The 64,151-nt window shown below is 45.4% G+C and overlaps 5 protein-coding genes across 9 annotated transcripts in view; all 5 read left to right on the forward strand.

Annotated features, from left to right (window-relative positions):
- The first annotated feature begins 4,279 nt into the window (after positions 1-4,279).
- si:ch211-180f4.1 (uncharacterized protein LOC100144405 homolog) lies at positions 4,280-8,837 on the forward strand. The gene has a single exon (XM_067239096.1). The coding sequence runs from the start codon at positions 4,280-4,282 to the stop codon at positions 6,851-6,853; it is 2,574 nt and encodes an 857-aa protein (XP_067095197.1). The 3' UTR covers positions 6,854-8,837.
- An 830-nt stretch (positions 8,838-9,667) lies between these two features.
- Positions 9,668-25,349, forward strand: otud5a (OTU deubiquitinase 5a). 4 transcript variants are annotated; one of them, XM_067239860.1, is made up of 9 exons: positions 9,668-10,475; positions 12,375-12,468; positions 19,972-20,036; positions 20,173-20,329; positions 20,459-20,607; positions 22,532-22,720; positions 23,016-23,229; positions 23,350-23,430; positions 24,799-25,349. In XM_067239860.1, exons 1-9 carry the CDS (start codon positions 9,918-9,920, stop codon positions 24,918-24,920), a joined length of 1,629 nt encoding a protein of 542 aa, XP_067095961.1. In that variant the 5' UTR covers positions 9,668-9,917; the 3' UTR covers positions 24,921-25,349. The 4 variants fall into 4 exon arrangements, with proteins under 4 accessions (XP_067095961.1, XP_067095963.1, XP_067095964.1 ...); XM_067239862.1 differs by having other exon boundaries at positions 22,535-22,720; XM_067239863.1 differs by having other exon boundaries at positions 12,378-12,468.
- A 798-nt stretch (positions 25,350-26,147) lies between these two features.
- On the forward strand, positions 26,148-28,772 carry pim2 (Pim-2 proto-oncogene, serine/threonine kinase). The gene is made up of 7 exons (XM_067239624.1): positions 26,148-26,348; positions 26,669-26,769; positions 26,900-26,950; positions 27,350-27,579; positions 27,780-27,949; positions 28,148-28,324; positions 28,456-28,772. Exons 1-7 carry the CDS (start codon positions 26,288-26,290, stop codon positions 28,623-28,625), a joined length of 960 nt encoding a protein of 319 aa, XP_067095725.1. The 5' UTR covers positions 26,148-26,287; the 3' UTR covers positions 28,626-28,772.
- Positions 28,773-30,474: 1,702 nt separating this feature from the next.
- On the forward strand, positions 30,475-37,353 carry slc35a2 (solute carrier family 35 member 2). 2 transcript variants are annotated; one of them, XR_010876869.1, is made up of 6 exons: positions 30,475-30,794; positions 31,538-31,720; positions 32,393-32,544; positions 32,664-32,786; positions 32,872-36,360; positions 36,612-37,353. XR_010876869.1 is itself a non-coding variant. In XM_067240178.1 (6 exons), exons 1-6 carry the CDS (start codon positions 30,734-30,736, stop codon positions 36,637-36,639), a joined length of 1,155 nt encoding a protein of 384 aa, XP_067096279.1. In that variant the 5' UTR covers positions 30,475-30,733; the 3' UTR covers positions 36,640-37,353. The 2 variants fall into 2 exon arrangements, 1 of the variants encoding a protein (XP_067096279.1); XM_067240178.1 differs by having other exon boundaries at positions 32,872-33,479.
- A 7,866-nt stretch (positions 37,354-45,219) lies between these two features.
- The window catches only part of slc6a8 (solute carrier family 6 member 8), a 19,268-nt gene continuing 336 nt past the window's right edge, over positions 45,220-64,151 (forward strand). Inside the window, exons 1-13 of the mRNA XM_067240551.1 lie at positions 45,220-46,188; positions 53,439-53,570; positions 53,722-53,995; positions 55,266-55,398; positions 57,112-57,246; positions 57,372-57,475; positions 57,582-57,706; positions 62,637-62,749; positions 63,010-63,147; positions 63,257-63,359; positions 63,518-63,618; positions 63,737-63,907; positions 64,020-64,151. The exon at positions 64,020-64,151 is cut by the window's right edge and continues 336 nt beyond it. Of these exons, the coding sequence (XP_067096652.1) occupies positions 45,888-46,188; positions 53,439-53,570; positions 53,722-53,995; positions 55,266-55,398; positions 57,112-57,246; positions 57,372-57,475; positions 57,582-57,706; positions 62,637-62,749; positions 63,010-63,147; positions 63,257-63,359; positions 63,518-63,618; positions 63,737-63,907; positions 64,020-64,151 (1,962 nt within the window). The 5' untranslated portion in view covers positions 45,220-45,887. The remainder of the gene's footprint in view (positions 46,189-53,438; positions 53,571-53,721; positions 53,996-55,265; positions 55,399-57,111; positions 57,247-57,371; positions 57,476-57,581; positions 57,707-62,636; positions 62,750-63,009; positions 63,148-63,256; positions 63,360-63,517; positions 63,619-63,736; positions 63,908-64,019) is intronic.

Consider the following 64,151-nt stretch of genomic DNA (forward strand, 5'->3'; position numbering starts at 1 on the left):
GCTAAGTGATGACTGGTCAGATGTGTTTTTAGTGTTCATCTTGGATGAAGGTTCTCTAGATGCGTTTTCTCTCCCCTGTGCTGTGGGGATGGTATAAGAAGTGACACTAGCAGCACCTGTAGTCTTGGCCAGTCTTTGACCATTAGGATTTGACGAGTCAGGCTAATTCATGACTGTACAAGCAGGTATGGATAAAGTTCACACACACAGGCTCCCACACGCACACTGAAACAATGGGATGCACTGGAGTCCTCTCGAGTAGAGGCGTGTACTACAGAGGCTGTGTGGGTTAGATGGAGGAGTTTAGAGATGTTCAGTCAGCCTGAGCTGGGCCTGTGGGAGGAGGAGAACCTCTCAGTCCCTGGACACACGTAGATGAAAGAGCTCGGAGCCAAGCCTGTCCATGAACCTGCCTCTCCTCTTCCCCTTTTCCTCCCCTCTTCCCCTTTTCCTCCCCTCTTCCCCTTTTCCTCTCCTCTTCCCCTTTTCCTCTCCTCTTCTCTCTTCCCGTCTTCTGCTTTTCTCACCCCGTCCTCCTGTCTACTCTCCGTTTCTCACCCTGCTCTCTCCTCTCTTTTTCACTGCTCTCCTCTCCTGAGTGACTTTTAATTCTCTCCCTTCAGAAGATCTCCCTGGTGATGTGCATCTCTGGCCCTCACTGGGCTGTCACATTCACAATCTCACAGCAGCCAGAAGAGAGAGAGAGAGAGAGAGAGAGAGAGAGAGAGAGAGAGAGAGAGAGAGAGTGAGAGAGGAGATGGGGGGGCATAGAAATAGAGAGCGGGAGACATAAGAGGAGCAGGGAGAGGAGAAATTGTAATGGTGGGAGAGAAAGACAGAGCGGCAGATAAAGAAGAAGAACCGGCTTCCTTAAACAATGTTTCCTGCTGTAGTAGTGTCCTGGAGAACAGAACTAGTTTAAGTCATGTTAAATGTTCTTATTAAAAAAATCAGCCAAATAATCTTACCGAATACAGAGACATATGAATAATGGGTGTTCATATAAAATTATATAAAAAAATCCTTAAAAGTTTTAGACATTAGACCTCTTATTCCCTGCGGGTCTGGAATCCATTACATTTGATTAATTTTGCATTTACAGGAAGGAGGAGATAAGATATTGTTGAGTATGGTTGAATTGGTTGGTGCATTGAGAAATGGCTTGGTTTGATGATTCTACTAAGTGCCCCTGTGTGCAGATGGTGTTCAGAGATGGCATTGCTGTGCTCAGTTGGCAACATTATGTTCAGAGAAGGCATATTTGTGTTCAGATGGCATCTGCACCCATCTTCAACAATATGTGGGCGGACCAGGTGGTGGGTATAAAAACAGACTGAGAGAGGGAAAGTGAGAGCGTATGTGTGTGTGAGAAAGAGAACTGGGTGAGAGAAAGAAAGAAATGACAATATGAGTGGGAAAGAAAACTGTGTGAGAAAAAAAGAATGTGTGAGATGGAGATAGCAGTTAGTTAGGAGGAGAACGGAATGAGAGAGAGAGAGAGAGTGAGATAGAGATAGCAGTTAGAGTTAGAAAGAGAACGGGTTGAGAAAGGGAGAGAGAGTGTGAGATGAGAGAGAGGAGGCATGAGAGAGAGCGAGAGAGGGATACAGTGAGTGTTTTCACGCCTGCTCGAGTGAGTCCCTGAGTGGGAGACTCATTCTCACCCAGAGCAAATGGCAGCACTTCACTTATTTGTTCTCCCACTAGCGTGCAGTGCTGCGGGGGCCAGGTAACAGCAATGTTTATGAGCACAGTCAGTCAGTGACGGGTGCTGGAACGATCAGGAATCCTGGAGGTACCACGTCACCAAGGAGACAACAGACAGAGTTTGGTTGCTGTACTTACGCACGACATGCCCATGTATGGAATGCAGGAAAGGTTGTGTAAAGAGATGTTTATTGGTATGTGTGTTTTATGTCTGTCTGTGTGAATGTTTGTGTGTGTAGATGTTTTTATGTCTGTGTGTGTTTGTGGCTGTGTCTGTTAGATCCATGTAAGGGGCTGGACTGGAGGTGTTGACAAACTGTGTAATTCCGGATCCGTCTCTGTCACACCAATTAGCAGCTGCTGTTGTGCTGCTCCCTGGGCAGGATGCAGGGAGGGAAACACAGACCTGCCTGCAGCACACTCAATAATTGATACAGCAACCATGAATATTTCATTGCCTTCGATACAAGTGCAAATTTGTGAGGCTGTAGTCTAACATTCTGGATTAGATTATTAGACAAAAGAGAACTGTTCTCATAGGGGCAAGAGATGTTGTAGAGGGAGAGAGAGAGAGAGATCCTACAAGGAAAGATTGATTATAGTTGGAGAGAGAGCAATGTAATTTGTGTAATGTTCCTTTAAGGACTGGGTTTATTGACTTAAGTCACCTAGACTCTGACCTAGTACCATTTTAGAAGGTGATATATATTTCAACCCTAGCTGGCTGTTACATCTACGTCTCTTCCCAGGGAAGCCCAGCAAGTCAGTCTCAGATGGAATCCGAGGGCAACAAGCTGATGCTTGGGCACCAGCCAGTCAGAGTGCGGTGCAGGGGTTGCTCATCTACTTCTTCCTGTCAAGTTGCCATGGCATCAGGAAAGGTGGCCCTATTTACGGCCTTCCCAGAGGGCCTAGGGGTGGGGTGGAGTAAGTGTGTACCCATATTCCCTGGTCCTCTAATGTGATCAGACAGGCGTGTTGGGGACTGTCACACATCCTGGACCGACGCAGACAGGGGCCCAAGACGATCACAGAGAGCAAGCTGCTCATCTGAGTGCTGCTCATCCGAGCGCTGCTCACTCAGTATCATGTCCCAGTCCTGCTGCTCATCATATATTTTCACTCTCTCATTTTCTTTCTTTCTCTGCCTCTCTTGTTATGTCTTTCTATCTCTCTCTTTTACCGTCTCTCTTTCTCTTCCTTCCATCCATTTGGTCTTTTCGGTAAAGCCCCACCCCCTAGACCCTGTACAGCCAAACCCAATCCAGTTCTCAGACCCGGTACAGCCCGGCCCCAGCCCCTAGACCTGGAACAGCTCAGTCAGCTCTAGCCTGATGCAACCCTCTAGGGAGTCAATTTGTGAGCAGAGCTTGAAAGGAGCAGGGTAATTATGCCCTCCTAGTTTTCATGTCCATGTCTTTACTCTGAGTCTGCTCTGAGTCGGCTGCACAGCAATGTGGGTTCCATGTACGGGATTTGTTCTGAGGATTTCAAACAAGGCTCTATCACTGGTGCGTGTGCTTCCAAAGGCTGAGCAGGGAGAGGAGAGAACGCATCTGGGGATATCCACGCTGGCTTGGGTTTTGTGAGGAAGCTGATTTGATTTGTCATTGGACCTTTCTATGTACACACAAGCGAGTAAATAATTGAATGAGGCTGTTCCAGTGCTGTTTGGATGTGGAAACGGCAACTGTGACAGCAGGAGGTCTGGGTCTTTGGGCGCAAAAAGAGCTGGATCTACTCAAAACAAGAAAAGGGAGGGGGGGGTAGTCACAACCTTTAGATGGACACAATAATGATGTTTATAGTACAGAAACTTTTCTCCACCTTGGAGGGGAAAGGGGAGAGTAGATAATGGAAGAAGGGGACAGAGAAGGGGGAGTAGATCAGGAGAAGAGTGGGAGTTTCATGACATTGCATCACTGAGGCAGCAGCGAGACATCTTAAGGCTCCGATTGGCTCATGGCCAAACTTCTAAGCCTCTTTCAGGGATGATGTCAATGGTAAACACAGCCACCATGCCAGTATGTGGGCAGGTAGAGACTATGTGGCTGACTGTTATCATAGCGCCAGCGAGGCAAGGAGGCAAGCTGCCAGCCAGCCAGCCAGCCAAACACTGCCTGACTGACACCTAAATGGCTCCACACTGACAAGCTGTTTTTTCTGCCTAGTCAGGCTGATTTACTGAGCAACAACGCCCTGTGTCTAGTTTTCTCTACAGTGTTTTCTTTCTTATAGTTACGAGTCCCTGGGGCGTTGTCTTGGAAGGAGCGCTGTGTTTTACATGCTATGAGCATAAAGACAGTTTAATTCGCCTCTTTCTGTGTGTGTGGTGAGATACCCTTTCTGTTAGCTGTTGTAGACTTGACGTCTAATTTCAAATTATTTTGTTTCTGTAAAAAAACAAGATATTGTTGAGAGTTGGAATCAATAATCTAGAAATATTTGTCATCACACACTAATCTTTATTTGTTGTGTTTGTCTTTTTTACAGGACTAGATGACCCCACCTCCATCCTCCTCTTAGAGGAAGTCATCTGTCCGTTGTCAGGGTTACCTACCTGCATTGCACCATGGGATCTCCCCTGTTGGCGGTGTTTGTGATATTGACCTTCTGTCTGGTGACTGTGTCATTCGGCAACCTCACCAGCCAAAGCTCTACCTCTCTCCCTAGCGTCAACCTCAGCCTTAGCTCTAGCCCTCAGTCCAACGCCACCTCCAGACCCATTTTTACTAGCTCAAGCCCCAGCCCTATTGCTAGCCCCAGCCATGTCCCCAGCCCCAGCTCCAGTGCCATGCCCAGCTCCAGCCTTAGCCTCAGTCTAATTTCCAGCCTCAACTCCAGCCCCAGCCCTAGCCCCAGCCCTAGCTTCAGCACCATTCCCAGCCCCAGTCCAAACCCCAGCCCCAGCCCTGGCTCCAGCCCAAACACCCCCTGCCCAGGCCAGTGTGTGTGTGAGACACGACCCTGGTACACCCCCCAGTCAGTCTACCACCAGGCCAAGACAGTTGACTGCAATGAACTGCACCTCCGTGGAGTTCCCTGGAACATCTCTGCAGACACCCAGGTCCTTCTTCTCCAGAGCAACAACATCTCCTTGGTCAGCGTGGAGCTCCAGGGTTTGGCCAACCTGACAGAGCTCGACCTCTCCCAGAACCACTTCAACCAGATCCAGGATATTGGGCTGGGGAACCTCAGCCAGCTGGTCACCCTGTACCTGGAAGAGAACCAAGTGACGGAGCTGCAGGACTTCTGTCTGAAGGACCTGGCCAATCTAGAGGAGCTCTACATCAACCATAACCAGATATCCTCAATTGGGCCCAAAGCCTTCACAGGCCTGACCAATCTCCTCCGGCTGCACCTCAACTCCAACCGCCTGGTGGCCATAGACAGCCACTGGTTCCAAGCTCTGCCTAACCTGGAGATCCTGATGATTGGAGAGAACCCCATCCTGGGTCTGGAGGATAGGAACTTCCATCCCCTCTCCAGGCTCCACAGCCTGGTCCTGGCCGGAATGGGGCTGCAGGAGGTCCCATCTGAAGCCTTCCAAGGTCTTGAATACCTGGAGAGTCTCTCCTTCTTCGACAACAAGTTGACATCTGTCCCCAGGGAGGCCCTGCGTCTCCTCCCCAACCTAAAATTTCTGGATCTGAACAAGAACCCCATCACCCGTGTCCAGGAAGGAGACTTCCATGACTTCCCTCATCTGGAGGAGCTGAGCCTCAACAACATGGAAGAGCTGGTCGCAGTGGAGCAAGGAGCCTTCTCAAGCTTACCTGAGATGGCCAAGCTGGAGCTCTACAACAACCCTCGGCTCTCCTACATTGACCGGGGGGCCTTCACGGACATGGGGGGACTGCGGACTTTGCTGGTTCACAACAATGACATCAGCCTGCTTTCTCACGAGGTGCTGTCGTCCTTCCCCAGTCTGGATGAGGTGAGCCTGCACAGCAACCCCCTGAGGTGTGACTGCCTTGCCACCTGGGGGCCGGCTCTGGGGAACCGCTCTTCCCTCAAGCTACTAGAGTCCCAGATGACACTGTGCTCGTCCCCGCCCCACTTGGTAGGCCACAGCCTGCAGGAAGTAGTGAGTGGCATTTGGAATGTGGGTACGGCCTATAACAGCTGTCTCCCCCACATCTCTCCACACACCTTCCCCCCACAGCTCAACGTCACTGCCGGACGACCTTTGGTCCTCAACTGCTGGGCCCAGGCCGACCCGGCCCCCCAGTTCTACTGGGTCACGCCCACTGGGGATAAGGTTACCTCTGAGACAGGAGGGCTGGGGATGGCAGAGGGGCGGGGCAGGAGGAAGCACTACCTGCAGGAACCCGGAGCCCTGGAGGTTCTTCACGTGGAACCGGAGGATGCAGGTCTGTACACGTGTGTGGCGTGGAACGCGGAAGGTGCTGACACACGCAGTGTCTCTGTGTGGGTGGAGAAGGGTGAAGACTGGCAGGATGGCAGGGTGAGTGGCAGTGGTACGTCCAGGGGCCCTGGTTCAGTCAACACCACCACTGGGTCCCTGGTGGTTCTGGCCAAGATCATCCATGCCCAGTCTGTGGTTCTGGAGTGGAAGCTGTACCCATCCTCTTCTGTTCCCTCCTCCGTGGGGGCTCACGAGGTGCCCCAGCTGCCCCAGCCCCGCTGGGCCAGTGCCACCATGAGCATTCACAACCCCCAGATCAGTTACAGTGCCCAGGTGCCCGTGGACGTACAGGAGTACAACCTCACACACCTGCTGCCCTCCACTGAGTACCGGGTCTGTTTGACCGTTGCTGCTGCCGCCTACGCCTCTGCTCAGCCCCACACCCAGCGCTCCTGTCTCAACATCACCACCAAAGAAGCCAGCTTTGCTGTGGAAATGGTGGCACAGCCTGCAAACGTGGCGCTGGCGGCCGTGATGGGATCCTTGTTTGCCATCTGCATTATGGCTCTCCTGGTGGTGTATATGGGCCGGAGGGTGAAACAGAAGTCCTGCCACCATTCCCTGAAGAAGTACATGCAGCACGCCACCTCCATCCCCCTCAACGAGCTTTACCCACCCCTCATCAACCTCTGGGAGAGTGAAGCAGAGAAAGAGAAGGAGGGCTCAGTGGACCCCCCTGGGTCGCAGATAGACACCTCCAAGACTTACATGTGGTAGTGGAGGACTGCAGGAGAGACTACTTACTCTCAAGAAGACGTTTATGAACTGTTGTGTATTTAATCTAGTTTTTTCTGATTCTCAGATTTAAGAGTAAGATGTCATTGTGAAAGATACGTATTTTTAGACTGCAAATCTCTCACTTATCCTTCCCTTACGCTCTTTCTCTCAAGCACACTTAGATATATTGTTGAATAATCATCTTATTGTAAAGCTGTTTTCTTATATAAGGAGATGTGTGCAGCAGGCCAACTATTACTAAGTGGCCAAACACCTCCACAGAAATACATTCTAATACCGCATGTATTCTATATTTTAATTCTTTATATAATTCACTTCACAGGCAATATTTATGACACCACGTTGAATTTTTCCCAGAGCGAGAGCACCTTTTAATCTAGAACTCTGACTTGCCCACTCATGCTGACAGGTAGAGTCTGGTTGTGGTGGGATCTCTTGCATGTCAACTTGCATGTTCCTCCTGTGTTCTGGGATCCCTGGTCCTCTCTGCCAAGCACACAGATGTAAGGAGATCATTATTTGTTTTCTTCTCCTCTGCTGTTCGAAAATGAAAGTATCTGACCTGTTATGATTGTGTATGTTTTAGTATGTGGTTCTTTACACAGCTGTACAGCCGTGTCAGATCAGTGATCTCTCCGAACAAATTGAGGAGAAAGGGACTACATATAAACGGTTCTGTTTTCTTGCGTTTTCCTCTCCTCCAATGGATGAGCAGTTCCAGTACTTACATCTTCAACTAAGCTTTAACAAAACCTGACCCTAGCCGATGAGCCAGCCTGAAATGGCAGTCAGGCTCATGCTATTGTGCTTTCACAGCGAGCACTGCTGTTATTGTTACACATAATAGAGAAACGGCGTCTGAATGTACATGTATGTTTTTTTTCACTAGCCATTCATTTCCCTTGATTTCCGCAGAAAGAGTTTCTTCATGATATCTACATGTAAGCCTATGCAGCTTTGATCAGTTCCCTTCACTGTAACTTTACCTCTTAATAACCTTTCTAACTAACATTGATCAGGATGCGTTATGCAGACTCTGGTTTATTTTCACTGCATGGACAGTTAGTTGGTCACCTTGACACAGTGTATCTTCACTCACACAGTGAACATTTTAAATGCTCAATTTTTGTCATCTTCACTTCAACACTTAATTTACTTGGTAAGTAGATGTTTTGAGTATATCGGTTAGAGGTTGCACATTAAAGCAGTAATTCATTGCATGTCTTTGCACTCTTGTTTCTTGACTGTTTTAAACCATGTATGTCATACTACATAGCAGTTAACCAGGTGAAGATGGACTATCTGTTTAAAGTGCAATGCACCTAACCAAATGTACCCCAGCAACCAAAACATCAGTACCAGACTACTCATACTACTTCAGGAAAACACACGTTTTGGGCATTACAATTTCATGTGGGGAATCTCTTTTTATGCTTATTGTATTATCCAACGGAGTTATTTATTGGGTTAAACTGTTATTTCTACGTTTACTTATTTATTATATATTTCGTAACCAATAATGGAGAGTGAGATTACATCCCACGCATCGGTTAGAGGTGTACAATCAAAGCCAAGGATTTTAATTTAGACAATTATTAATTTGATTATCTGTGTATGATGATTTTATAGCCTATTGTTCCAGAGGTGCTGGTAAATACATATTTTGATCAACAATAAACGAGAAGGCTTTGGTAAAACGAGACTAATAAAACAGGGTGAATTTGGAAATGAGATGTTAACAGGTGTAAGAACTCCCTCCGGCGGTAGAAGACTGAAACAGCGCAGTGTCCTGTTCTGTAATGCCGTAGTATATGATATGCTATTTAATTAGATAAGAGTTGACAGACGTGGTATGCAGGGTATTTTGTAACATGAAGTTTATTGTTATATTTCAATCGACGTTTAGTATATTACTCAACCGCACTACGTGTGAGTGTGTGGTCTATTGTTAAGGGTGACTGTGTCTGCGGAGATTTCAAATTAATAAACTTCTGTATCCCACTGTCTGAACTCTCCCGTCTCCTTTTATTTTTGGATGGAACATGAAGGATTCAAAATCTATGTGTCTATTCCAATATGTAATGATGGTATTCAATGACACAAATCTGTGTTCTAGAAAGAGTTGTCTGGAGTCGCAGAGGTCCGATAATATCAGCTTTAAAGCAGCAGTTGGAAATCAACAAGTACAGAGCTCTGGTGTTGTCTACGTTTCCCTACCCGCAACAGAGTTTGGGCTGGTTTACGAAGTCCAACTGGCTATCTTTCCCTGCCCCAACATATCATATACAATGCAATTGAAAACACAAGTATCAAAAAAGGGTTGAGCTTGTTCTCTCGTGCGTCAGGGAGTTGTTCTACACAATTGGTCTTAAAATGTAGCTAATAGAAGACAAATATAGGCCTACATAGCCTAGCCTAAGCACACACACACATACACGTTATAAATCATTACATTCTGTCCGTAGAAAAAAAAACACCTCACGGCGCTTAAGCCATATTATTATTATTATTATGAATAATGTAATTATCTTTTACCATTATATGCATATTTTAGCAAATAGAACGAAGCAAACACCCGTATCATAGGCCTGTCTTTGTGACCAGCTCTTATCGATATATAAAGAACTAACAAATTCTGAAATAATGTTTGGTTTGACATAATCCTTTGTTCTCCCGTATTATCTTCAAAGCACATCTTGGTTTTCCCATGTAATAGTTACCAGGCAGAACAACCGCTAGGCGAGAACGTCTAAAGTAAAAAAGCAGTTGCAATAGGGAAGTGACGTCCTGGTGTGTCGTCAGATCTGTGTTGATGTTTTGTGGAGACTGGAGAGCTTGGAGGACGGGAAGAGGGAGACGGTTTGTTTTTGTTCACCTAAAGCTCGAAAACCAAGCCAATAACATACCATACTGATATTTTTTGTTAGCTAAGAGTTTTAGGTCGAATATCGAATAAAACGGACGGCCTAAAGCTAGAAGTAATTGACCACAATCTGGAAAGGAAGAATCGTCACCCCTTTGACCCCCTCCCTTACAGACAACCATGACGATTCTTCCGAAGAAGAAACCGAACTCTAGCGTCGGTGTTTCGGACCACCCTGACGAGACTGACAGAAGGAGCAGTTCAGACCCACATCAGCATCCGCATGGAGGTCGCACAGGTGCGAGACCAAGGGCCTCGCCGCCGCCATGGTCTTACCAAGCCGCTCCGCCTTCGACAAGGGAGGACAGACGGAACGAGGCCAGCTCTCGGCCGCAGCAGGCCTCCCCTCCACCCGGGGGTTCAGGCTCTCCTGTCGGACCTGGAGACGGGAGCGTGGCCGGAGGCATAGCCTGCGTGGCTGGAACACGAGGAGAACTGTCAGGAAGCGTCGGCTGCGGTGGAGGAATCGGTAGTTGCTGTTCGGGGCCCGGTCTGAGTAAACGGCGACGACAAGCCACTTGCAGTGGTGGGGTGGCCGGGGGTGGCACACCCGGTGTTGCTGGAGGTGGTGGAGGGGGTCCCAGTGCCGACTCGGAAGAAGGTGCGGGTTACAATAGTGAAGATGAGTACGAGAATGCCGCTAGACTGCAGTCCGAAGACCCAGCCACAGTCGAGCAGGTAAAATTGATGACCAGTTAGCTAGCTAGCTAGCTAGCCATCCAGCTACTTGTTAGTAGACGGCCAATAGAAAGGCTAGAGACAAGAGTGAATGACACCATGAAAGGACAGCGGATATCACTCTAATTTGATTCTTGCTCAGTCGCGTGTTTACCTTATTGCTAAAAAAGATAAGCGGTCTAGATGGCTCATATTTAGAAATGTTGCTATTGTAATCATTGAAGTAGGTATTTATTTCAATGTGTCTCATCTCAGCCCTTGAGCAAGATCATAGGATTAGGCTAGGTCTGTTTATGCCGTAGCCTGTGCAAATAGATGGAAATAAAATAGTTCTCACAAACAGTTGCCTAAATGGTGTAACATAGCCTATTGTTTTATATGGCTGATCCAGAATTTGCCTGATATAGGGAGGTGTGTGTATAGCAGTATGTGCAGGTACAAGTTCAGTTTGTCTCTGGGTTGTTCTGTGTTACTACACATGGGTCCAATGACGTGTTGTCAGTATCACAAATGCTTGATCAACAACAGCACTGTATATTAAGTTTTAGGTGCCCCAATAGATGATCTGCATATGCAAAAATGTTCAGCCAAGTGTGAATACACAGTACTACTTTCTGCCAAGCATCAGTCATATACAGGAACAGCAGTTTAATAACACAAGATCAGCTTGGGACATATTGACTTATCGTCATTATTCCATATAGTATCAAAACGGCTTTTAACTTCTGTGGAAGACGTAAACACTATAAGAGCAATCTAATGGAAAATGTAAATGCATGTTTATATTGTCTTAATAACAGTATGATGGGCAATCAGATTCAGATTTGTTTGCATCTATTTGTAGCTACATTTTAGTTGATCGTGGTAGTAAAAATCTATCAAATAATAACACAACTGCTATTGAGCTGTGCTGTATATATAGATCTCTTCTGCAGCTGTTTCTCCGATTGGAAGGTTTTAGATTCAATAGAAAAATGAGACTGTTGAAGTTATCCGTACAACCTGACAATTGCATACTCTCCCGGAGTCATGATGAGCAGTCTGGTGCTCAGATTTCCCATAGACACACAAATGCACAATGAATGCACTATCAGCTTGGTGGAAGACACAGCCTTTTGGAAGTCAATGCATTCAAGAAATCAGAATTCGGTTCATTCGCCATGTATGTTATACAAACACAGAATTTACTGTGGCAGGGAGGTGCAAACACTAAACATATACGAAACTTAAATTAAGTAAAGGTACATGCTAAATGTAAATGTTTATTCAATGACCAATGCTATCTTTTTTATTATTATCCATTAGCTGTGTAATATAAGGCAGCAATAATGGGTCACACCTGAAGCTGTAGGCTGTATTTATTCTTTTGCACACCAAGGAAATTAAACCAGCGGCAACATTTTGTTCGAATTTCTTTACATGTATAATTATATGCTACAGCCCATAAAAATCGAGCTTATCCAATTCATTGTGAACAATTATAAAACAATGCAATCAGAAATAGTACTGTACTGGAATTGTGCGTTGTCTTGGCAGTATCTTTGATTTTTAGGCCTAAGGAATCAAACAATATTGTCAAGACAGAACCAAGTGTATTTACAGGTGTGTCTTTAGGCCTGTTACCTTGTCAATGATGTTCCTGCCTTGCCACATGGTGGCACTAAATGCATATGTCTGAGCTTTGTTTGGACTAGCATCAGTTGGTTAGGCCCCTGATTGAATATATGGCTCCTGATGTCCTATCTTTCCTTTTTTCCATCCTTCCTGTTTTCTTTCCCTCATTCATTAAGGAATATGAATCTCTGAGTTTATTACGAACATGTCCAAAGCGTGTGTGAGTCTGTGCACCTGAAGATCTGTGTTTCCCCCATGCCTGACTGACGGGCTTTTTCCCCCCAGCAGGAGCACTGGTTTGAGAAGGCGCTGGGGGAAAAAAAGGGGTTTGTCATCAAGAAGATGAAGGAGGATGGAGCCTGTCTCTTCAGAGCTGTCGGTTCGTATGTTCAAACACGCACACACACATACTATTGCTTTTTCCCAACAACGTTGTTTCCTTTGGTCCCATTCCAGTAGATTACACTAGATGGCGCTTTTTGTACAGATATAGACAGTTCTAAGTGGTTATTCTCTCTGTGGAGCGTATCTAAGTTCAAAGAATTCTAGATAGTTAACCTGGTTCTTTAGTCATTTGTGGAATATACAAGTAAATCCTAGTGGTTAGTACAATTTCCAATGTGTTCTGTGGGGCCTAGTGTTCCTGAGTTAGCCTCAGGTTCTGCAGTAGTTTTCCCTCACCTGAGTTAACCCTAAAAAGAAAACAACAGTGAAAAGGGAAAGTGGGAGGGAGGAAGGGAAACAGAAAAGAAAGACAGAGAGAGTCCTGGGAATGGCTGCTAGTATCAGGCTCTCTCAGCTGCACTAACCCTAAGGCACAGAGCGAAACTCCATTCATCCATCCATGCCCCCTTCTCTCCATCCTTCCACTCCCAGTGACCTAGATGTGAGAGTTCCCAGCAGGAACCTGAGCCAGGCTCTAGCAGCTTGAGTCCTACGGGGGAGGGAGGGGGGGGGAGGGGGAAACCCATACCTGGCCAAACAAATAGACTGCACCAGGAAAAATCCTTTTACATAAGAGTGACACTGAAACAAAGCCAAGGCTTCCTGTTTAGTTTGATTTCATCACAATAAGGAAGGAATGCCTAAAGAATGTTTTTGTTTCCAAATCAGTTGTACTGGTAAAGTGCTAAGGAAACAGAATGCGAGTTCAGTCATAAAAATTTCCTTCCTCTCATCTCCCCTCCTGGTTCTTGTTTGTGCAACGACGTTTACAGTTAGTGTAAAGTCCCACCTTTTTATATCACTTCCCATTATTAACAAAAATATTGATCCTTATATTCATAATTGATTCATTTCAGGTTGTAAACCTGTGTGTTCAGATTTCCACAGTTTGTGTTAGGTAATGTGTTGTCATTGCCCTAGGGCTTCTTAGACATTTGCATGTTACCATGCCAGTTCATTGATGGTATCCCTGGTTTGAATTGAGGTGATGTAACCATGCATTCACCTCCTCAGCCACAGGTGGAGCATTTGTTGCCAGATCGCCCCGAACCCTTTCACACACTTTAGCTGCATTCCTGTGGCCGTCGATAGAAACTAGCCTACAGTGCATTCAAATGTTTGACTATTGTAGTCATAATTATGTTGCATTAGCATAGATCTAATGACCTTTGACTGGCATCTTTCTGTATCTGTCTCTCTTTGTCTCACTCTCTCTGTATCTGTCTGTCTCTGTCTCTCTGTCTCACTCTCTCTGTCTCTCTGTCTCACTCTCTCTGTCTCTGTCTCTCTGTCTCTGTCTGTCTCACTCTCTCTGTCTCTGTCTCTCTCTCTCTCTGTCTCACTCTCTCTGTCTCTGTCTCTCTCTGTATCTGTCTCTCTCTGTCTCACTCTCTGTCTCTGTCTGTCTCACTCTCTCTGTCTCTGTCTCTCTGTCTCTCTCTGTCTGTCTCACTCTCTCTGTCTCTGTCTCTCTGTCTCTGTCTGTCTCACTCTCTGTCTCTGTGTCTCTGTCTCTCTGTCTCTCTCTCTCTCTCTCTCTCTCTCTGTCTTCATCCCTAGTACATCCAGGCCCATCTGATCATTTCATTGAATGTTTTTTAACGAGACTCGTAGGTTAACAACACCGTAGAATCTATGTCTAACATAAGCCCACACGCAACAGATGGTTTGGTTTCATTAGTGTAATCTGTGTCATCACCGTGTGCCGGTGCTTTACTGAAAAACACTCATTTGACCTCCCCCCCGACCTCCTGCTCTGCCCAGGTGTGTTACTCACCACCTGGCCGGCAAGAGTGTGTAAGGGTAGAGTGTCTCAGTGTGTTGTGTTTTAGTGACTGTCGTATCTCACAGTCTGCCAGACTGCTGAAGTTTCTGTTGTGGTTAGGTTAAGAAAGTCTCAAATGTTATAAAAGAACAGGGAAATAACCCCCCCCCCCCCCCGGTTTCTATTCTTTATTTCTTGGTTATTTTTCTGCACACCTGAAACCAGCAGGGAAGGTGTAAAGGGGGTGTTTGATGTTGAACTCTCTCTTGTATCCATTTCAGGGTAGGCTACCGTACATTAACCAGGCTAGGAGCCAGCTCATTATGGGTTTATACTGAGAACTGGAAAAGTGTGGTTCTACTAGTTAAACCCCGTGGTCATGTGTGTGCGTGTGTGTGTCAGGTGAGCAGAGTTGTGCTGATGGTGATCAGCAACTCAGGCAGGAATGCCAGGGATCAGCAGGTATGCAGAGCCCTGACGCAGTTTGGAGCTGTCTGTCTACTCAGGAGAAGAGCCATGTGCATTTCATCCTATTCTTGTCTGATTCATGATTAAAATGTCATTTAGACGTGTGGTCAGAAAACACGGTCCCCTGCGACCAGCTGAGGGTCAGTTGGACCTCGTTGTTAGTTGGTTACCTGATGATAGTTTCTCCTTCTTTCTCACCTATGTTTTGTTTCTCTGTCTTTCTCACACTCTCTGTGGCAACCGGGTGAGTCAGAGCAGCACATTCACTAACCACCAGACCCATCTGGGTTTTTACCTGTCACCTCTCAGGTCTCTCTCACACACACATTCACACCCACACATCACACTCACACATACCCTTCTCTCTCTCACACACATACACGCACGCTCGCACACACACACGCGCACACACACACACGCGCGCACACACACACACACACACACACACACACACACACACACACACACACACACACACAGAGCTTCTCACTGGTGTCACAGTTCTGTCTGCTCTTTGCCCTAACCTCTGATGTGTAACTATGAACAGGACTGTGCTTTGGGCCCACCAGTATGTCTATCAAGCTGAAAGCTCTATGAGTAATTAGATGTCGGCCTGTTTGATTTGTTGCGTTTCGGGGACTGTCACATTCCATAGATGCCTAACGACACCTGACATTAGTTCTACCTGTAAACAGATACCTGTCGGTGTGTCCACCTACATACAGGCAGGCAGGCAGGAAGGGAGACATGCAGGTACTTGTTATTAAGTTTACCTGTGGACTTACTGGCAGGTTGAAACACAAATACCTGTCATTGTGTTTACTTGGGCTGTTTGGGTGAGTGGTTTCATTTCCCAGTTCCATTGCCAAAGATGGTAATGACACACAAACCTGCCTTTGTTGAACTTTGCTCTCTTGTGGACCTACCACCTTAGATGTGTGCTCACTGTGCACCATGACCTACAGCAACTCAGTGGTCTGCAGCCCTTTCCATTGCAGCGTAAAATCCCAAAGCACTATTGCCACCATATTTGGTACCTTGCTATTAGGGGTGTACCAATATCTCGTGGAACAATATATCGCAATACAACATTTTTACAATATGTATCGTAGAGTTATTGCAATGTTTTTACAATATGACTTCCGTTTGATCCTATTGGTTGAGCTACCAACACCCAACCTACTCTGCACCTGCGTCGTGTGCATTCATTGAATTCACAGAAAGCTCTTCAACTGAGTTAACTAAATTGTATGTACAACAAAGAAAATTATTGAAAATATTTAATGTTTTGGAAATGAATCCGTTAATTGATTTTAAGTTTCATTTAAAATGTAGTTCAAAATATCATGATACGTATTGTATTGTACACCCAGTATCGTAATACGTATCGAATTGTGAGCTGAGTGTATCATTACACCCCTATATCCCGTATGAATTAGACTTTAAGGCTTTGGCATTGATGTGATTGCCAGAGCCTGGCCTGGCCTGGCCTGGCTGGGGCTGCTGGTGTCCCATTGAGGGCCAGCCAGTCTGGGCTGATATCCCCTTTGTGTTGTTTTGAAACCCTGTGATGAGGTCACAGCTGATGTCAGAGCTGGGCATGTGAATGCCGGCTGTGTTGCTTTATTGTTGAACTTTGGTGATGGTGTCCTTTGGCTTGGTTACTGTAACAGGCCTCAGGCTAGACTGGACTGGACATTTTCACACGGCAGACGCACACTGTTGCATGATTATTCTGGAGAAACCCATTCTTCTGCAATATCCCCCTGACTGACCTTAGGAGAGTAACTTTCTGATACTGTCTCCATCTCTCTCTGTCTGCCTCTCACTCTTTCCATTCCACTCATTGGGGTGTATTGGAATGAAATAACACACATGTTCAGTTTAAAATCAGCAGTTGTTTCTCACTAACAAACACACACATTTTGTAATACAATCCATATCAGCCTCAGTTCTTCCAGTAAAGAGGAAGGGGGTGGGGGGTTTGGGGTGAAGCTGGAGTGTTGTAATGCCATGATTCAGGCCTTACTGTAAGCCTGACCTGTGTCATGCACAGTCCACGAGGACACGGTGGACTAGGGTCATTCTTGCATTGCTCACTCAGAAGGGTCACAGTACACATGTACAACCACAAACCCAGAGCACGTGAACAGTGATGTGTCACCCCGGGCCAGTCATTCTCAGCGGAGGGCCCTGCGTGGAGAGGCGAGTGAACTTTGACATACAGATGTCTCCCAGCTAGATTTGTAGTTGTGAAACAGGCTGTCCGTCTGTGTGGCCGTGTGAGACTCTGACCAGGAGGTTAAAGACATGGGGGGGGGGGGGGGGGGTTACCGAGGGAGACCGGCTCCACAGTAAAGGATCTGCAGGGCACCTAGTCTGGTTTTCCTAATAGTAAATGTATTTCACTCTTATGAAGGAAATAAGACTGGGGAGCTTGCAGATTGTGGCTCCTCTTCCATCCTGACCATAGGTTGTTGTTTTTTTTACTGAATGTGGGCAAATAATGTCTACAATGCTAGGATTTCTATTATTAATAACAACATTAAATACAATTCTACTTTGTGGTGGTATTAGACAGATGGATTAAATACAAGACAAACATGATACAATGAGTATTGCAATATGCTTTCCAAAAGACTGCTGGATGGAGCTTCAGGGAAGGATCCTTCCAGGAATCCTGGGGCCTGTTGTCTCAGGTTGTAATGACTGAAGTGACATGGGAGGGTCAGAGGACTTTCTTGATTTCCCCCGATACTCTTTATATGAGACTGAATGAAACCAGTGAAGGGCATATCCATACATACATTATTATTGTTATTACATACAACTGCTAGCGCTGGTGTTGTTTTTCTGATCATTACAATGAGATTACAATGACAGTTCAGACTGATCCTTGAGTCAGTATTGACCTGTTATGTTTGAGGATCAAAGTTTAGCTTTGAAGTTGGTGGTGAGTGAACATGGTCACCCTGTGGTCAAATAGCACAGGTCAGTGGGACCTGGCACAGACCATCTGCCTCACTCTTTCTGTCTCTCTTTTCTACTTTTTGTACAGTCTCGTTCCTCAAAGAAGTCCTGTCAATGGGGATTAGGCAACTACACGTTGGTACTGTAGAGAGACAGAGTAGTGTGCGTGTGCGTGTGCGTGTGTGTGTGTGTGTACTGTAGTGAAGGGGATTGTGGGCCTTGCCAGGTCTTGGGATTCTAGAGAACAATAATGACGTGCTTCCATGTGCACCCTCTGCCTTTCTGCGTGGTTACTACCAACTCTCCATTGACTACTAACGCGCACACTCTTCTGTCGTATTTGATAAAACTTTATCGGGGGCTTCCAGACTGACAGGGCGGGAACCCAACCATCCCGCCTTTTCTCTCTCGCTGCCTGTGGCCACACCCCTTCCGAGAAACTCACTGTGGCCGACCTATCAGAGGCCAGCGGCAGGAGAAGGGCTTGTTGCGGTTATTAGTTTCCTCTGTGGGTGTTGGCTCTCTTCTCCTTTCTTGTGAAGCCTATCATCTCTGTGGTCACTTCCCACTAGCTTTAAGCAATGAATGCCTTCCTCTAACTCCCCCCTCCTCTTCTGCTTCCTCCCTGGTTGACTGTTGACTAATTAAGCTCCAGTCCAGAGGTCACAGCCCGGACCAATGGAACTGGCTGAGAGCTAATAGTACCAGTCAGTACTGAAGCTAGTTTTCAAGATGACATTGATGATGTTTACATGTCTATATTGTGACTGTGGTTGCAGGTGGTCATGTGAGTGCAGCTGATTGTGGTCGTTGTGGCCGGTCATTTTCTAAAGCAGAACTCTAGCACACTGGACTTCTAGTCGTAGATGATCTGTTTTGCTTGTCGAGGCCTAGTTCCGCATAGCTGTTAGTCTGTGTGGTTGGTTAGTTGTTTGTAGCTGAGTGGAGCAGTGGAAAGATGAGAAAATTTGTTTTTCTAAAGATGACTCACACAGAAATTTGTATTAGTGGGGAACCCCCCTTCCCGCCCCCAGCAGGTTAAATAAAATAATAAAAAATAAAAGCACCTGGCGTATGCCACCTATACTGTGGGGCGTGTGTGTGTACATGTTCTATTAACATCTTTACCTCTGCAATGGAACCGGGAACTGGGAACTGAAACCGCTCACCCAAATTCAGTCAGTCAGACAATAGCAGACCATGTGACCTGAGTCTTCTTCCTCTGCTTCTTATCTGGGTTACTAGTTTATGCTCACTCTTCAATAACACAATCAGAGAATCAGCTTTTTGTCTTCAGTGTTATTGTCTCTTTATTGCCTACGCATATCCCTTTGTCCATTCAGCCTCTGGAGACACGTCTGTATAGTGCATCAGATTCTGGCCTACATAAATAGCTGGATATAGACAATAAAATGGTTACAACTTAAAGTTTCACTACATTATCATGGGCCTAAGATAACATCACATTCTAGGAAGCCCAGTGTATTATTTGCTCAAACAGCTATCAAAACAGTCCCTTGCAGCTCAAAATATAGGCTATGGTTAGTGCTACTGGATGGGGAACTTAAAGGGTTGCTGACAGTAAGTCGAGTATATAAAAGCCATCTATAAGGGTGGGGGGTCTCTAAATATAGTGTTACCAGCAAGACTGATGTGCTATGTGAGGTGTGTGATCAAAGGCCAAGCTGCCTGCTTGCAGTGCTGCAGCAGAGGGGATGCGGCTGCAGCTTCTGCAGCTACAGCTCAACACTGCTGCTTTCATACTCAGAACCAAGAGGAAGTTGACCAAGAGTTTCTGAGAATCTTTGCGGCTTGTGTCATGTGACATGCCGGAATATAGAGCAAAGCTCATTTGCATACCGCTCTCGTAGTGGGGGGGGGGGGGGGGGGGGGGGGGGGGGGGTGAAAACGGTTTTAGGTTTTGTTTACATCTGGTACTCTCACATCTGACTCAGTAGCAGAAATCACATTCAGAATAGCTTTGAGGGGAAGCCCGCCAAATGAGTCTGCAGATCATGCAGATCACACTATCAGTCATACCCATACCCATTAACAGCCCATGCACCTTTGCTGTTAAAACACACATTTTCCAATGCGATGATAATGATGATGATGATTGTTGGTCAGACCTGCAATTCATCAGAAAATGTATCAGAACAATTCATATTGCCTGATATCGGTCCTTATCCTGTCATTCTTATTTCTCTTTCTTTCCCTCTTCCTCCATCTTTGCAGCTGACCAAGTGTATGGAGACCAAGATATGCATGAAGTTGTTCGTAAACACTGCATGGACTACTTGGTAAGTCCGCTCGCTGCAAGGCCTCATGACTGCCCAGTGATGGGAACTGTAAGCTTTTGCTTTTAATCTTTTAATATGAAGGTTGGATGTCAATAATGCATAATCGATGCTAACTGCCTGCCTGTCTGTCTGTCAGATGAAGAATGCAGACTACTTCTCCAACTATGTGACAGAAGACTTCACCACATACATCAACAGGAAGAGGAAAAACAACTGCCATGGCAACCACATTGAGATGCAGGCAATGGCAGAGATGTACAATCGACCTGTGGAGGTCTACCAGTATGGCACAGGTGTGTGTGAAAGATTGATTGTATGAGAGTGTGTGTGTGTGAGAGCTTCCCCAGACCTTCAGCTGTGTGTGGGTAACTAACCAGACAGTGCGTGTAACCTTTGAAATTCTGTCCTACCTTCTGTTTCAGAACCAATCAACACGTTCCATGGTATCCATCAGAACAATGACGAGCCAATCAGAGTCAGCTACCACCGTAACATACACTATAACTCTGTAGTGAACCCAAACAAAGCCACCATCGGAGTGGGCCTGGGCCTCCCTGCCTTCAAACCAGGGGTAGGTACCGGTCCTCGTGCACCCCCCTCCCTCCCCCAACCCACCCCCAAACACACACACACACACACCAAGCCTCCCACCCTTTTACCTGTTTAAATCAGAGTGGTAAGGAAAGGATGTGGAGTCGTCCTTTGCATCTACCCAATCCATGAAGGGGTGTGGGAGAGTCAGGTGGCTGAGCGGTTAAAGAATCGGGCTAGTAATCAGAAGGTCGCTGGTTCGATTCCCAGCCGTGCAAAATGACGTTGTGTCCTTGGGCAAGGCACTTCACCCTACTTGCCTCGGGGGAATGTCCCTGTACTTACTGTAAGTCGCTCTGGATAAGAGCGTCTGCTAAATGACTAAATGTAAATGTGTAGGGAGTAAGGTTACAGAGGGTGTAATGGTTAAGAAGTCGCTGGGTGTAAAAGTTGGGGGGCATTGAGTGTGAGTCAGGGTGTGGTGTTTAGGGAGTAGAGAGGGCCGAGTGTGTGTCTGATGCAGCACTCCCAGACAGAGATGAGATGAGAGCAGGCAGGCATGAAGGCAGGCCTCAGCCAGGAGACACATTCCTCATGGCACTGTTGGCTTCTGTTCTCTGTTAGCAGGTCACTGCTCTGTAAACTCTGACATGTCTGCTGAAATATACACAAACACAAGCGCACTGCGGGCTCGTTTGATCCTATTCTTAGCCAGGTTACCAGAGATTCCCCACTGGAACACTTCCAATGGTCCTCAGCAAATGATGTGTCCAGTCTGAAGCAGGAGGGAGCAGGAACAGACAGCGGACGTTTTGGCACAGATCTGAACACCTCTCTTATGTTGACGTTCTTTGACTTTCTTCGCCTCATGGGGAACAGAGACTTTTTTGTGACCACTACTCCCATTATACCCATACAAATTCCACCATCAGGTTGGTCAACAGAATAACCCAGGCTTTTTCCCTGAGTCGTGAGATAAAGTGAGACTATCTCTGGGACTAGCCAATACTGTACAACTCATCACTGTGAGGCTAATTTACAGTGAAGTATACTTAACTTGATAGGGCTACCCTTGGCTAGGCTAGACCAGATCAGACAAGGCTACTTTAGCCTAGTTCAGTGGTCTTCAACCCTAGTCCTTAGGGCCCGCTGTCCTGTTTTTTTTTAGATGTTTCCCTGCTCCAACACACTTGATTCAAATGAAGGGGTTGTTATCAGGATTCTGCAGAACTTTCAACTTACTGGCCTAGTAAACTGAAAGCTAAAATAGGCTGTCATGCTAACTTGGAGTTGTGTAGGTCATGCTAACTTGGAGTTGTGTAGGTCATGCCATGGGTCAGGCCACCCTGGAGCATGTGAGCTGTGTTGTGGTGGGGTGTTGATGCGGGCTGTTCAGGTTACTCAGTAGTGTTTAGCAGTAGGGACACAGTAACGGACAACAGACTGTAAGGTCACCTCATTCATGCAGAGAGAACGTACCGTTTAGGGAAGCACACACACAAACACACACACGTATACACTGCCATGGTCCAAGTACAACAAACACACCCACACTATTTGATGTTGTTAGATTCTTATCAGCTGTAGGTTTCCAGGCAAGGCTATAGCCAGTGTCAGGTTCAGTCTGTGCATGTGTGTACAGAAGCTTCTGGTCAGATATAGAAAACAAAGTGTACTTTTGGAGAACACATTTATTGTGTCATGTCCTCCTTAACCGTTCCTTTAGATAAATGCAATAAAGGAAATTTTGAAAACTGCTAGTTGCTCACAGGATGTTCTGACTGGGAGGTGGTTTAGGGGGGCCATGGCCACTCCTGAAACACTGAACTGCACGTTCTGCTACTTTGACGTGGACAAACGGCTGACCTCGGTCTCTTCTCCTTGACTCTGCTTTCTTCCTCTAAACCCCTCTTCTTCTGCCCTTCTTTCCCCTGCTCTGTATCCCTCTTCTTCCTTCCCCCTAGCAGTATGCAGACCAGTCGTTGATGAAGAACGCCATCAAGACGTCGGAGGAGTCGTGGATCGAACAGCAGATGCTGGAGGACAAGAAGAGAGCGACCGACTGGGAGGCCACCAACGAGGCCATCGAGGAGCAGGTGGCCAGGGAGTCCTACCTACAGTGGCTACAGGACCAAGAGAAGCAGGCCCGACAGGTACACACACACACTCAAACACGTATAACACACACACATTCGCTGAAACACATATAACACACACACTCACTCAAACACATATAACACACACACACTCAAACACATATAACACAAACACACTCATGCAAACACATATAACGCAAACACACACAGTCAAACACATATAATGCAAACACATATAACACACACACACTCACTCAAACACATCTAACACACAAACCCACACACACTCACACTCACTCAAACACATACAACACACATACACTCACTGCCTCTCACCATTCTCTCTTCCCAGCCTCGTAAGGCCAGTGCCACCTGTAGCTCGGCCACTGCTGCGGCCTCCAGCGGTCTGGAGGAGTGGAGCGCTCGATCTCCTCGCCAGCGAAGCTCCGCCCCTTCCCCAGAAAACCCTGACCCCTCTCACTCCCACCCTGACGTCAGCGCCAAGCCCCCATCCCCTGCCGGCGCTGCACTCATCCTGCCCAAGCCCCCATCGCCTTGCGCACCAGGTAAGACTCCTTCTCCCTCCATCACACACGCTCCATCCCAGAGGTTAAAGACATTGGATAGCCTGATAATAGTTGTATGGACGAATTGTACAGCTCCCTCCTCACCCCTCCTCTCTCCAGGTCCTAGTAACCAGGCTGGAGTGGGGCGTCACCATCTGGAGTACCGTGCAATCATGCAGGAGATGTCACCCACCGCCTTCGGTAAAAACCTTCCTTGGCCTTATAAGTATACCCTTCATAGATCCTATATAGACTTTTTTACCCTCTTTTAATTGCCTTATATTTTTATTTACCTTTTAATGGCCTTTTATAGATCTTTCATAGGTACTTTATATGACCTTCATGTATAGCACGGGAGTCAGTCAGTCGGTTAGGGAATCGGGCTAGTAATCTGAAGGTTGCCAGTTCGATTCCCGGCCGTGCCAAATGACGTTGTGTCCTTGGGCAAGGCACTTCACCCTACTTGCCTCGGGGGAATGTCCCTGTACTTACTGTAAGTCGCTCTGGATAAGAGCGTCTGCTAAATGTAATGTAAATAGCAACAACAACAAAATCTTGTAATTCTAGACCGACACGAGCCCTTCATATGATATATTCCTTCACAGCCCTTAAGGTTTCCAGTCCTATCCATTCATTCATTCAGAGGAAGATGCCTTGAATTTCCTCTTTCTGGTGTTTATATAACTGTGATTGCCTTACATGGCTAGTTGTCAACACTAGCGGGATTGTCCTACATAAGTGGCCGATCCAGTATCAGGTGTGTGTAGGGTGATGTTACACTGCAGGTAGAATACTATAGAGGTGGCCTAGTTGTCACTAGGGGGAAGGGAAAGGAAATTTAAATCAACACTGTGTGATGTGTGCACTGCTACATAAAAGTGTACGCAGTTAAGGAACAGAAGAAGAAGGAACATATGGTGTGTAGTGGTTTTTACAGATGGAATTTAAATTCATTATGTACATTTGATTTCTTGATTTTCATGTTCCTTGTGTACCAGGAGGTTCACTCACACGCTCAAAACTTGCCAGTCCTTAAATGTCAAGAAACGTTTTGACAGTATTCAAATTATTCAAAGGGCTACCAGTGTAAAAAAAAATATATATACTTTAGTGTCCTATGACAGTCAAATAGAGGATAACAAAAGATAACAAGAGCAGTTTTACTGCTGGCCTGGTGAGGATGGGAAGAAGTAGGTGTGTCTGTGCGAAAAGGACCAGATTAGGTCTGGTGAGGACAGGACAGTTCTGTTGTCTGTTATCAGATAGCAGTCTACAGTGTAGCTACAATACACAGTGTCAGAGAGCCCAAACAACAGGGAGGATGAGGGAGGGAGGGATATAGAGGGGTGTGAGATACAGAGGGATGGAGCGATGACAGTGTGAGTAAGAACGGCCCTGACAGTGAGAAGGGGTACTACTGTATAGGTGGTGGGATGGATGGGTAGAAGCTGGAGAAGTGTGGAGGTGGATGGATGGAGGGAGGGATGAAGAGAGGGAAAAAAAGGAAAGTCTTATGATGTTAACTGTAACCTTTCTGTGTTTGGCTGTTTGTCTGTGTGTTCACTGCAGGCCTCACAGACTGGGAGGATGATGAGATCCTGGCCTCGGTCCTGGCCGTGTCACAACAAGAGTACCTCGACAGCATCAAGAAGAACTCCATGCATAGAGAGCCCTCCCCGGACAGCAGTTGATAACGGGGACCCAACACACTCTCAACCCCCCCCACCCCTTAACCCTGTCTTCCCTCACCCTCGGAGAAGACTGACCAGGGAGATCCCCACACTCGTTTTCCAAACGTCATCATGCAAACCATCTGGTCTTCTCTCTCCTTCTCTCTCCTACACACCCCTTCCTTGACTCTCCACACCCTCCAATAAAGACCCATCATAACCAGGCTCCACCCCCCCTCCTTTCTAATACCATTGACTCCATTATCTGGACTTATTTAGGTGCATGTTTAATGGAACACAACAAATATCATCATAGAAAAACATGGAGAAAATAGCTAAAAAAAAATTGTCATACTTATCCTCTTAATGATTCATTAATATAAGTTTGTTTTATTTTATTTTCTTGTTTGGGATGAAAATACCTTTTTTCTTGGAATAAAAGAGGAAATCTTTCTGAAATATATGACTTGTCCCTGACTTACTACCTTGTTTTAATAGATTTATGAGATTTATGAAACTGGTGACAAACCTAACCGGTCAAAGACATAGCAAATGTAACTATTGTTGAAATCAACCTGGGAATTTACATTACATTTACGCGACTTCCAAGAGAGACCTTTACAAAAGAGGTCACTGATCATAACAACAAGATAGCCCCAATCATTGCGAGCACCCAAAACATGAAGCATACATTGTGGAAAACCAAATAAGTGCCAAAGGGAAGAACCATAAGGGCATGCAGTTAATTGTTAATTTGTGGACATTACTTTGTTTTAGCCTTGCTTTTGTTTTAACATTTAAAAATACCGATCTGTCGAGGCAGTTCAATGGTGAACCCGCCCAAAATAAACGATGCTGTATTCCTTTTGTCATGGTTTGGTTCACATGTATATGAATGCATTTCTTTTTTCTTGCTGTATATAAATATGTGCGATATTGTAGGTTACTGAAAGCAGAACTATATTATGACCACGGACCCTTTTCTCATCAGAAACGCCTTCCTTTACTGGAACCCAGGCGAAGTGGTGAAATTCGGAGAAAAGTAAACAGCAGCTCATTAATAGTAAAATCATCAAACCGTGCTTAACATTTGATTGGACATCTATTCAAAATATCGTCATGTTCACCACACCTATTGGATAAGGGATACTTGTGGGCGTATTTAATGCTGATACTACAAATCCGCAACAAACTTCGGTGAGACTTGACAGTTTATAAAGCTCACGAGTCGTCCAGGTTGAACGTTGGAACCTTGCTTGTCGGATATTTTGAAACTTGAGAAGAATTTACTACGGAAGTTCTATCGTGAACGAATGGATATAACATTAATCAAACCGCACTGGAAGTAGCCTACAATATTATACTATTTAATTCCTCCAGTTTGAAAGATGTTGGACAAACGCATTGTTGTAGATCTGCATTTGGATCAAGATGCCAGAGGAAAAAGCGGTAAGAGACAGACTGAGCAGACAAGGCTATATTTATTAGCCTCAGCCTTAGTTTACAGTAGTTATAAATATGATGTTGGTTAATGAGCTTGGAATTGAGGTGGTAGTTAGTAGGCTACATGGTTGGGTCACAGCATTGGAATTCACCAGGGGCTATTTGTTTCTGTTACCACAACAAAACAGATAGCTCTAGTCTACCTACCGTGGAATCGCATGCTTGTCTTTTATCCTGTGAAATTATTTAAACCAATAGATGTTTTTTTTTTACCATGATTTTAAAACAATGTGTATTTATAAATATTTTTACATCCAAAAATGTAGGGAAAGAGGATTTTGAGAAGCAGTACCAGTTTGGAGCACTTCTTGGAAGCGGTGGATTTGGGTCCGTCTTTGCTGGGCAACGACTTTCAGATGGCCTGCAGGTATGCTAATTCACAAAAGTATTTAAACAAGAAAGACAACTATTATATATATATTTTTTTTAATCTCCGAGAACTAGTAGCCTACAAAATATTTAATGAGGCTAATACATTTATTTTTATTTGTTTTCAGGTGGCCATAAAACAAGTGTCAATTGAAAGAGTTCAACAGTGGGCGAGATTGGTAAGTGTAAAAGCGCATTGACGTTTTTATACCATGTTGTGATTCCAATCCAGTTTAATGCATTTCAAATATTCCGAATGCAAAATAAAATGTGAACTATAGTCCCTTACGCCCTCTGTTGGTGATAGATTGAGGTACATCAGGTTATTTCCACTGGCGCGGTTATTCATATCGCATGACATAGTAGTGGGAAATGACGCATAGGGTTTTTCCTTCGTAACAAAACGAGAATTTACAGCATTTTCAGCGGTATTTTCCCAGTCTTTCCGCAGCTTTTTGTGGTTATATTATTTATAGTTATATATTTATATTTTTTACATGTTTAACATATATAGCATTTTCTTATAAAATGTCAGATATACTAACATGACCTTTCTTCTCTCCTTCCCTTCTCTTTAGCCTGGTGAAGCCTCTACTGTGGTTCCCATGGAGATTGCACTATTGATGCACCTGGGTGGGGGTCCCGGGGTAGCTGGGAGTCCGGGGCACCGGGGAATTATCCGGATGTTGGACTGGTTTGAGGTCCCAGGTCAGGGCTTCCTCATGGTGTTTGAGAGGCCCCAGCCCTGCCAGGACCTGTTTGACTTTATCACAGAGAGGGGATCCTTGGACGAGCAGCTTTCTCAGAGGTGTGTACAGACCTGGTTGAACTGGTGTTAGACCAGGATACTGTCTGTGCTAGCAGTTTAGAGATCATTTATGTTTAATAAACATCTGTCTTTCGATCACTAGCTTTGACTTACCATGGATTATTTTTGGAAACTCATTTTAAATGTGGTAGTATGGTTGTATCTGAAGTCTAACATGTTGTTCTTGTTGTTCCTGCCAGGTTCCTGCGTCAGATTGTGGAGGCCTTGCAGTTCTGCCAGGCTCAGGGGATTGTCCACAGAGACATCAAAGATGAGAACATACTAGTGGACACACGGACAGGAGATGTCAAGATAATCGACTTTGGTTCCGGGGCCTTGCTCAAGGATACGGCTTACTCCGAGTTTGAAGGTGAGAGGACAACCTCAGGTTGTAAAACTTTGTATACAATCTCTGCACTTGGTGGCGTATGTCTAAACTACAATATGGACACTAAACTACGATATGGACACAATGTAGATGAACCCGTTACATGACATGTAATATCCTACTATACCTACTTTGCATCATGTAATAACCTGTCATTCCTATTCGTTCTCCTTTCTTCAGGCACGCGAGTGTACAGTCCTCCTGAATGGATCCTGGAGCAGCACTACCACGCACGGCCACTGACTGTCTGGTCTCTGGGTGTGCTTCTCTTCGACATGGTGTGTGGTGACATCCCCTTCGAGAGGGACTGTGACATCAAGCAGGCCATGCCAAGCTTCACTAAGCGCATCTCCAAAGGTGCGTCTAAGAACTTGCGTTCTGTTGGCCGGATTCCGAAGCCTCAGTATCCATCAGTTCATCAAATACAACTTTATTCAGATTGGTTTTCCATGATTGACAGTCTCCCTCTCACCCTTTGTGTCCTTCAGAATGCCAGTCTCTGATTCGCTGGTGCCTATCCTACCAACCTGAGGACCGCCCCAGTCTGGAGCAGATCCTTCATCACCCCTGGATGGAGCAGGGCGAGGACGTAGAGGAGGGGGGTGAGGCTGGAGACCTGACTGGGGAGAACAGCTTACCCAGCCAATCCAGCATCTGAGACAATGACACTTGAGCTAAGGATGGTCTGGGAAACTTCACATGCCATTGTCTGTAGTTCCTGCTGGTCTGGTCTGGTCTGAGGGACTAACCGATGCACTGTGTTCTGTGTATCCAGCCCTCCCCGAAACCTTGTTATTTATTGTTCAGTTTATTTTTTTTAATTATATTTGTAATTTATTTGACAGGTATTGCAAACATGTGTCAAAAAGTTGCACTGTCTATATTCCTGGGCTATATTATTTTTTTAAGAAGAAGTCTGTATAAAAACCAAAATAATTTAAGTTAAAAATTCAAAATGATCTTTACACTTTATAGGAACAATGACCACAAGAACAAATGTATACTTTTTGTTAACTTATGGGTATTTAGTACAGTATAGTTGTATTTTTATTTGATTTCAAGGGAGAAGTCAATTTACAGTAGCAGTAATACTGAAGGCATGTTGAAGTTTCTGGCATCCCCTGGGTTTGTTTGAGACAGAAACTCTCATTGTGGTCTAATGAAGATCACCCTCTTTCTCAAAAGAGTGACCTGGTTTTACAGGTTAGATACATATACCTACCTTCCTTGTTTTAGAGGAACAAAGGACTATCTTATGTTTACTGGTACACCTCACTGGACCAGGGTAACATATGTATCACATTGTTACAATTCTTAAAGGAAACACCCACAGCACTATGCACCTATCCTGCTACCTATGGACTGATCCTCTAAGCCCTCAGCAGCATTCCTTCCAACACGGACTAAGGCCTTGCCTCTGGTCTGTCCACCTGTCCAACACTGCTGTCTGGAATGTTTTGTTAATATTTTCATTTGTTCTTAACTTAAAGTGTGCATGCTGTTGACAGCTTGTTTCATGTCAGTTATGATGGTCCATTGTACACCATGGTTTAGGATGGCTTTATGCTTGCTGTACATGTTTTTCTCTTGGGCTTTTCTCTGAGGAGAATGGTTTATAATGAGGCATGTTACTTAGGGCCTCCATTTCAAAACCTAAACTAAACTCTGGAGCCGCACCTTGTCACTCAGGACTCAACACTCTATTTAACTTGCTCATACTTAACTCAACCTTCAAATCTTGTGATGACAGAAATACAGTATGTAGTATAGTAGTAGAATATCACTTGGTCATCCTGGAGAACACTGTGATTGTACAGTTGTAATTGTTATGTAAATACATTTGTATTATTGTTGTTCAGTGTCACAGATTAAAATTATTTATATTAAATGAGGATATGTTTGTCACACAGTTTTTTGGGTGTCATGTATTAAATATGTTAAATTAATTTAGTCTTATGACAACTAGTAACGCTTGTCCGCACACTTTTTATTTTAATACTGAGTTTGGCTTTTAATTGTGTTTAAGCTGTTAAGGGGGCCTTTCAAGGACCCCATAGTCTCTTTTCAATACTGTAGTTGTGTTGATATGAACTTACAAGCCAACAACAATGCCATGATGGAGCCTGGTTGGTTAAGGTTGAAGATCTTTGGTAAGTCATTCTGTGAGATCAATGGGAATTTCCCTGGTGCTTAATAAAAAGCTACGGTCTGATTAACCTTTGGCTGGTTCTGGTGAAGTAAGGGTTTATCATGTTTAAAGACTATTCTGTGTTCCCCCAGAACAGTTACATCACTGATGTGCACTGATGTGATGTAGCTCTTTTTTCAATGGGTAGACGTGACTGTTCACACACTCCGGCACAGTAGGTGGCGGTAATGTATATATGTCTATGGTAATGCACTTATAAGTAGGCTGGGATCTGCCAATCTAATTAATAGAAGAAGAAGAAAAAACAGGGAAACGATTGTAAGGGTAGCTAGTCAGATAGCTTGCCAGTCAAGCCTGGGCGAAACCACCTGGGCGCAAAAAAACAGAAGACCACTGTGTTCTCGAAGCGTAGAATGGCTCAGTTAGTGGGGTGATCTAGCATATAACTCATTTAAGTGTGGAAGGGAGTAGAGCTAGATGACAGCTGGGAAGCTAGCTGACGTTTGAGAAAAAGCTAGCTAGCCAGGTAGGCAGCTAGACAGACTAGCTTCCTAAAAGGCAGGTAGAGAAAGTGACAACTTCGTTCAGTTCACAACGACGCCTGTACAATCGCTAACATGACACGGGGCAACGACAGCCAAGAAACAGCAGACAAGACTCTCAGTCGACAAAATGAAGGTAAAGTTTAATAGCTTGCTAGCTAACGTAGTAAAAGCAAGATTTTGAAAATGGTTGTTTAAATCTGAACAAGAATACGCAAGAGAGTAAAATAATAGTTAGCTGGCCAGCACTAACAACAATCTCGCCACCTAATTTGGCGTATGCAAACTAATTGGTTTACTATTGGTAAGCGACAGCTGTCATTGGTTTCAAAAACTCTTAAGGTAGTTAAGGTTCAAAACTATTTTTACTGTGATTTTTTCGAGCTCTTTAGATCTTCAGTAGACAGCTATAGCTGTAGGATAATCAGTTAAAAAACTAACACACTTGGTGACGTGGAGGTGTTCGTGTACAGTACTCAAGTCAGTCACACCCAGGTGAAGGTGGGGCCAAGAACGGCCTTGTGTCAACATATTCAATTCAATATATTAATGGATCATGAACCACTTCCTTGTAGCTACGGCCGTGTGTCAACATATTGAATATGTTAATGAATGAACCGCTTCCTTGTAGCTACTGGACACAAGCACTTGTTCAAACCACCTTTGTGTTTTGAAGATCTGCATTAAGTCAGCTACATACATCCACTACTTATTTCAAATGTAGCATGCAAATTATTAGATTTAAACGTTATCTGTTTCTTGGGGCCAAATGTGACACATATGGCCCTCCTAAAGGTGTATTGAGATATGACAGAAAGTGAGTGTCTCATATTTTACAGTTTTAGTCTTTTTATTTCCTGCTTCCTGTGATTCTTGCAGTGAACAGGAAGTTAAAGTACACAAGTCTGGCGATCCTGGTGGTCCAGAATGCCTCGCTCATCCTCAGCATCCGCTATGTACGCACGCTGCCTGGTGACCGCTTCTTCACCACCTCTGCTGTGGTAATGGCAGAGGTTCTTAAGGTGCTCACCTGCCTGCTTATCATCCTGGTCCAGAAGAGAGGTCAGTCTGATAAACCACCTTACCCCTTAGGTCATTTTGTGTGCAAGCTTGTTTTCATGTGATGGTCTCCTAGGATGTTAAATGTTTTATAGAGTTATGAAATTGTCTAATCTGTAAACACTTGGACTATCTACACATTTGACAGATGTTCTTCACGGCATGCAATGGACCTTATGTTTACTTTGTGTGCTATAGTTCGCTACAAAACTCACAACAGTGGGGCAACAAACTTGAAATACTCGATAATGGAATTATAGGTGTATTGTGTAGCGAAACATAATTTACATTTAGCAGACACTCTTATCCAGAGCGACTTACAGTAAGTACAGGTACATTCCCCCCGAGGCAAGTAGGATGAAAGGCCTTCCAACCTTCTGATTAATAGCCCGATTCCCTAACCGCTCACCCATCTGAGCCCCCATAATATAGCATACCATCCAACTGTAAATATGCCCAGCCAGTGGCACTCCCTAACTCAAAACCATGTCATACTACCATGTTATATACTATGTTGAAAAATATTTAGGATATTCTTTCATCTTAAATACACAACAATATGCAAAAATAATCCACAAAGACATACTACACCTGGTTGTATTTCGTTGTATGTAAGCCAGCATGCTCTTAGCATGTCCACTGAAATGAGCTGTGTTCCTCTCCTTCTTCTGCTAGTGAACATCAGGGACTTTGTCCTGTCCCTGTATGATTCCATCGTGGTGCAATACAAAGACACCCTGAAGCTCGCCGTGCCCTCGCTAATCTACACCCTGCAGAACAACCTGCAGTACGTGGCCATCTCCAACCTGCCGGCAGCCACCTTCCAGGTGTGTTTGCGTGTGTGTCTGTGTTCATTTGTTTACCCATGTGTTTACCCATTTGTGTACCCATGCGTACAATTGCTGGAACATAAACACAATGTTTTGCATGTGATTTGTGTGTTTAGGTGACGTACCAGCTGAAGATCCTGACCACAGCTCTGTTCTCGGTGCTGATGCTGAGAAAGAGTCTGTCCAGGGTCCAGTGGATCTCCCTGCTGCTGCTGTTCGCTGGTGTAGCCATCGTACAGGTACAGCTGGCTCTGTGGGGGATGGAGGAGTCAGGGATGTTGGGTGTCAGGTTGACTGTTTTTAATGCCGTGGGTTCTCTCTCAGGTGGAGCAGGAGGGCAAGGTTAAGGAGACCAGCGTGAAGGGAGGAGCCAGCCAGAACTACGCCAAAGGCCTGGTGGCGGTGGTGGTGTCCTGCCTGTCCTCGGGCTTCGCAGGGGTCTACTTCGAGAAGATCCTGAAGGGCAGCTCGGCGTCCGTCTGGATCCGCAACGTCCAGCTGGGCATCTTTGGCACCCTGATGGGGCTGCTGGGGCTCTGGTGGAACGATGGGGAGGCCATGGCGGCCACCGAGCGCGGCTTCCTGCACGGGTACACCCCCATGGTGTGGGGCGTGATCTTCAACCAGGCATTCGGAGGCCTCCTGGTGGCCGTGGTGGTGAAGTACGCCGACAACATCCTGAAAGGCTTCGCCACGTCCTTCTCCATCATCGTGTCCACCGTGACCTCCATCTACCTCTTCGGATTCCACGTGGACCTCCTGTTCACCGTGGGGGCGGGGCTAGTGATAGGCGCCGTCTATATGTACAGTCTGCCCAAGCCTGCAGGCCCCATCCCTTCCACCGCTGGCCCCTCCCTTTCTTCCTCCAGCCCACCGCGGGGCGAGCTGGGCGACGGTGTTGGGGACTCGGAGCTGGACGCTTTCCTCCCAAAGTCAGTGCTGGTGAAATGAACAAAACTATCTGCAGCTTTCTCTCTCTCTCTTTCTCTACTCCTCCGCTGGACTTAAAACTAATTGACTCCCTCTCTTCCCCTTCTTTCTTTCTGCTGCTTCATCTGTGATTTGGGAACTCACCTTCCTCCATTTGTCAGTTTCTTGTCTTTTTTTGTGTGTGTGTGTGTGTGTGTGGGGGGGGGGGGGGGGGGGGTTGGTGTCACGTGGTCCCGTCCCCCTCATCTTTGGGAGTGTTGGGCTTGTCCTCTCAGTGGCCTGACCTGGTTTTCTTCTCTAAAAGCACAAGAGGGTGAAGTATCATTTAACCAGGCCACGAGGATGATAGTCTATTCATATCATCCATTCTCTGTCTCTGTCTCCCGCCCCCCTCTCCCTCTCTCCATCAGTTTGTCTGTCTACCTTATGTCAGTCATATGTCTTCAGCACTACCCACCCCTCCTTGCCTTAAAACGGTTGATTCTTCTTTTTTTTATGATCTTATCAGAAAAAGCCTTGCCACACATCCTGATGACTTGTGTGTGGGACACCGATATAGGACGATAAGATACAGTTGCAATGCAACTTGAATGTTGTCTCTTGAAGTTATCAGGTCTTCAGAAAAAACCCAGCTACATGGGTGAAGTCTCTTTATGTAAAGAGTCCTGGAAATACATTGTACTACTCACATCTAGTCAACGTAGGATATCAAAACTTTCCAGCTGGCATGGACACTTTATCAATGTCTGTAAAGGATGGGCTACTCTGTTACTGATTGTGTGTGGTTGTGTGTGTCTGGACATGCATTTGTTGTGCATATGGTTGTGTGCTCTAATGTGGCCTCCTCAGGTCACCTGACTGGTCTGGACCCAGTGAAGCGGGCCTCGCCCAAATGACGCACTGCTGAATCTCACATGCCTCCTTAGTCTGTGACCTCCTTTCTTGCCTGCTGGTGTCTGTCTTGTGTGTATCCTCTTTCCTTGCCATCCTTCTCAAAATTCATTGGCGAGGAATGGAGGACAGAAGAAGTGAGGGAAGATTCAGGCCATCGGAGATTCAGGCCAGTTAAGGTCAGAGTGGGTGTGGCTACCTGGGGTCCACCTGAGACAACCAATGGTCATGCTGTGCCTTTTTCTGTCATCTGTACATATCATAGGTTGAACTCGATAATTCAATATTATATATGTACATTTTAACTATGATTCACTCATGTTTTTTGTTTTCTTTGGTGGAGATAATTGTGGTGACAATGGAGGGTTTTGACACAGGCAGATATTTATAAACCAAAACTGTCCTATGTTGGACAATATTTTTTCTTTCTTCAATGGGTATACTGAGGTTGAATGTTTATATGTCCTTTTTTTTTTGTCCAACATGTTTCTTTGTCTCGGTGAAGGTCATAACCATCAGTGTCCTGGGCCTGGTTTGAAAACTCTGCCCTCCCTTTCTGAAGATGATCATCTCTAACCTAACATGAGTGGTGACCAGGGGTCTTCTGCAGGACTAGCCCCTAGCCAGTCATGTCACACAAGTGGAAAGAGAGAAGAATGAGTTTTGAAACTTGGCCCAGTTGTGTGGGGTGGGGAAGTCTTAATTTGGTCATGATGATTTTTCTCGTTGCTACGGTGTGGCTTTATTGCCATTTCTATTGAAGGCTATTTAAGGTGATATCCCAATGTAATATGGAAGGTAGAGTTATTTTGTATTTGCCCAAAAATACTTTTTTTATTGTTAAAGCTGTCAAGATGGGCCATCTCTAGGCAGGGGGAAGTTTTTATGTTAATGTATTACCGTTATGATGATGGTGAGGTGGGGTATGAATGGAAGCAAAGCTGCTTTTACTCCTGACAGGAAGCCCATGGCTGCATATGAGCATGCCATTAATCCACATATAGATTCTCGACAACTAACTATCAAAAGACATTGTTAACCATCCACCAACTTTCAACACAGCCATGTCAACAGAATTACAGTTGCTAGGCTAGTTTTACAGTTGGAACACCTGTGGATTATTGATAGTGGCCTACTGAAAAGTATTGCCTTCCATACATGAGACTTCTTCACAGACAACATGTAAGCGTGTCCATAACACTTATGTCTGTCTGTGTAGCATAGCCCAACCTCTGCTGTAGAAGAGTAGTCCTCCATGGGCTTTGTTCTGTCAGTGGGCCTGTGCAGAACTGTCTTTGATGCTGGTCAGACCTGAGTCCAAATACCATTTAGAACCAGTTCAGTGACTGCATGACTGTTCTCATCTGGCACAGTGGAACCCATAGCCAGTTCGCCCCTGGAAATGTGAATAGTAGTATTTGGAGCCAGGTCTAGTGCAAATACAAAGCTCAACTGGCCTTCATCTTGTGTCTTACATCCACCTCCATGTTGTTCATCTCTTCAACCTCTCTGTGGGTGGGTTGAGAAAATGAAACGATGGAAACATTTCGTGAAGAAAAAGGAAGGCAATAGTTGTCATTTTCACTTTATGTTCACTTGTTTAGTTTTGCACTTCATTTGTACGAATGGCAGTCTGTATTTGTACTTCTTCAAGTAAATCTTTTATAAAACGGGACATGGTTTAAACCCCGCTTCCACTGTTGTCTTACTTTACATGGTTATATTGTAAAAGATCTTCTAGGTAAATATGGTTCAAATAGATTTTTCTACTCTTCAAGTCTTCAATCATAATTGGGTGAAAACAAGCTCTTCCACATTGTTGTTGTCTAGCCTGTCATATTATTTTAGATTGTTAACACACCCTGTAGGAAGGATTGGCCGGCAGAGAGATCCTTTGTAATATCCAGGAATTACTACCTGTTGAACCTGTAGAACCTGAGATCCTGCCATTCTGCATGCCACACTGGGAGAGATAAAAACAGAGAGGCAGAAGTGAGTTGGATGAAAGACGTGCAACAAGATCTGCCGACCGCTTAAATTGTGACCAAAATCTTTAATAGATTGCAGAAATAGTTTAGAATTATGCTTTAAATCAACTAATCAATGGCCTCTAATTAACTAACCTGCCTTAAAGTAATGAGCAACCTTTCTAATATTTTTATTTTTAACTGATAGCTTTTGTCCTGTTCCCCGTCACTTTTCCTTACGCCTCTGTCTCTCTCTCCTTCTATCTCTCCCTCCAGGACCTCAGGAAAGGAGAAAGGATGCTGAGGGCAATGACTCCTACTCTATGACTGTCCTTCACTCCACACCTGCCCATCATGCCAAAAGAGAACCTAACTTCCGGAATGACAAGTGCCTTTAGAAGCTTGAAGATTCCAAAGCACAGTGATCTAGAAGACTAGCTCAGCTGACAGCTGGTACACAGGATTTTAAGTGGCACTTAAATGGTGCTTAGTTTACATGTAACTGGTCCTAAACTGAAACATGCATTGTTTTCACATTGTTGCCTTTAATTTGATTTATCTTGATCTGAAATTAACTGCCTTTTTCTACGTGTAACTTTTGCATTATTTGCTGTTGGGTTTAATCCCAACGGTTTTATTAATCCTTTTTGATCTTTTTTTCTATTAGAATGTTGTGTGACCCTGCTGGAAATGTTAGTTCTGTGGTGCTCTCTCCTGGCTGAAGTCCTAACTGTAAGCCTAGCTTAGTGCCCCACAAGGAGTGCTATATGGGAAAGCAGTCCACCGTATCCAGGACTATGACAGGCTGGCGGAAGTCAGTCACTAGGATCATTTGTCTTAATGTAATGTTTTTAGATGTCAAGTATTTGATTGTCTGAAGGTTGTATGACACTATCTGGAGCAGAGTTATCATGTCTGATTGAAATGTGAATGTGGAATATATGTCCATCCATATCATCATAACTTTTTACAATAAGGATATATTTATCAATAGGAATATAGATTGATAATAAAGCTAATTGACAATATTTAGTGTAATCTTTTTCAAAAAAACTAATGGAAAATGCGGAATGAGAAGCAGGAAGTGAAGATTAAAGGCACAAGGTGTACGATTCAGATGTTGACCACCAGAGGGAAACATTGTCAAAGTATTATGCTGTTAAGCGTTGAAGGCTTCATCGATGTGCACCAACATTCCAATTTGTTATCTGTTGACAGCACTGTGATCTACATGTACCATGTATGAAAAAGAATGATTGCATGACTGAAACACCTGGTTTAGGAATATCAAACTGACATTTTAATAACCGTGTGTTATTAATTGACAGTGTGACATTTCCATAAAACCTCCCATGATTTACATTTATGCATTTAGCAGATGCTTTTATCCAAAGCGACTTCCACGAGAGAGCTTTACAAAAGTGCATAGGTCACTGATCATAACAACGAGATAGCCCAAACATTGCGAGCAACCTAAACATGAAGCATACATTGTGAAAAACCAAATAAGTGCCAAAGGGAAGAAGCATAAGAACGTGATTTAGAGTTTTAGAGATTTAGAGTTATTAGACATCTGTGTACAAAAACACCAAAAGTTCGAGTAGCCCTAAACATACAGCATAAACTTAACCCTTGTGCTGCCTTCGGGTCACATGACCCAAAGGTTCATAACGAACCATCGTTGTGTTTACCCAATTTTACCCAATACAAAAACAAATAAAAATAATTTTCTTTTAACCTTCGCAATGTGGGGGGTCTGAGACAGCCCACCGGTTAAAAGAAAATGCTTCACTTTGTTTTTGTATGCGGTAAAGTTGTCGCAATACAACGGTGGGTCACAATGACTGATGGGTGAGAATGACCCGAAGATAACACAAGGGTTAAAAATCCAAATGTATCCGGTGTTTCTATTCATGCTGCTTGTGATTCTCTATATTTGCTGTGTGTGACCTGAAGACAGGCAGCATGCTTCTTGTGCCCTTCAGACATCATTCTTGCTGGACTATGTCTGTTATGGAAGGAGAGGACATATGTCTAACACTTGTCAATACCAGTCTAGCTTTCTGACTTCTGAAAGCATGGGCGCCTTGTTTATGCAAGGTGTCGTCGACTCACACACACCCACACCCTAGTCACATGCTAGAGAGCCTCTGTGGGTTCCCAGTAAGGCGTGGAAGCAGGGGATCTACGTTAGGTAATGGATATCCCCTGTTAAACTCCAGTGACACATGGGCCCTGTTCAACTTCACGGCAATACAACTGTCCTTTCTGGGAGAAATCACTGATGTGACAGGACTGGTTGGATGGTTTGTAGCATCTTCTTGGATGTCCTTCTAGAGTGTATGCTGGACTAGACTTCCTGTCTTACCTTACAGACCTCTAAAATAGTTCGCTGCATACATTTACCCCCCACAGAGACCACCACCTCACTTGTCATCCCAAGCGTGTGTGTGTGCAGGCAAGCAATCATGTTTCTCTCTCTGTGCATATATGAGTGTGTGTGTGTGGGTGGTATGCAGCGGTGTGTATGGGTTTGTCAGTGTGTGTGTGTACTGTATGTGTGTGAAACCCAGTTCACTTGTCAGCAGCTACACCTGTCAGCGCGCTCATTAAGCAGGGGGGCTGCACAGGGACAGCAAAATGAACTACTGGGCATGGCATGGAACAGGGAGTGGGAAGTAGTTATAGCTAGCAACCATTGTATGTATGATGCCAGAGGCCTGACTGTTGTTGACACTGGTGTATCATCTTTGTTCCCTGGACTCATTCCTGGCACATATTAACATGGCTGTTGATTGACCAGAAGTAAATACTGTACTTCAGGTAGCCTTTCTTTGTCCAGAAAACAACTGCATTCCTCATTTTAACTCACACAAACTTCATAGCCCTGGAAGTCGGTTTGTTTGGGACTGTCGGTCACAAACTGTCGGTTTGTTTGTGACTTGTGTGGGAGAAAACTTAAAAGTATTTCGAAACTAATATTTCTGAAAGGGAAGAAAATATATTACAATGATCTAGAGATTATACTGCAAGGCCGTGTCATAATATCAAATTTAATGTTATTTGTGTACCCCATTTTAACACGGGCACACATTTTAATAAGGGCTTTAATAAAGCTTGTAGATATCAACAACTTCAACTCAGAGAGAAGCCAAGCATAAACTCCCTAAACTGGTAAAAACAGTAATAAAACACACATGTGTTTATGACATGGCCACCTACAGACTGCAGGTCAACTGGTCCAGCAGCAAATTATCTGGACTCATCAGAAGATTCCCAACCTTCCATCATTTTACCAACATGATAGAAAAAACAACAGAACTTGTGAGTGACTCACAGACTATAGGTCTATTTCCACAGCCCCGGGGCCATAAAAGCTGTGCGCTAACCTTTCCCAGCCAGCTGCTGCCTAAGTCACAGGGTTTGGGCAGAACTAAACATAGAGCTATAAGTGTTGGAGTAACAGTAGCAGCTAGCAGGGCCTTGGTTAGCCTTGGGGGAGCTGCTGCCACCTAGCCTCACACTGCCAGATCCTGACAAACACATTGCGGTGTCCCCCCTCCACATATCTATGCCCCTGGCATGGCACACACACTCAAGCACTTAACAATGGCAGGAAGAAATCATATCCTTTAGTTATAATCTGCTAAATTTGTCTTTTCCTCTGCTGTGAGGTGACGACATACAGTACAGGAGAGAGTCAGGGACAGGTTTGGAGGGCCTGGGCTGGAGGGTTAGGGGTGGAGGGTTAGGGTTGGAGGGCCTGGGCTGGAGGGTTAGGGGTTAGGGTTAGGGTTGGAGGGCCTGGGCTGGAGGGTTAGGGGTGGAGGGTTAGGGTTGGAGGGCCTGGGCTGGAGGGTTAGGGGTGGAGGGCCAGGGCTGAGAGGGTTAGGGGTGGAGGGTTAGGGGTGGAGGGTTAGGGGTGGAGTGCCAGGGCTGGAGGGTTAGGGTTGGTGGGCCAGGGCTGGAGGGTTAGGGGTGGAGGGTTAGGGGTGGAGGGTTAGAGTTGGAGGGCCTGGGCTGGATGGTTAGGGGTGGAGGGTTAGGGGTGGAGGGTTAGAGTTGGAGGGCCTGGGCTGGAGGGTTAGGGGTGGAGGGCCAGGGCTGAGAGGGTTAGGGGTGGAGGGTTAGGGGTGGAGGGTTAGGGGTGGAGGGCCAGGGCTGAGAGGGTTAGGGGTGGAGGGTTAGGGGTGGAGGGCCAGGGCTGAGAGGGTTAGGGGTGGAGGGTTAGGGGTGGAGGGCCAGGGCTGAGAGGGTTAGGGGTGGAGGGTTAGGGGTGGAGGGCCAGGGCTGAGAGGGTTAGGGGTGGAGGGTTAGGGGTGGAGGGCCATGGCTGAGAGGCCGGTGCTGGATGGAGATGGCCCTGGAAAGTCCCTTTTCCAGATCGGAAAGTCCCTTTTCCATTCCTGTTCATTCCCAGGATTCAAAAAATATGTCCAGGGCTTCACTAAAGATTTGTATACAGTTTTCCACATACTGTATTCAGTTGGTTTCTAAACCATCTGTTTTGATGATCTTGCTGTACAGGGGAGATAGGGTTGTTGAAGTGTGAGACTACAGTGGGAGTCTCTTATATTTTTATTGGGGGTTTTGTTGGGTTGGGAGTGAGTTGCTACCCCAAGCGAAAGAGGTTAAGTATCTTGGGATCTTGTTCTCGAGTGACAGGAGAAAGGAGCTTGAGATCGACAGGCGGGTTGGTGTGGTGTTGTACCAGACTGTTGTGGTGAAAGCAAAACTGAGTCGGAAGGCAAAGCTTAAAAAGCTAACAGTCGATCTACGTTCCAACCCTCACCTATTGGTCATGAGGTTTGGGTAGTGACCAAAAGAACGAGCTAGTGACCAGAAAGTGTTTCCTCCATGTGGTGGCTGGGCTCAGCCTTGGAGACAGGGTGATGAGCTCGGACATCCGGACGGAGCTTGGAGGAGAGCCGCTGCTCCTTCGCGTCAAAAGGAGCCAGTGTCAAGCATCTGACTAGGATACCTCCTGGTCGCTTTCCTTTTGAGGCCTTCCAGGCACGTCCAACTGGGAGGAGACCCCGGGGTAGACCCAGAACTTCCGGGAGGGATTATATGTCTCGTCTGGCCTGGGAACACCTCGAGACCCTCCAGGAAGACAATGTTGCTGGGGAAAGAGACACCTGGAACACCCTGTTTAACCTGCTGCCCACGTGACCCGACCCCAGATAAGTGAGTTATAATGGTTGGACGGATGGATGAAGTGTCTTAAAAAGTCAAAGTACCAACAGTGAACCCATGGGGAACTCCCCTGTGGTCCGATGCTTGAGGTTTAGGGGCCAGCAATCATCAGTGTGGGTGAGTGCTGGCAGAGGCCAACATGCCATGCCAGGGAGGCAGATATGTGAATGTGTGTGTATGAGGCTGTGTAAACTAAGAGACGAACTGGAGGAAAAGTCATCTGAGGATAACATTAACCTGATGTTCCTGTTTTGCATTCACTGTAAAATTTGTCATTAAATGTTTGCGGTTTTAAATATATTTGCACTGTATTTTTGGTTTTAAAATTATTTATGTTTGTACACTTTCCCTACTGAAAGTTGCACGTTTGTAAAGGACCACGATTCTCGTCGGACAAGCTATGGGTGCATTACAAAATCCTATTTGGGAATACATTTTAGACTATTATGAATCCTACACTTGTGTGGGAGCCACATATAAGTGGTCAAGGAGCTCCATGTGGTTATCTTTTTGTCCTTTGTATAAATATATTTATTCATATTTAAAAGTGCAATTTGTGATTTCCATGTACTCTGATTTTGAATCAGGTTTATCCTTTAAGCTGTCATATGAACTAGACAAGAACCAGCCTTCTATAGGAGCTGGGTGGACACTGCCAAGGCCAAGAAAACACTCATATTGACCTTCCCTACACCTAGCTTCTAGGTATCCTGACATGGTAAGCCTTCCTAAAATTCTGTGGTTGCTGTGTCCATGGTTATGTATCTACCTGGGTGAATAACCAACACAAGTTGTATGTTGTGGATGGACCAAGGACTTTTGAGAACTGTGTACTATAAAATGGTGTGTTGAAGGATGTTCTTTGGAGTTCAGGGCCACCATCTGGGTAGTGCAGGTGTCTACTGGATTCTCTGGTTCCACTCTAGAATGCTAGATTGAGCTGTATGGTGATCAGAACTTGTGAGGCGCTGTTTGGGCGCACGCTACTTCTGAATCCATCTGATTCATGGCCAGATGGTTTTGTGTTATTGTCTTATGTTTGTGTGTCAAAGATGGTTATGTTGGTGTAATAGTTGTTCTGTTTAATTAATATGAGTATGAAGGACATTTAATTCAGTTTAACGACTGATTCTCTGAAAAACCTCCATCACAATTACCTTACCAGAGTCGTAAAGGGACAGCAGGTGTGCCGGTGAGGTGAAGCAGTCTGTGACAGTCTTTTTTTTTTTTATACGTACCTTTGTTATATATACAGTGGTAGTAGCACAGTCTCTGGGGAAGGAAGGTCAGAGAATTGAACTGATAGTGAATAGAGAAAACAAAGATATTCACATTACAGACATGGAGCTGTCCCATGAACCTTCTGTAATTGTCTCTCTCCTTAAAAGGATACAATCATTCAGTACAATCAGAGTATAACAATAATTAACTCAAGACCAACTATCCCAAAACAGTCTTTGTTACCCTTACATTCCATAGGATCACCTCTTTGCAGCTAAGATCACATCATAGAACTCCAAGATGATCATCTCAAATTGTCAACTGCCCTTGTAATGTAATTAACCCCCTCTCAAGCCTGTGACCATTTGCTTTGCTTTCTCACAGAAAATTCAAGACATTCTAATCCAACATTAAAATGCAACTATCAGTAGTACAGTTTTTTTTCCTTCACATAATAAAACAAAAGTATTTGTGACATTACGTTTATGGTACTGTTTCTAGCGGGAAAAGAACCTGCTGGGCCTCAGAGAAGCTTCAGGAGTAAAAGTTTTTTTTTACCATTATCTTAGCAAGTGGTTAGCTTTTCCATATTTATCATTAGGTTATGTGAACAACTGTGTGTGTGGGGCTGTGTGTACATGTGGATGAAGCATGCCTGCCCACACACACACACACACACACACATAGTACCCTTTGACTTACCCTAGTATGGAAGAGCACGTCTGTGATGTTGCTAGGGGGGGGGGGGGGGGGGGGGGGGTTTAGGGGGGCTATTTTTATAGGATACCTGATATATACAATTCCTCAGCCAATAATACTCTGAGTAAAACCCCTGAAGATGGTGTTACAGTTGCAGGTGCTGTTGCTTGTCGGGCGCTGGTGTAGTACAGTATTGTTGGCAGAGGTTATGTTTGTGAATAAAGATGGTGTAGCACTCTGTACTACAGGGTTCAGGCCATTGATAGCAATTGAGTAACTAAAATGACAATTCCAGGATTTAAGCAACAGTTGTGATTTTTTAATGCTTTGTGAATTTGATTTATGATCCCAAATTCATAAGGGTTTGAAAAAATTGTGCTTTATATATGTCCTCATAATATACCATTGATTCCAGCTAGTAGGAAAGAGACATACTGAATGTTAGACCATCGGAAGATGCAATCATGTCCAAATCCTTTTTTGATTATGTGACAGACTGCAATATCTCTGTAGTCAACTCATTAAAATGAGTCAAATGTCCATTGCGTGTCAAAAATCCACATAACAAAAACAATTGAGATATGTGCATCTTAGTTGTGTGTCTGTGGTTATGTGTGACTGAAAGAAGGAAAAGGTTTCCCAGATGTGTAGCAGTCACAAAAAACAGAATCCAGGACTCACCTCCATTCACCAAGCATAAAAGGGCTGACTCTTAACCAAAGACACTCCCTTTACCGGGATTTATCAAAGTTGAAGACAGCACAATTTGCTCTTCAGAGGATTATAGGTTAGTGACTGCAAAGCTGCCTGGACAGATCGAGTAAAGAAGCACCCAAACGCAATTTTAATTGCAACTCACCGACTTAAATTATCCGAACTCTGTCTCATCGTATTGGAGTAATCTTTGACCAAATCGTTCTTTAATTGAACTTTAAATAGTTCAACGGACATCTAACGTCGGCCTACAATACCTGGACACCATAGCGAGCCTTTTGACCCACAGATCATCACACTGGCAAACTGGTATTCAACAAGCGCTACATTTTTCTCTTCTAACATTGGTAAGTTGAATTTACATTTGTTGATGGTGATTGTAGACTGTACATAAATTATCCTTCGTTTAGACTCGTCCAGATGCGTAAGATAAGGTCCAGTTGTGTTCCCCACTTGCTAAAAAGCCCTCCTTGCTTAATTTATTTCCTTTCTTTAGTAAAAATAGGTTTCCCCACTTTGCATATTGAACCCCTAACATCTCACGTATTTTTCATCCTATGCTATTATTTCAATATATGAAAACTAAATTTACATAGGATTTATATTTTTCCTTGAACTTTATTTTCATTATTGTAGTGGGTGAGGAAAGGTCCAAATATGGATGTCAACATTATAAATCAACATGAGGGATGTATTCCGTCTCGTACCCACAATCAAACGGTTTCTGCGTGCGCGCCTGCGTGTGGATATCATAATGACTACTTAATCATGTCAAAAACATCCACAATAATTTGACAGGTGCTAGGTGATAAACTACTGATGCCCATTGCCTATTCCCTATTGTCACTATGGTCACGTAGCCTGTGCAGCGTCGTTAAAGTTACTGAGCTCTGAAGAACAGTAGCTACGGAATGACAACCGAAAGGCTGAAATAGGGCAACTGCGTGCTTAAGCAAGGGGGAGGGGTAAAATTCAAGTGACGTTCACTTCGACTGCTACCCTTTTAAAGCGGCGCGCGACTGCAGAGCTTGTTAATTGACAGAGAGCAGTGCATCGAGACAGCAGTGGACAACACTCGCGGTAGATCTATCTCGTCGACATTATTTTTCCATTTGAAAGCACCCAATGAAGAAGATGGTCTGATAACGGATTTTCAAGACTAAAACCACGAATGTAATTTTAGTACATTCAACATCGAGCGCGCGCAACGCCCGCTTAGGTTTTTTTCGTCTCGACACCCGTCTCCTCTTTGAGAGCTAAGTTCCCATGCGATTCTTCAGACTCACATTTAAGTGTTTCGTGGATTGTTTTTGAAGGTGCTGTCCAATTCGGTGTTTTTCTTTTGAGAGATTGTCTTCCAAAATTATATAATTTAATTTTATAATCCCTAAATTTATTTTTAAAAAACCGATTCTGACCACCGTCTCATCGTTGAGTGTTCGATATTGCAAAGCGATAACTTAAATATCTTGTGACTTGAAACATAACCGTGATATAAAGAAGGGCACGGACCAGACCCTATCTAAAGGGCTGTCCGAAGTGAATCAAAGGGACGATATTGGGTCCAGAAAGGGAAAACGACCCAAACGAGTATAAGATTAAGAGAGAGTGGAAGGTTTTATCCGGGATTATTCTGAATCCTATTGACTGATCTTTTTACTGGTTTTCACCTCAGTGTTACCTGGACATTGAGGGTGTTTTGTTTACAAGTGCGTAATTGGGATGGAGAAATCTGCATACAGCACCGACAGCAGCGAAGTGAGCGTGGTCCTGGGAGAGGAGAAAAAGGGTCATCTCATCCCGAACGGGAACGGACACCAAACTGGCGTAAATGGCAACCTCATTGGAAGCGGCGGCGCGGCCGGCGCTGCACCTGCCGGGATGGCGTCAGCAGCGAAGCCAGGGTATCCCGAACGAGAGACTTGGACCAGACAGATGGACTTTATCATGTCCTGCGTGGGCTTCGCAGTGGGTCTGGGGAACGTCTGGCGTTTCCCCTATCTCTGCTATAAGAACGGTGGAGGTGAGTTTTAGCATATGCCTACATATTCAGTGTTTCAGTTACCCTCAAAAACAGAACGAAATACAAATGTAACACAAGCAGTTCCCATTCGTAAGTATGGATGAGTCAAATATCACGTCTTGCTTGCGTAGTCTGTCCATGTGACGGGAGTGCACCGTGCACATGAAACAGGCTACGTCATATCATCCCCAACGAAATATGATCGGTTTGCTGGCATAAGCGCATAGCCTTCCCTTAGTTTCTTTGTAGTATTAGTCTATTTAAACCAAAATATAGCCTAGTCTTTATAGTGGCCGCAGGTTATTGTAACGAATCAAACCTGGTCATTCATCCTCCGGAACAGCGCGGCAGTGTGTGTCCTTGGCTACGCTGCCAGGTCAGCGCGCGCTTATGAATCTGCGATGACGCTGATTAGAGCTATGAGGGGGGCCCCTGTTCGTCGCCTTTGCGTTTGTTAACTGTAGCCTATGGTGAACCAACCTAATAAATTATCCGTATATGATCTTAATTTGTCCAAGAGCCTACATTTTGTCCAACGTAAACATCAATGCGCACTATTCCGAGTTGGGACAATGACCCAGTTTTAATATACAAAATGGATGACATGGAATTGTCCTTTAACCATTATAGTCTAACACACACAAGTGCCTTAAACACCAGGTAAAGGGATCAATACTTTCAGTGGCCCTGTAGACTGCCTCGACAGTCGTAGCTACACACAGGTACCACCCACCTGCCAACCATCTCCTGGGCAGCAGCCGTGTCTCCTTCAGTCACAATGAATGAATGAATGAATTAATTACTTCCTCATTTAACTAAAGACACAAAATCCCCTAGAATGATAAACTTTGTCTCTTTGAAAGAGAATGGAGTCATTCAAAAATCGATTATTCATTATAATATATGCATAGACTTCAACTGATGAAGAATGTGACAACTGGGGCTAGACATCTTGGACTCTAACTGTTCCTTAGATGATGTCTTCACTGAAAGATTAGTTGGAGGGTAATATACATTTAAACTTGACCAAGATGATAGTCTCTACTGCGTAGCCCAAACCCTCACTGTAATATAAAACATTTCAGCATATGGACAAGATAAGTTAAGACAACATACCAGAGAACCTGGAGAAATCCTGCCCCTACAATGTTTAGAGTTCAGTTTAAAACCTCCAGTAGATGATAACATGATTACATTCCTGCTGTCTTACTGCTGGCCTAGACTCCTGCTGGGCGTCTGTGTGTTGTCATTGCGCTAGGGTTTCTGTTAGCCTAGTATCTAACAAGGAAACCATTCCAGGAGAGTGTTTAGATAATAGACAGTGGAGATGGAGGGTCGGCGCTAGCCAGTGACCCAGCGTGGTGTGGGCCAGGAGGGCAAGGCAACCAGCCGGTGGGAAGGAGGACAGAGAAACATCCCTCCTGGAAACACAAAGGGACCCCGTCTCCACACTGACAGGGGAAGAAAGGAGAGACAGAGGAGAGGACTGTGGTTGATCTCTTAAACTTTTCTTCTGTAATACTTGTTTTAGCCCCGGGGGGTGGTGCCAGGTCTGTCTGAGGCCTGTGACTGGGTTCTAGCTGTTGAAGCCGCTGCTTTTCTGGATGAGTGGCTAACACCCTGGAGACCTGTCCGGGGTACTGCCAGAGAGATCCAGTCTGTCCTGGTTTCAAATGTCTGGGTCGCACAGGAACAGTAAGAATCATGGCCATGGCACACTTGCACAGAGACTGATAGAGATGCGTTCGCACACACACCCACCCACACACACACACACACACACACACACACACACACACACACACGACTGCACACAGACACCTAGACTGACCGAAACACCCAAGCCGACTTACAGACTGACTTACATTCCTGAATCTCATTGTTTTGGTTGAATCTTAACACTTAAACATTGCTGGTATGGTCGCTTGACCTTTGTTCAAACTAATTAACCATGCAGAGTATTGATATTCAGTTCCCTCTCGATGCAAGGTTAATGTTTTCCTCAGTGCAACTATCTGAGTGTTTTTATGACATTTATGACAAGGTCACCCGTGGAGTCAATCCTATCTGTGTTTTGCCCGCAATCATAGTGCTGTGTCTACTCAGGTCAAGTCCGTATGAAAAGGTTTCTCTGTAGACTCAGAGTCTTTTACAAATACAGTTACTTTGTGTATCTAGTTCAAGACGCACAACCCCTCTATCTTATCTCCCAAACCCCCTATCTCAGCTCCCAAGACACCTCCCATGTTTTTTTTGGACCCTCTATCTCCAGCCTACCTTGTACGCCCCAGCCTCTAACCTCACAGCCCATTTGAACCCCCTTCCCTTCTCTGTGGCCTCTCACTGCTGCCCTTTTAGTTCTCCAGCTATGGTCATTGCCCCATCCTTCCAGCCCCATTCTCCAGCCCCGAGCCCTCCCTCCGCCCCCATCTTCAGACCTCCTGTCTAACTAGATTTATGAGTTCTGCAGTGTGCCTGCCAGCCTGCTACTGCCGCGCTGTGTGTGACTGTCTGTCCTTGGCAGACTGTCTGCAGTGATACTATGTGTCCTTGCTGGGACCGCTCGGGAGTCCAGCTTTTAAGCCATGTTCCCCTGCTCAGCCCCCTAGTCAGCAGTAATGCCCTGTTTGACCAAGCAGCACACCATCCCACAGTGATTATCATCACAGCCACAAGCTTATTTTTTCATCTTTCTGAGATGAGCTGAGTTGTGTGTGTCTGTCATACCAGAGCAGACTTAGGATTCAGGACGGATTGTCCTTGGGCAGTTTACCATCATCATCTTAGTAATGAGGAACTACAGTGAGATCAAGGGATCTTTTGCAAAATATTTGTTAACATCCAGCCATCAGACACAAAATCCTAAACACACATGTAATTGACCTATGACCGCATTATCACTTTGCTCTAATGATGTGCAGCCAGTTGTTTAGGAATCAGATAAGGTTACAGTTTGAATGTTTTAAAAACATTGTTGTTCTTGCAGTGTAAACACTGGTATTTATTTGCCACCGATACACACCAACTTCATCACTTGGAGTTCAAATATTAGGGGAACAAATATTACATTGTAAATGTGTAAATTAACATGATGATATCATAAATGTCATCATGAATTCCGCAAGGAGTTCTACAGACCATGTCAATGAGATTATGCTGTGATGCTGTTTGCTTTAGTAGACTGTTATTTCAAATCCTTATAGTTTGCACCTCAGACATGAAAAGTGTCCATAGAGAAGGTAGGGCCTCTGTCCTGGTAGGGCCTCTAGGCTGCAGCCATGTTGTGTGGTCAGACGGGGTGCACGGTGGGCATGTGAACGATCAGTGGTGGCGACGTGCAAATCGCGAGCTGGCTGTGTGCCCCTGCTGACATCACCCCATCCCACGTGGACCAGCGATTAAGAAGAGCGTCTGTTAATCTCTTAATCCCCATCCTGACTGCCCTGGGACCAGGCAGCTAAAGCAACGTTCAGGCCGCGGCTAACTAGCTTCCCTTAGCTAGTTTACAATACGTCTGAAAAATGCTAGAGCCTAGCGCCATGCTAACTAGGTAGCTTTTGTGTGTCTGCTATCTCTGTTTAGAGCTTTGCAAGACAGTGCTGTACAAATGAAATCAGAGTATAGATTGATATGCATGTTTGCCAACCAATAAGGTATACATTTTTGAGTCTCCAATCAGCTGGTTCATCAAAGTGGGGTTGTTAATCTGTAGATCTGTTTCTGAGGCATTTCAATGTTTAATCTAAATGAGCTGAGCTGTTCTTTGCCGGCTTGTTAACACGGAACTGTGCCAGAAACAGCATGGCTACAGACATGATCTCAAGTCGTTACAGTCGATGCTCCAGTTACAACACATCACCTCTGTGGTCTGCTGTACAGTACACTGGCCCTAGGTTTACCAACATCGGAAAATAACGTGTGTGTGTGTGTGTTCATGTATGTGTGTGACCTACAGGACTACCAGTAAACCACACCAACACAACACCTCATGTTACAGTGTGCCACTGAGCCATGTGCTCTCTGATCTGACCTGAGATTCACTGTACATCAGGGTTAGGGAATAATGATTACATCATGGCACCAGGCCGCCTACATATTTCTGATTTGACTTATTACTGGTTTTGCATTACTGTTTTTTATTAACCCCACAGGGCTATTTACAAATGTTTGCTAGTTGTTTCATCTGTGTGTGTGTGTGTGTGTGTGATGTGTGTTTCTGTTCCCCTGGAATTCTTCCCTCCATTGTTGCAAATCAGAACTTTCAATTACCCAGATTAAACTGATCTTGATTCAATCATGCATCCATACAGAGTACCTGTGATTCCGTGAATGGGTGAGGGAGAGACGTTAGCGGAAGGAATGCACGTCATGTTGTGAAACTCACTTTTCCCACAGTCACTGCGATAGATAAACCCTACTGGAACACACGGCGAGCTAGCTACGCACTAGAAACAATTTTTGTGTGGATATTAGGGGGGGGGGGGGGGGAGGGGAGGCTTACGTATACCATGTCAAAACAAGCTCAGTAAGCCAATCAACTTCCGAACCAGCTTTGACAGAGAAGCGGGCTGCTTATAGAAGGGTCGACCCGGCCTAGCGAGGATGACAAGGATGAAGATGAAGATGTGTTCACCTGTCCTGTAATGAGCTGCCGTGGCTGCAGAAGAACTTCTGGACTCTCACGTCTGAGCTAACCCCGTCAGGCCTCCAAACATGTCTTAGTCCAAATTAGCAGGCTTAGCATGGGCCTGCTGGTACAGCTATGGATTGCTCAGCTGGGCCAAGTTCTGCACAGCTATAGGTGAATTTAGCCCTCCTATACGCTGATGAATCCGACCAAATAAGGATGCATTTTCAGTGCATAAAGAGGAAGTCAAATTTGATGAGTCAGCGCCAGTTATTGAGATGCCTGCACTGGCTGTAATGTGGTCAGGCCCACGTTGGACATGTGTTAACTGCATTACAGCACACAGCCACATGACATTAGCCAGTGCAGGAGAGGAACAAGATGCTGCTGGAGGCTAATGGAGATTAATAGACGTAGACCAACTCTCTCTGTCTTCTGCCATCTCTTTCTTCTCCCTCTCTAGTCAGGTGTTTCTGAGGCAGGAAGGGGTGGGGGGGCTCAGTACTCCTGGTGGAAGTCACAACACGCAATGCTACATTATGTTGCTCCTCCATCTGCGACACAGCGCCTATGACTCACCCACACTACGTCACTGTGACAACCGGCGTGTCCGCCTCGACTGCTGCGCATGCGTGTCTACATCGACATGTGCGTTTGTGTGAATGTACTGTGTCTGCCTTTGTGTTCGCGTGTGTGTGTGTGTATCATCCCCGTTGACTGCCGGTGCAGGAGCTGCTATAGCGCACGCTTTGTTTGCAAATGAGTCTCTTTACCCCGGCAGCCCACTCTGAGCCAGCACAACGGCACATAGTAGAGATGCCTGAGCCGTGAATGAACAGACTTTCTCCATACAGAGAGAGAGAGAGACAAGAGGGGATGGGAGAGAGAGAGAGAGAGAGAGAGACAAGAGGGGATGGGAGAGAGAGAGAGAGAGAGACAAGAGGGGATGGGAGAGAGAGAGAGAGAGAGAGACAAGAGGGGATGAGAGAGAGAGAGAGAGAGAGAGAGAGAGAGAGAGAGAGAGAGAGAGAGAGAGAGAGAGAGAGAGAGAGGATGGGTGAGAGAGGGAGAGGGGATGGGAGAGTGAGCAAAGGAGAGAATGACAAGGAAAGTAGGAGTCAGAGCATGTGTCGCCGTCTATTCATCTTTTTTATGGTGAATTCTTCCATTCACATCACACCATGTGTCGTGACACCGCTTGCGTAGTGTCTCTATTCTGACTGGTGCTGTCACACAGCCTGTAGCCTTGCAGCTGCTCTCGAACAAACCAAAAGGATTTATTATGTGTAAATAGGATCAACTCTGCAGTGCTCTCAGTATGTGTTTGCTGGAACACTTTGATAACTGCAGCACGTCTGCATTCTCTGTCTCTGTGGACTGTTTCAGTTACTTCTCTGCTGCGGTGATTCACCCAAGCTAATTCTGAGGGCTATGTCGTCTCCTCTTCTTCTCTCCTTCTGGTTTTTTTCCAGTCGGGCAGAAAGAAATTGGCTGGTCCCTCTTGCCTGCAGAGCCTGCGTTACGCAACGGGTGACGCTTTTTATAGCTCGGCTCACAGCCCGCCCTCCCTTCGCTCTTCATCAGCCAATCAGAGAGCCTCTAGGTAGGCGGTGACATCATAGCTTCATTCAGTGCGGGTCATTGTTCAATGGAGATAATCTAAGCTGGGAGAGTAGAACCCTGAGCAACCCAGCCCCTGTCTTTCTTCCCACCCCCTGAATTTGACCCCTCCTCCTTCTCTCCTCTCTCTGTGCTCTCTCTCTACCTCCCTCCTGCTCTCTCTGTTCCTCCCTCCTCCTCTCTCCCTGCTCTCTCTCTTTCTCCCTCATCCTCTCCCCACCCTGGCCACGGCTCTTGTGAAGTCATCCAGACATATCACTGCTGATGGTTTCCCTCCCTCCGACGTTCCCTCCCTCCCTACCACGTTCCCTGTCATTCATCTCTGCTTCCCTCCACCTCCCATCCTCTATCTCTATCCCAGACCCCTGTCTGCCAGCACAGGCAGCAGTGGCACCGTGGCACCCTACCATGCAGGAAGGGAGGGAAGGAAGGAGGAGAAGAAAGAGAAGGCATACTGTGGGCATGCACGCCCACGTTCTCTGACACAAAATGGATTCCTGTTTCCAATTTGCATTCCAGGCAGGGCTGTGTGTGGGTATGGTTGCGTGTGTGTATGCTCTGTACTCCTGCCAGCTCATCCATGATCACACACAGCAGCCCATTACATAAGGGTTAGGGTTAGGGTTATGTACTTCTTTGCACTAACCAGACCCAACACAGGCAGGGCGCCTTTATGGGCAGTGAGAAACCATGAGAAGAATGTTAATAATTCTTTAAACTAACGTTGATGGATAGATAGGATAATAGAATCTGATAGGTGTCCGTTAACCCTGCCACTGGAGCGGAAATGTTCCAGTACTTATTGTATGTGCATCACTCAGCACCACTTCCAAAAGGATGTGCTGTTCTATTCCAATACATGGACACAGACATAGTGTTCATCCTGTTCTCTACTTTACGTGCACTTTGATATGGACTAAACAGTGGATAGCATTATCGATGTGGTACTGTACATAATGGGGTCTTTTTCTCTCCCTCTCAACCTCTCCCTCCCATTCTCCAGGAGTGTTCTTGATCCCCTACATGCTGATAGTGATTGTGGGGGGTATTCCTATCTTCTTCCTGGAGATCGCTCTGGGACAGTTCATGAAGGCAGGCAGCATCAATGTGTGGAACATCGCACCGTTGTTTAAAGGTACAATGCTGCCAAAATTCCTCTGTGATATACCACACCCTAATACATACGTTAAACTACACCACAACAGGCTTTACAGTACTCCTTCCTGTACCAGCAAAAACACATTTAGGTTTTTCTAGTTGTTGATTGTTTGTTTATGTCCCCCCAGGCCTGGGCTATGCCTCCATGGTGATTGTGTTCTTCTGTAACACCTACTACATCATGGTGCTGGCCTGGGGCTTCTACTACTTCATCAAGTCCTTCAGCTCCACGCTGCCCTGGTCCACCTGCGACAACCCCTGGAACTCAGAGAACTGCATTGAGTTCTACCGCTGCGACACCAACAGCTCGCTTGGCAACATCACGCACGGCAACACCACGCACGGCAACATGACCTGCGAGGAGCTGGCCAACGGTCGCTCGTCCATCATCGAGTTCTGGGAGTGAGTCTCTAATGTGCTACTTTGGTTCTGGTGTGTCAGTGCTATAAAGGGTTAGGATTCCTCAAGACACATTATGCACATTTACAATAGATATCTGGTTCTAGGTTGCTATGACATCTCACCTGGACTTTATGTTCTATGTAGCACTTTGAAAGGTTTTAATGCATTTTTAATGCAAGTATTTTAGCCCTTTCAAATAGCAACATTTTGGGGAGTTAGTTGCCTTTTTTTGCATGTTCTTTTTTAGCTGCGACCATCAGCTTTATAGGTAGCTTTGTTGAAGCTATTGCAATTGCCACTTAATGTAATTGCCGCCAAGTGTTACATTATAGATATCATTTTAGGGAATAACTACCAATGTGATGATGTGTCATTAAGCATTAAGAAGCATTCTGGTTGGAGGACCTAGTTATGAGGACGTAAGCCCAGCCATAAGTCCCCAATTAGCCCTTTGTTGAGGACTTCTCAACAGGTGTAAACACTGTTTAACTACTCTCACTTGTTTGATGGCCTGATCCACAATCAGACCTGTTGTTCATTGGCGTCATAGGAGTCCTGGCTACGTTACTTCAACAACAGAAAACTCAATGTGATATTTCCTGTTTTTGAAATTAAATCAGGAGTATGGATGCTGTGAAATAACATTGTTCAGTCTAAAGCAGGGATTTAAGACCACTAGGATTAAAAGCTAATTGCTTTAACAAAGCACATTTGTCAGTTCAACTTGAAGTCATCAGAAATCCAGTCGTGACTAGAGAACGAATTGCACTAATTGTTCTCTAGCATTCGTGGCCCTATGTGAGCCCTGTGTGTGCTGCCTGTGTGTGCGTGTGGGTGTTGGTGTGTGTGCATGCACCCTGTGTGTGTTTGAGCTGTGCTATAAGGAGCAGGGTGACGATGCTCGTTAAACGGCTCTATTTAGGCAGCAGTGCTCTCTGTAATCATGTGTGAGGAGGCGGCAGGCCGAGTCCTCATGGCTAAGCCGTCCATGTGACTCCCCTCTGCATGACTGGGCAGCTCTGTGTTCCAGGCTGACATTTATGAGGGCCAGGGTACACTGCCATGGTAGCAGTGACACGGGAGGGCAGGGGAGGTGGAGGGGAACAGGAAAGGGCAAGGAAGGACCGGGGAGGACAGGTTAGGACCGGGGAGGTGGAGGAAGGGATGAGCCGGGAGAGCACGGGAGGGCTGGGATAGGTTCCTCACGCCTCCTGTCTTCTAAACCTCCCATGCCCCCCCCCCCCCCCCCCCCCCTCCTTCTGTCTTCCAGAAATAAGGTGTTGAACATCTCAGAAGGGCTGGACCACCCTGGATCGATTAACTGGGAGATGTTGCTGTGCCTGATGGCTGTGTGGGTGATGGTCTACTTCTGTGTTTGGAAGGGAGTCAAGTCCACTGGCAAGGTAACCACATCCCCTCTCCTCCGTTTCACTTGTGCGTCTGTCAAGTCCTGAGGAGGTGTCATGTAGAGAGCTAAGTTCATACGTAGCATTAGCTCATTGATCCGCTTGGTTGTGCTACCAGTCACAGATCAGCTGATTTATCACTCTCTCACTGTCTCTAGGGATCAGTAAGTCACTGCTAGCTTCTAACTGACCTCCTGCACCACACTTATTCATCTCCTAATGCACCTGCACAGGGAGGGGGATGGTGGCATCAATAAGGATAAATATAGATCGTATTTAGAGGGCAGAGATGTAGGGAGCCAGATAGGGATATTACAGCAGTTTGCTAGGACTGAAAATGCTAGCTACAGTAGGGCTATATGCCTGATACAGCTAGCTATAGAATGGCAGTATGGCTAATATAGCTAGCTATATAACATCTGTATTGCTGAAAGAGCTAGACCAGATCTGAAGGGTTCACGTGCTAGTCAGTCTGCATTCATAGCTCAAATACTGCAGATTAGAACTGAAGGTTTTGTACAGTATCACTTCAGTATCTATGGGGAGATATTAGGGAGTGTATTTGTGGTCAAAGTCACATGGTCTGTGGCCTCACAGTCATGAGTGAATGAGAGGGTGATGACTTCTCTTTAACCTTGTGTAATGATTCACACACACACACACACACACAAACACACACACAGCGTCTCGTCTCCCACTGTCACGTGCATCCTGAAAATGATGAGGGAGAGTGTTGCTATAGCAACGTCAAAAGAGTGGGGGGTGGGGTTGTGGCCTGTCACATGCGTAGCTGCGATTGGTGGAGGAGGGTAGGTTGTCTGCAGTGGGACGTGACTGGTTCCCCGTGCATACTTCAGAGCTACGTGATCCCTGGCAGATCACAATCAGCTTTGATTCATAGGTGGCACTAAGAACATAAACTGATAGCCTTGAAGTGTAGGTTTATTTAGATAATCTTATTTGATATCACCATTTTATCATTCCAGTAAAGTTACACAATAATGTTTGAAGGGTCAAAGAGGGCTCCAGAATGACATAAAAGGCTGTTTGAACATGTCTCTTTTCTCTATAACACTGTGTCAACGAGAGGAAAGGAGGAGTGTAGTTCAGTTCAGAATGAGGTTGATGGAGAGGAGGATAGGAGGAAAGAGTTTTGGGGGAGTCTAAGTCTGAGAAGTTTCCCACGTGTGTATTAGTCAGACAGACCTCCTTAAAATTGACTGCCGTTACCGGTGACAGCAGGTCAGCTAGCAGGTTCATAATCCATTGTGGTTAACCTTATGGGATTACGTTTAATAACCCTGTGCTTCATGTGACTGTAGGGGCCAAAGGTCGAACTGTTTGAAATGTTTCACTGATTAGATAAAGACGAACAGGAAAGGAGCAAGGGCAGGCCAGGGGGGCTGGCAAGCAGGCAGATCTTTGAGAACAAAGTTTGGCACTGGTGCCAGGGATTATATATATATATATACTGTCTATATATATATACTGTATTGGTAAGGACTCACATTCAGACTAACTGCCATACTCTGACGTCACAGACCTGAGCTTTGCACAACACATTTAATACAACACTTATCTTGTGTAATACACTTTTCTTTTACACAAATCTTTGACTGTAGTTTTATGATGTATGACATGTTCCTGAAATATAAATGCTCCAAGTGTTCCAATGGTTCCAAGAGTTCTGTATTCCTCATGTCTCTCCAGATTGTTTACTTCACAGCTACTTTTCCTTACGTGGTTCTCATCATCTTGCTGGTGAGGGGCGTGACCCTGCCCGGCGCCTATGATGGCATCATGTACTACATCAAACCTGATTGGTCCAAACTGGGCGAGGCGCAGGTGAGATTGGTTCTGTCTTTTCATATGTGGCCAGAGCTTACTGTGTCGACCCTTATCTAGGTGGCGTGTGTTAAAATGAACAACAACAAAAAATGTCTGTCCTTCCTGTTCCCCCCCCCCCACAGGTGTGGATCGATGCTGGCACACAGATCTTCTTCTCTTACGCTATTGGTCTGGGCGCTCTCACCGCCCTGGGCAGCTACAACAGATTCAACAATGACTGCTACAAGTAAGACATGGACATGGATGACTCCATGCTAGCGCAAATCTTTAGTATCTTGCTCTGGTGTGTGCCCATACAATGATCTGTAGTTGATTGCTTTGGTCTGTTGCAGGGATGCCTTCATGCTGGCTCTGATTAACAGCGGCACCAGCTTCTTCGCTGGCTTCGTGGTGTTCTCCATCCTGGGCTTCATGGCCAAAGAGCAAGGAGTGGATATCTCCCAAGTGGCAGAAACAGGTACAGACACTAGCACATGTGTACACACACACACACACACACTCACAGTTTACAGTGCATGTTGTTTTACTTATGACATGCTTTTGTTGCCAACTTAATGAAAGGGACTTTCAAATAATGTGAAATGATGAAATCATGTTTACCAAGGATATGTGATGTGAAATGTTTTTTTAATCAAATTTGATCTATCTATTATATTCAACGTGAATACTGTTTTACATGAACTGTATATACTTGTACTGCTTCACAACTGTTAATGTATTGCCTTTACTAGGAAACAGGTGCTATAGAGTTGGAGTGTGTGTCGGTGATGCAAAATGTGTGAGTGTGTGAGTGTGTGTGTGTATGAGTGTGTGAGTGGATGAGTGTGTGGCAGCGGGTGTGTACGTGTATTTGTGTGTGCATGTCTGAGTGTATGCATGTGTGAGTGTGTTCAAGAATGTGTGTTTATGTTTATGTGAGTGGATGAGTGTGTGTGAGAGAGTGTGTGTGTGTGTGAGAGAAAAAATGTATGTAGGTGTGTGTTACATGTATTCTATGTGTACTGTATATGTGTGTGTGTGTCTCTGTCTGGACAACTATTCAAAACTAAACTGTGTGTGTGTGTTTGTGAGTACGTGGTACGGAATGACTAGTCTATAGTGGTGATTTGTCTCTAACATTTTAGTTTGGAGAGTGTGTGTCTGCGTGTGTGTCAACTAATATGGGAGCTCTGGTTACCCACGGTAACCAACACTAACTAATGGGTGGTGCTATTTCTGGGTGGTCAAGCCCTTGACAGCTGGTCAGTTAGTCTAGTTCTGTCCATGGTAGCTGTGTCCCAGAGGCAGGAGAACAGGGGCATGTGTGTGCGGCACACCTCTTCCACATGGCATGTCTCACTGCTCCTGCATGTCAGCCTAACCCACACACTCACACCTCCATCATTCTGAGAGTGCTGACACTGAGGAGAACAGTGGTTTGGTTACTTACAGTTGCTAGGATGATCCAGGTATTTTCTCATTCTGCATTCAAACTCCAACTCCATAATTCGTCTGAGGGTCTCTTTTTCAAGAACAACCAATAAATCAAATCCTTTTTTTTTAAATATTCAATTAATCAATCAGTAATGCAATCAACACAACTTAATTTATGCAGCAAAAGGCAACACATTTCAATGTTGATTAAATGATCTGGTATGTCTGGTATTAACAGACCACTCCTTCCAGATCCCTTCTAAATGAACAAGGTAGATATCCCAAAATAGAATAAGTACATTAACCCCCCCCCCCCCCCCACCCAATGAAAATAATTTAGTTAAAAGTCAACATGACTGTATTGATCAATTACTTGACTTACGACAAATATGGTACTCCAATACCAGATACTAGAACAAAATACAACTTCTTAATGACCAATGTTGATAGGAGTGTGATAAGGCCTACTGGAAATACTTCAGGGTTTGAGTGGAACTTACCTGAAAGTGCAGCAGGAGTGTTGAGTCACAGTTATTCTACATCTACTACCCTAATATTCTATACATCATCAATCAATTATTCAATTTGGCTCAGATGAAGACATACTGTTCAGCAGACCTGGGTCGAAATACTAGCTTAGAAAGATTTCACTTACTTGTGTGCTTGATTATTCTTGTCTGCGGCACAATGCTGTTAGAAATATGAACCCCTCCCATCTGTGGACCCAGACAGACTCCAGCTAACACCCAAGCAGTTGACCTCGACCCAGGTGTGAGCGCACAGAATGTACAGTGATACCGCTTACCCAGAGAGGCAAACAGAGGTCGCTCAACTGTGCAATGCATTGGCCCTGATTGGTCCTGCAGTCATCCCTGGTGCACTTCAGTCTATAGCAGCGCTGTTGTACGTATTTGTACATCCTCTACATCCATTGGCATGGTAACCGCATCAGCACCACAGGGCCAGGCTGCTGCGGGGGGGTTGCTATGAGGACTTAGCAGCTTGGTGGGAGGCCTATGTATGAAAGAGCGGCCACAATGAAAACTCTTGCGCTGCCTTCCATAAAGCAATGTGACATTAGTGAACATAAACCCAGACGAACCCCTCCTTGTCACAGCTCTGGGCCAAACCCATTGCCTTCAGCAAGAGAAGAATGGGTCTCCAATATCCTGCTAGTAGATTCCAATAATACTTCCCTCATACCATTAGTCCCAGCATCACAGAGGGAGGTGGCATCGGTACTGATGTGAAGTACATCTGCTAGCGCCTAAGGGGGAGAGGGAGAGAGAGTGAGGGAGAGGTGGAGGGGAGGGAGAGAGAGTGAGGGAGAGAGGTGGAGGGGAGGGAGAGATGGGTCAAATAAGGCTGAGGGAAAGCAACGACAGGGTGAGATGGGGCTGGAGAAACAGGAAGAGAAATGTAGAGAGACGGGGGGGAGATAGAGAGCCTGTGGTAGAGAGGAACAAGAGAGGAGGGAAAGAAAAGGACTAGAGAGGGTGAGAGGAAAGGAGGAGGAGGGGGTGTTAGAGGGATTGAGGTGGCAGTGGGTTGGGTTTGACTCGAGGACGTGGATGGTTGGACCCTCATTACAACTCAACTTCTACTACACTGGTACTCTGCATGTGTGCAGTCCCTGTGTGTGATTGTGTGTGTGCGATTGGTGCGTGTGTGTGTGTGTGTGCGTGGGTGTGTTTGTGCCAATGATTGAGTGCAGAAGTGTTGGACATGTGTGTGTATGCAGTAGTGGTGTGAGTTTGTGAGAGAGAAAGCGAGGGAGTTAAGCCTGAGTGTGTGTGTCTGTATTGAGTGAGTGAGTGTGTATTGAGTGAGTGTGTGTGGGTGCGTGTGTGTGTGTTCAGGTACATGAATGACTCATGGTCAGATGTGTTTGCTTCAGCGTTAGTCTCGTTAGACATTTTTGCCAGTTGTACAATCGTGAGGAAGAGAAAACGAGTCCCCTTATCATGAATCCTCTTTTAACAGGGTTTACGTTGATTTTACTCAGTCCCATCTCTATCTGACTTGTGATTGACATCATATCTCTATATATCTATATTTTCGATTTATTTAAGTATTAATTTAAGGATTATTTAACCAGGATCTTTGCCTCTTGAGATGAGCTCATCTCGCTTTCAAGAGGCCTCCTGGAGCAGACCCCTGCAGAAGGTAAACACCTGTTCCCTAACGACAGCATCACACCTTTAATCCTGCTGCCAGCACCAATCAGAACCAGGGACTGCACTCTAGCACCAAACAGCATCCAGAGACTGCATCTCCGGCACCGCCCAGCCGAGGACAGGGCTAGAGAAGGCAACCAATCCACTACAATCAGCGGACAGACAGTTGACGAATCGTAGACCAGCTCCCAACCCCTAACCATACTAAACTCAGATCTGGTAAAACAAAATTAATGGTTAGAACTAACTCAGTTGGGTAATGGTGTGTACACACTCACACACACACACACACACACAAGTCAAAACCATTTGTAGGTAGACGCTGCAAACACATCGGTAGCCTTTTTGAAAACCTTATTTCTGTTTCAAGTCATTTTTTTGGGTTTTCTGTGTATGAACCTTGCAGTCATTGTCATGACTATCTGTAGTTGAGACAATCTGGCTGTCATTCACCTCCCTCAGTCATCAGGTTTCCAATGTCGAACATGGTCTTTTATGAAGACACGCATGCATACACACACACACACACACAGTCAAACACACGACCAAAGACACACCAAACATAACACAAACCAAGACCATTGACACCTTCATACATGCAGAGCATAGCATAGCATAGCATAGCAGAGCATAGCAGAGCATAGCAGAGCATAGCAGAGCAGAGCATAGCAGAGCATAGCAGAGCATAGTAGAGCAGAGCATAGCATAGCATAGCATAGCATACATCCATACAGTACATGTACTCTATGTGTAATACGCAGCATACATACAGCACATTCATCATCAAGGGTTAGGGCCTGTCAACCTACCATGCTCAAGAGTATCTTCAGACTTGCGTGGCGATGCTGTCTTCACCACCCAGTCCAGCAAAGCCACAGATAAATAACCTGCTGTTTGGAAGATCTGCTTCTTAGACTACACAGTAGTGTCATAGTTTCTAGTGAAACGATATATGTATTTTTGGGCGGCATTAGTCGTTCAATAAATCCGCGGAGAGTGATAGAGCTGTCAAGCTACACAAGTTTAAATATTTAGGTTTATTTAAACTTGGTTGGTAACACTAAATGCTATAGTTTGCATGTTGCTGGTTGTGTGACGCATATACATGCACCCCACCTAAATGAATGTTACTGTAGCTCTCACTAACTACAGTAGTGATCTAGACAGCTTTAAAAGAGCATTTCAAAGCATGAGCGGGATTGGTGTTTGAGGAAGTACCTTACTAACATTACTACCTAGTCTAAAATGAAAGCTAAACAGAATGGCCTTTATAAACAGTAGTAGACATTAGACACAAAACCTTCAGACTGCACCCTACACAACAATACTGTACTGAAACATTAATAACTAACAATTAACAACAAGCTTTGCCTTGATGATACTGTCCAAACACAAAGTTTACTGAGACAGGAGAGAAAACAGCAGACAGGACACAGTCACACCACTTAGCACACTGGCACCTCACTAAGGTGCCTCTTTCTCTCTCTCCTCTTTGCGCCTCTCTTTTTCTCTCTTCCCCCCCCCCCCCCCCCCTTCGCTCTCTCTCCTTCCTCACCCCGCTGTCCTCCTCTCCTCATGTACTATCACTTTATTTTCTTTCTCTCTCTAGTTCTTTCTTTTCATTTCACTCTCGTCCTTTCCCCCTCTCTATCTCCCCCCCACCCACCCCCACCCCACTGTGCTGGAGAGCGTGTGTTTTGTGCATCTGTGTGTGTGTGCGTGTGTCTGGTGGAGGGCCTGGTGTGACCTTGCTGCAGAGCTGAGTGTCTGACGCCGATGTGTGCCCCCTCCCCCCAGGTCCAGGCCTGGCCTTCATAGCCTACCCCAAGGCCGTGTCCCTGATGCCCGTGGCGCCCGTCTGGGCGGCTCTGTTCTTCTTCATGCTGCTTCTGCTGGGACTCGACAGCCAGGTACGCACAGCACCCACCTGCAGTACGCAGCCCGGAACACACACTGCTCCCATACTGAACATCAGACAACCCCGTGTGCCCTCATTTATAGAGGGAATTCGGGGAACTACATTTTGACCTTGATACGTTTCGTCACTTAAGGACTTACAATGAAGGAGGATGTACCACTTAGTCCTACTCCCCTCTCTCTCTCACACACACTCCCTCTCATCTTCTCTCTCGATTTCCCTCTCTCTTTTTCTCTCTCTGTCTCTTTCCAGTTTGTTGGTGTGGAGGGTTTTGTAACAGGCATTCTGGATCTGTTTCCGGGAAAGGATTACATGCGCTGGCGACGTGAAATCGCTGTGGCAATCTGCTGTTTATTATGCTTCATCATAGATCTCTCCATGGTTACACAGGTGAGTTCTTTCATTGGACAATACCAGATCAATAGCCAGGATCTAATACCTGTTTGTGAGTCCATCATTGTGAAGCATCATTTCTGATGTGTGCTTGCGTGTCCTGCAGGGAGGGATGTACGTCTTCCAGCTGTTTGACTACTACTCAGCCAGCGGTATGACCCTGCTGTGGCAGGCATTCTGGGAATGCATAATTGTCGCCTGGGTCTACGGTAAGACATCACCGCCTTTACCTGACTGAACACTTAAAGCTTCTTAAGAAGATACAGTTTACATCTGAAAAGTTACTCTTTTGTGTCATAGTTTTGCTGTAGCCCTGTAGAGTTAGAAGGCTTGGTTTGTTGTTGAGTGACAATATGGTGTTCTCCAGGTGCTGACCGCTTTATGGATGACATAGCTCGTATGATTGGCTACCGGCCTTTCCCCTATATGAAGTGGTGCTGGTCATTTATCACTCCATGTGTTTGCATGGTAAGACCTGCACAGTCGGAACACCGCTACATGCTAACAAAAGTGTTCAAACGTTTCATCATCATTACCAAGAGTATCATTCTCACAGTACCACTCTCTCCACATCTCTCTCTCCCAGGGTATCTTCCTGTTCCACCTGGTGAACTACAAGCCTCTAACCTACAACAATGTGTACGTGTATCCATGGTGGGGCGAGGTGATTGGCTGGTGCATGGCCCTGTCCTCCATGCTCTGCATCCCTGTCAGCGTGCTCTACAAGCTCTTCAGGGCCAAGGGCTCCTTCCAAGAGGTACGGGACATAGGACTAACAGAGGGAGGCATTGACAGAGACGGACGGAGAGAATGTAGTCCTCATCGTGATTTGTTGTTTGACTGCATGTTTGTTTTGGTCTCCGCTGCAGCGCTGGGACCACCTGACCAAGCCGGTGTGGGGTGCTCACCAACTGGAGTACATGGCGCCTGACACAGACATCAAGCGCTTGGCCTCCCTCTCTCCCGGCACCGAGGAGAATAAGGTCATCATCTTCGAGAGT

The sequence above is a fragment of the Osmerus mordax genome, chromosome 7 (assembly GCF_038355195.1).
Source record: "Osmerus mordax isolate fOsmMor3 chromosome 7, fOsmMor3.pri, whole genome shotgun sequence".
In the NCBI taxonomy this organism is placed as follows: domain Eukaryota; kingdom Metazoa; phylum Chordata; class Actinopteri; order Osmeriformes; family Osmeridae; genus Osmerus; species Osmerus mordax.

Excerpts from the sequence above, each read along its gene's own strand:
- pim2 (XM_067239624.1), top strand. The coding sequence starts at position 26,288 with ATGTTGGACAAACGCATTGTTGTAGATCTGCATTTGGATCAAGATGCC. Across the intron at positions 26,951-27,349 it reads TTCAACAGTGGGCGAGATTG|CCTGGTGAAGCCTCTACTGT; the intron begins GTAAGTGTAAAA and ends CCTTCTCTTTAG. Across the intron at positions 27,950-28,147 it reads GGCTTACTCCGAGTTTGAAG|GCACGCGAGTGTACAGTCCT; the intron begins GTGAGAGGACAA and ends TCCTTTCTTCAG.
- si:ch211-180f4.1 (XM_067239096.1), top strand. The coding sequence starts at position 4,280 with ATGGGATCTCCCCTGTTGGCGGTGTTTGTGATATTGACCTTCTGTCTG.
- slc35a2 (XM_067240178.1), top strand. The coding sequence starts at position 30,734 with ATGACACGGGGCAACGACAGCCAAGAAACAGCAGACAAGACTCTCAGT. Across the intron at positions 30,795-31,537 it reads TCTCAGTCGACAAAATGAAG|TGAACAGGAAGTTAAAGTAC; the intron begins GTAAAGTTTAAT and ends TGATTCTTGCAG. Across the intron at positions 32,787-32,871 it reads CTGGTGTAGCCATCGTACAG|GTGGAGCAGGAGGGCAAGGT; the intron begins GTACAGCTGGCT and ends GTTCTCTCTCAG.
- otud5a (XM_067239860.1), top strand. The coding sequence starts at position 9,918 with ATGACGATTCTTCCGAAGAAGAAACCGAACTCTAGCGTCGGTGTTTCG. Across the intron at positions 10,476-12,374 it reads ACCCAGCCACAGTCGAGCAG|CAGGAGCACTGGTTTGAGAA; the intron begins GTAAAATTGATG and ends TTTTCCCCCCAG. Across the intron at positions 20,330-20,458 it reads GGTCTACCAGTATGGCACAG|AACCAATCAACACGTTCCAT; the intron begins GTGTGTGTGAAA and ends CTTCTGTTTCAG.